The sequence below is a fragment of the Streptopelia decaocto genome (assembly GCF_964273445.1).
Source record: "Streptopelia decaocto genome assembly, chromosome: 19".
NCBI lineage: Eukaryota > Metazoa > Chordata > Aves > Columbiformes > Columbidae > Streptopelia > Streptopelia decaocto.
This window is the reverse complement of record NC_138674.1, coordinates 7,327,826-7,399,914: the sequence shown is the minus strand read 5'-3', so window position 1 is coordinate 7,399,914 and position 72,089 is coordinate 7,327,826. Positions and strand designations below refer to the sequence as shown.

Below are 72,089 nucleotides of genomic sequence, written 5' to 3'. Positions count from 1 at the left end.
TCACACTGTCCCAGGAAGTGCCCTGGGCAACGTGGGAGGGACAGGATCTGATTTCCAAAGGGGAGTCAAGGTTTGGTCCTTTGCTAATGAAACACATCCAGCTTTACTGACTATCAGAGATATCTTTACTTTGCTTTTCCTGACTTGTCATCACTGCCTCCAGTTTTCTTCTCTAACCGGATCCTAGGAACAGTTTCTCAGTTGTGTCCCTCAGTGTGACCCATTAATGCTACAAGAAACTTTGGAGTTTACATCTGAGTTTGACTTCTTGAGAAGTTTCTTCAGCTTCCCCTCAGGGTCAGAGTTTCATTGACTCAGCACCAAACGCACCAGAGGGGTCATTAAAGTGCCTTGGGCTGCTCCTGTGCTGCTGAGCTGGGCTGGGCTCCTGGGACACAGGGAGCTCATGGCAGCGGCAGCGCTGCAGAGAGACAGCTCTGCCCAGGAGCAGCTCCTCTGCACACGCAGCAGGGCTGAGGGCTCTGCCTGGGGATCTCAGGAGACGAGCAAGGCAGAGAGAGATTAAAGGTGGTCAGGACTGGGAGGATGCTGAGAGCTCACTGGAGGAGAAACCTTTGCAGCCCTTGCCATGGTAAGTCTCAGGGTGTAGGGCAGTGCAGCTGTAGCTCCTGGAGGCACCTCCTGAAACTGGCACAGGCACAGCTTGTGGGATCTGTAAGGACGGGGCTCTTGTCAGGCCATGTTGAACAGCTGTGAAGCCGGGTGAGCACCCAGGGGTGCCCAGGGCTGTCCTGCAGAGCAGGGTCCCTGCACCCCAGGGCTGTGCCGGGCAGGGACTCTGCCGCCTGCCAGGGTCAGCGCTCAGCCTGCCCAGGAGATCCCATGGCAGCAGCTGTGGGGGGAAGGAGCGACCCCCGGCAGGGCAGGCAGGGAGCTTGTGGGGTTGAAGGGGGCTGTGTGGGTCAGGGCTGCTCAGAGCTCCAGATCCCCCCACACACATGGCAGAGGGTCCTTCTGAACAACAACATTGATACAGCAACAGCTGCAAGGGAAGGAGTCTGTGCTTTCAGTTTTCCACTCTTGCTCGTCTGGGTGTGCAGTGGGAGATGGGGATTTATTTCTCTCTTTGGAGAAGACACTGAGACCCCAGTTCTCGTTAGGTCTTGCCTGAGCTGCTCCTGAGCCCCTGCACACCCAGAGCTGCCCCTGGGCAGTGCCAGGAGGTGTGAGCAGGACAGAGCTGAGCACACAGCGGGTGGGACGGGGTCTGTGACACTGACAGGGAGCAGACCAGGGACAGACACACAGCTGCAGGCAGCACAGACATGGGCAGGGAGAGTTAACTGCTACCAGATATGCCAGGGACGGGATTTAGGAACCTCTCTCACATGCTCTTGATTGCAGAACCATTTCCCAGTGCAACCCCTGGTCTCCTCTCCTCCCCAGCAGACCCTCTGCCCCAAAGCCATGGGGTCCAGGTCACGAGTCTCCACCTCAGCAGCTGGACCTCCAGGTGAAGGGTTCCTGGAACGGGGTACTGAAAAAAGGTGCTAAAAGTACTTGCTCTACAGTGTCATTATGTGAGTGGCAGCAGCACAGCCGGGTCAGGAGAAGGTTCCACAGCATGCCCGTCTGCCTTTCTGTCCTTGCTTTATTTTCTGGTAGCACTGCAGTGTCCTTCCCTGTTTCTCCACCTGTCCCTGGTGCTCGTGCTCTCTGGGGTTGGGTTGGGAGTGTGGGTCAGTTTTTGTTCTGACAGCAATTCGGTGTATCTTGCTTCACAGGTGTGTTCATGGAAACCAGATGCCCAAGCTGCATTTTAAACTGTGATGAACTGTTTTTCTCAATTGGTAGAAAGAGAGAATGAGCGGATAAATCCCATCATCAAGGAGGGGGTTTTCCATGAGTAACCGCATGTTTATTTTGCTCAGAGAAGTCACCCCTAACATGTACCTGTCTTTCCTCCTTGCACAAGTCCTCATGCCCACAGGCAGCCAATGTCCAACAGCAGCTCCATCACCCAGTTCCTCCTCCTGCCGTTCGCAGACACACGGGAGCTGCAGCTCTTGCACTTCTGGCTCTTCCTAGGCATCTACCTGGCTGCCCTCCTGGGCAACGGCCTCATCATCACCACCATAGCCTGGGACCAGCACCTGCACACCCCCATGTACTTCTTCCTGCTCAACCTCGCCCTCATCGACCTGGGCTCCATCTCCACCATTCTCCCCAAATACATGTCCAATTCCCTCTTGGACACCAAGACCATCTCATACTTGGGATGTGCTGCACAGCTCTTTTCATTTCTCTTCTTGATAGTGGCAGAGTATTCTCTCCTCACCGTCATGTCCTACGACCGCTACGTTGCCATCTGCAAACCCCTGCACTACGGGACCCTCCTGGGCAGCAGAGCTTGTGTCCACATGGCAGCAGCTGTCTGGGCCACTGCATTTCTCAATGCTCTGCTGCACACGGCCAATACATTTTCACTGCCCCTGTGCAAGGGCAATGCCCTGGGCCAGTTCTTCTGTGAAATCCCCCAGATCCTCAAGCTCTCCTGCTCACACTCCTACCTCAGAGAACTTGGGCTTATTGTGTTCAGTGCCTGTTTAGGATTTGGGTGTTTTGTGTTCATTGTGGTGTCCTATGTGCAGATCTTCAGGGCCGTGCTGAGGATCCCCTCTGAGCAGGGACGGCACAAAGCCTTTTCCACCTGCCTCCCTCACCTGGCCGTGGTCTCCCTGTTCCTCAGCACTGTCATGTTTTCCTACCTGAAGCCCCCCTCCATCTCCTCTCCATCCCTGGATCTGGTGCTGTCTGTTCTGTACTCAGTGGTGCCTCCAGCAGTGAACCCCCTCATCTACAGCATGAGGAACCAGGAGCTCAAGGATGCCCTGTGCAAACTCATATCTTATTGTTTTGTAAAGCAATAAACTGCCCATCTGCTTCTACATAGGCATTTTAATGTAGCTAATTACAGGTCCAGCCTGTCATCTGGATTTTTTGTTGTTATTAGTTGTTTTCTTATTGTGATAATGTTGTCATCCCCTTTCTAATTCACTATTGGCTTTTCTTTTATAACTGTGCTGTGTAAATGAGAGGCCGTGCTCTCCTTGTCTCTAAACACAATAAACGGCTCTTTAGTGACTTGTTTTTCACTATATCCTTCCTGCAAGACCTTTTGGAGTTGCAGGGACAGTTCCTGTCCAGGGGTGGAGGGGAACAGAGTCCATCATGGCAGCCCTGCCAGGGAGCAGCAGCGCTTGTTCTTCCAGAGCTGTTCTGGTTCCACTCCACACTCTCCTTCTCATCCCTTGTGTTGGTGCAAGGCCTGAGTGCTCTGGCAGCTTGGTCACCGTCCTGCTGTGTGTCAGTCCTGTGGGCGCAGGGAGGGACAGGCAATGGGCACTGCTGTGACAGAGCTGGCCTCAGTAACAGTACTTGCACAAGGAAAAGTGATCTTCTTTGGGAAGTGCATGATGGTTTATATCTTCTTGCAAAGTTTCTCTCAAGCTTATTCCTACAAAAGTCACCCACTTATAAAATACCATTGTGCATCTGAACAGTGTGTGTGTGCAGGGCTGGCACACAGCAGTGTCCTCTCTCAGCCAGGCTCCTGCCAGAGACCTGCAGGACCAGCAGAGCAGGGGCTGGGCTGTGCCCCTGTGCACTGGACACCCCATGGAAGGAGCCCCAGGTCAATCACCATGGACTGGCCGCTCACAACCACCATTTCCAGCACTGGCCTCTCACCCCAGCTCAGAGGTCTTTGTCTCTTCATGGAATTACACTGAATGAGTAGGTGAGAGGTTCATGTTTGCATTGTACAGATGAGATGTGAGCATGCACATCATGTACATGAGGTGACATGAACCTCAGTCAGCAAAAACACCATCCTACCTAAAATATGTAAATCCTTTGCTAACTTAACCTAAAGTATGTATATCCTCTCAGTTTTGGTCAGTCTGCTGCTCTAACAAAGATAAAAGTGACGTTTAAAACACCTAATCAGAACCTGCAAAGAACACTGTCCTTGCAGCGCAGACACTCTGGAGCCTGCACAATTAGCTGAGTCTTGTTTTAACATCTGTCTCAAGACTGTGACATAAGGTGTTCTTTAGCTGAGCTTTGCTCCTTTTCCGCTCATTGTAATACTAAAACACACATCCCCAGGATGGGAGCCCCAGGCTCAGCCCGGGACCCTCTCTCAACAAGCATGTGTAGTGGTAAAATGATTATGTAACCAATATGCCAATGTGTGAACACTTGGCTCTTTAGGACTGCCGGGAGGGTCTGAATGTAGGGATAAGATGTGTATATAGTAGATGTTCCTTCTCTATCTGTTGTGCTGGTTTCATTCCAGCATCCAGACTTGCATAACTCTGGAATAAACAAGATCTCATCTCTGGGTGTGGGATTGGCTTTGCACTTCAGGTAGCGAATTCACCATGAGCAACCAGGAAGAAGGAAAACAATAAAAAATAAAAGAGGTAGGAGAGGACATAGAAAAGGTTTCAACATTTCACATTCCTGTCAAGAATGCTTCTCCTCTCAGACCTTTAGCAGGAAATGGATTTGATCAGTTTGAGAAAACAAGCATAGTTTTATCTAGTCAGGTCGCGGCCCATAAGGGGGGGATGGATGGGTGTGGGATTATGGTGTCAGTTGAGTCTCCGAAACTCATAATTGAGTGGAAAGACTTTGGCTGTGAAGGGGACAGTGGGGTCAGTTCTGTGTCTGGAGGTGACAGCCCAGCAGCAGGGACACGGCTGGGAAAGAACCTCTGCCCAAGGGCCCACAGGTCTTACCCATGAAGAGAGACGGGTTGTCATGTCCATCCCACCTGAGAACATGACGGGACAGCAGCAGGAACATGGTCGTGTCTGTCAGAGACACTGAAAGGCCAGCAGCACTCATGGGATTTAGAAGATCATGGCGAGGTGACTTTTCTCCGGTCAGGTAAAAGACCACAAGAAGCCTAACGGGTTGGGTTCCCTGCATGAAGGGCAGTTTATGAGAAGGTCGAGCTTTTCTTGATTGTGGGAAGAAGCAGGAAAGAGAAAAAAGAAGTCTACTTGGAAGGTGAGGACTGGATATAAGGAGGAAGAAATGTCACGGAAGGGCAGTGCTGTGCGGCAAGAGGTCACCCAGAGGGAGCTGGATCAGCCCATGGTTTGTGTTCCAAAGAGCAGCCAGTGAGGGTGCAGACACAGCAGTGAAGGTGCAGATATGCTGGGGTGAGAGCAGGTGGGGAAGCGAGATGGGTGTCTGCAGCCTGCAGGGAAAGAGGGGCAGGGGTAGCACCGTGTAGAACAACCTGTGGTGGAGATGGCAAAGGGCGCTGGAAGGCTGGAAGGGACCCACAGAACCCAGGTCTCTGTCCCTTTGGCCAGGGCAGTTGTCTCTGCCACTGAGGCCCAGGAGAAGACATGTTGTCCTCATGGCACTGGGGCCTCGGTGCCTCCTTGCAGCCCCATGGGGAAGCTGGAGGTTGTTGTCCCAGTGTTGTCCTTCCCTGGGCCTTGCACACCCACATCCCACGGTCCCAGGAAGAGCCCTGAGCCGTGTGTGAGGGACAGGATCCCCCTTCCATTGCCTGCAGGTCATGGCTTCTCCTTTCTGCTTCAGACAGCAAACCAAGGGGTTTCTCAGCATCAGAGCTGAAGAAAACTCAAAGGAGACCTCATGGTGGCTACAGCTTCCTCACAACGGGAGAAGGAGGGGAAGGTACTGAGCTCTTCTCTCTGGTGACCAATGATAGAACCCAAGGGAATGGAAGGAAGATGAGACAGGGGAGGTTCAGGTTGGACATGAGGAAAAGGTTCTTCCCCCAGAGGTGCTGGACACTGAACAGGCTCCCCAGGGAGGTGTCACGGCCCCAACCTGACAGTGTTCAAGAAGAGACTGGACACCGTCCTCAGACACACGGGGTGACCTGTGGGGTGTCCTGTGCAGTTGGACTCCATGATCCTTTGGGTCCTTCCAACTCAGGACATTCTATGATTCTATGAAACACTAGGTCAAAAGCCCATGTTTTCATTGTGCAGATGAGATGTAAATATACACATTATGTGCACGTCATTTGTGTGCATGTGGTGAGATGAACCCAAGGGAGCACAAATGCTGTCAGCTATTCCTTGGGGTGCCATAAAGGTCAGTGGGACAGAGATGGTGTTCAGGGGTCTCTTCCAACCTGCGTTATTGTAGGATTCCATGAATCTTTTCCTTGGAGAGCTCTTTCATGTCAGAATAGACAGAGAAAGATGAAGAAGAAAAAAAGGCAGAAGCAGAGATATAAAATGCCCCAGAGTAAATACAGCAGATCCTCTGAGGAATGTTTCTCCACTCAAACCATTGATGGGAAATCTATCAGATACATTTGATGAAAGCAGCTTAGTTTGATCTGCTCACACACTGGACCACAAGGAGGGTGATGGTGGGTACGATGTTGTGTGGTCACTTGTGTCTCAGGAACTCATAGTCCAGTAGGAAGCCAATGGCTGTGGAGGGGACTGTGAGGTCACTTCTGCCTCTGCAGGGGATTGGCCAACAGCAGGAACATGGCTGGGAAAGGACTGTGAGGTCACACACACGAGACGAGCAATCGGGCCCAATCAGCATGGCTGGATGAAAGGCAGGTCCTGCTTGACCAGCCTGATCTCCTTCTGTGACAAGGTGACCGGCTGAGCAGATGAGGGAAAGTCTGTCGTGGGGAGTGAATCCGCCACACGGGCTGTGGGTGTTGTGTCCTTAGACTGCAGTAAAGCCTTTGACACCGTATCCCACAGCATCTCCTGGAGAAGCTGCAGCTCATGGCCTGGATGGTGTATCTGCGATGGGTAAAGAACTGGATGAATGGCCGGACACAAAGAATTGTGGTGAAAAGAGCCAAATCCAGTTGACGTCCAGCCACAAGTCATGTCCCCAGGGCTCAGTATTTGTCTCAGTTCTATTTCATCTTTATCAATGATCTGGATGAGGGAATCGAGTGCACCCTCAGTACGTATGCAGATGACACCAGGTTGGTTGGGAGTGTTGATCTGCTGGCGGGTTGGAGGGCCATGCAGATGGAGCTGGACCAGCTGGATCGTTGGGCTGAGGCCAATTGTCTGAGGTTTAACAAGGCCAAGTGCCGAGTCCTGCACTTGGGTCACAACAGCCCCAGGCAGCGCTACAAGCTCGGGGAAGAGTGCCTGTAAAATTGCCTGGTGGAAAGGGATCAGGGGGTGTTGATCGACAGCAGCTGAACATGAGCCAGCATGTGCCCAGGTGGCCAAAAAGGCCACCAGCATCCTGGCTTGTATTAGAAATGATGTGGCCAGCAGGACTAGAGAAGTGATTGTGCCGCTGTACTCAGTGCTGGTGAGGCCTCAGCTTGAATCCTCTGTTCAGTTTTGGGCCACTCATCATAAGAAGAACATTGAGGCACCAGAGAGAGTGCAGAGGAGGCAACGAAGCTGCTGCGGGGCTGGAGCACAAGTGTGATGACGAGTGGTTGAGGGAACTGGGGCTGTTGAGCCTGGAGAACAGGAGGCTGAGGGGAGACCTTCTCGCTGTCCAAACTGCCTGAAAGGGGCTTGGAGCATGGAGGGTGTTGGTCTCTTCTCCCAAGTAGCAAGTGACAAGATGAGAGGAAATGGCCTCAAATTGTGCCAGGGAAGGTTCAGATTGGATATTAGGAAAAAAATCTTCCTGGAAAGGGCTGTCAGGTGGTGGAACAGGCTGCCCAGGGCAGTGGTGGAGTTGCCATACCTGGAGGGGTTTAAATGGTGTTTAGATGAGGTTCTTAGGGACATGGTTTAGTGCTAGATTTAGGTTATGGTTGGACTCAATGATACTAAGGGTCTCTTCCAACTGCAATAATTCTATGATTCTCTGATACCAACTGGAAAGTTCTTCTATCTCTTCTTCAAAGTGCTCTTTAAATACCTGCCTCTTTACCTACAGTCCTGAATCTTCTCTAATTAAGCACACAATCTTGAATACTAGACGGAAATGATGAAAGCACCATGTCTCTATCAGTCTGGTCTGATACCTGCCAGTCCCAGGCAAACACCTCAGGTACACGGGGCCTCTCGAGTTGTGTGCTTGTAGTGAGACTATGGAGCTCAGCTCGAAAAACTGAGAACTCCCCTCAAAACTGAAAACCAAACCAAATGAAACCAAACCAAAGCAACAAGAACAACAACAAAAAAACCCACACTTTTTTTATCAGATGAAATAATTCAGTATTTCCAATAAAATGTCTGTGGAATTTCTATCCTGCCAAAATATGAATTTTCACAATGTGTATGTACTGTGTCTCAAGTCGTCTCTTCAGAAGCCTGTCTGGACATTTGCACTTTCCATCGCTCCCCAGAGGTTCTTCACCTCTCACTCTTGGCTCATTCAGAGCCTCTCAGCTCTCACTCTGCTTTGAGCTTCAGGCAGGTAAAGTCTTTCAGCAGTTGCTCTCGTACTCCCTACAGGCAACTCTTCAATTATGGCAACGGACCTCGCTGGAAACTACTTAATTTAACCACAGAACTGAGAAACATCATTAAGTTCTATCACAGAATCACAGAATCACAGAATCGACTGGGTTGGAAAAGACCTCAGAGATCATCGAGTCCAACCCTTGGTTCAACTCTAGTCCATTTATTAGATCATGGCACTAAGTGCCATGTCCAATCTGAGTTTAAAAACCTCCAGGGACGGCGAGTCCAGCACCTCCCTGGGCAGCCATTCCAATGCCTGACCACTCTCTCTGTAAAGAATTTCTTTCTAATATCCAGCCTAAATTTCCCCTGGCAGAGTTGAAGCCCATGGCCCCTTGTCCTATTGCTAACTGCCTGGGAGAAGAGCCCAATCCCCACCTGGCTAGAACTGCCCTTCAGGTAGTTCTAGAGAGTGCTGAGCTCAGCTCTAAGCCTCCTCTTCTCCAGACTAAACAACCCCAGCTCCCTCAGCCTCTCCCCATAGGTCTTATGTTCAAGTCCCTTCACTAGTCATGTTGCTCTTCTCTCGACCCGCTCCAGCACTTCAATCTCTTTCCTGACCTGAGGGGCCCAGAACTGAACACAATACTCCAGGTGTGGCCTCCCCAATGCAGAGAACAGGGGAAGGGTCACTGCCCTTGGCCTGCTGACCACGCTGGTTTGATACAGGACAGGATACCATTGGCCTTCTTGGCCACCTGGGCACACTGATGGCTCATGTTGAGCTTCCTGTCCATTAGTCCCCCCAGGTCCCTTTCTGCCTGGCTGCTCTCCAGCCACTCTGTGCCCAGCCTGGAACGCTGCAGGGGGTTGTTGTGGCCAAAGTGCAGGACCCGGCACTTGGCCTTGTTGAACTTCATCCCATTGGAATGGGCCCATTTTCCAGTCTGTCCAGATCCCTCTGCAGAGCCCTCCTGCCTTCCAGCAGGTCGACACTCCCTCCCAGCTTGGTGTCATCAGCAAATTTGCTGATGATGGTCTCAATTCCCCCATCTAAATCGTCAATAAAGATGTTAAATAGGACTGGACCCAACACTGACCCCTGGGGACAGCACTAGTGACTGGCCGCCAGCTGGATGCGGCCCCATTCACCAGCACTCTCTGGGCCTGGCCCTCCAGCCAGTTCTTAACCCAGCGTAGAGTACACTTGTCCAAGCCATGGGCTACCAGCTTTTGCAGGAGTATATTATGGGAGACAGTGTCAAAGGCTTTGCTGAAGTCCAGATAGACCACATCCACAGCTTTCCCCTCATCCACCAGGTGAGTTACCTGATCATAAAAGGAGATCGGGTTGGTCAGATAGGACCTGCCTCTCCTAAACCCATGCTGGCTGGGTCTGATCCCTTGTCCATCCTGAAGGTGCTGTGTGATTCCATTCAGGATGATCTGCTCCATAACCCTGCCAGGCACCGAGGTCAGGCTGACAGGCCTGTAGTTGCCAGGGTCAGCTTTGCAGCCCTTTTTGTGGACTGGGGTAACATTGGCCAATTTCCAATCATATGGGACCTCCCCAGTGAGCCAGGACTGTTGGAAGATGATGGAGAGCGGCTTGGCAAGTTCTTCTGCTAGCTCCCTCATCACCCTAGGATGGATCCCATCTGGTCCCAATGACTTGTGAGGGTCCAGATGGCTCAGTAAATCACCGACTATTTCCTCCTGGAATACAAGGGGCCTATTTGGCTTCCTATCTCTGTCAACCACCTCCAGACATGAGTTGTCCTGAGGGCCACCTGTCTTACTGGTAAAAACTGAGGCAAAGTAGGTATTAAGTACCTCAGCTTTCTCCTCATCTTTGTTAACTATATTTCCCTCAGAGTCCAACAGAGAATGGAGGTTTTCCTTGCCCCTCCTTTTGTTGTTAACATATTTGAAGAAGGATTTATTATCCCTGACAGAATTGGCCAAATTAACTTCAAATTGCACTTTTGTTTCCCTGATTTTTTTTCTGCATGATCTAGCTATTTCCATAAATTCTTCATAAGTAGCCAGCCCTTTTTTCCACAGTCGGTAAAGTCTCTTTTTATTTCTGATTTCATTCAGAATCTCCCTGTTTAACCAAGCCGGTTGTCTTCCCCGCCGGCTAGCCTTTCGGCACACTGGTATAGCCTGTTCCTGTGCACTCAAACCTCCTGCTTGAAGCATGTCCAACCCTCCTGGGCCCCCTTGTTTTTAAGCATTGTTTCCCAGGGTATGCTCTGAACTAGACTTCTGAATAGGCAAAAGTCTGCCCCCGGAAGTCCAGCGTAGAGGTTTTGTTAATGGTTTTCCTTGCATCTCTGAGTATTGAGAATTCTATTATTTCATGGTCACTATGCCCCAGGCGGCCTCCAACCACTACATCTCCCACCAGCCCTTCTCTGTTTGTAAACAGTAGGTCTAGCGGGGTCTTGCCCCTGGTAGGCTCATTTACCAGCTGATGAAGGAAATTGTCCTCTATACACTCTAGGAACTTCCTAGACTGCCTCTTCTGTGCAGTATTGAGCTCCCAGCAGATATCCGGCAGGTTAAAGTCACCCACAAGAACAAGGGCCGTCGATTTTGAGACATCTGCCAGCTGCTTGTAGAATAATTCATCTCCTTCATCATCCTGGTTGGGTGGTCTATAACAGACATCCACGAGGATGTCAGCCTCGTTGGACTTCCCTCTGATTCTGGTCCACAGGCACTCAACCTTGTCACTGCTGACCTCAAGTTTAACAGAGTCAAGTGACTCTCTAACATACAAAGCCACCTCTCCTACCGTGCCTATCTTTTCTGAAGAGCTTGTAGCCACACATAGCAGCACTCCAGTCATGAGAGTCATCCCACCATGTTTCTGTGATGGCAATCATGTCATAGCTTTCCTGCTGCACGATGGCTTCCAGCTCCTCTTGTTTGTTGCCCATACTGCGTGCACTAGTGTATATGCACTTCAAGTGGGCTGCTGGTTTCACTCTTAATTCGGGCTTTCCATCTTTCATCTCATCTTTGGAGAGCCCAGTTTCGATCCCTTCCCCCTTCAAACCTAGTTTAAAGCCCTCCTGATCAGCCCTGCCAACTTATGGGCTATAGTCCTCTTGCTTTCCCTAGAAGGATGAAGCCCATCTGATTTGAGGAGAGTAGGTACCATGGAGCTTGCCCCATGGTCAAAAAACCCAAAATTTTGACGGCGACACCAATCCTTAAGCCACCTGTTGATGAGATGAGCTTTTCTACTCCTCTCTCTATTTAGTTCCTCATCCATCCCAGCTAACACAGGAACTGAGGCGAATATCACTTGTGCTCCCGTCCCATGAACTGATCGACCCAGTGCTTTAAAGTCTTTTTTAATTATCTTGGTACCTCTTCTGTTGATGTCTTCGCTGCCAACTTGGACTACTAACAGGGGATAGTAGTCTGAGTGCTGAATTAGCTCTGGAAGTCTTCTATTAACGTCCCTCACCCTGGCCCCAGGAAGGCAGCAGACCTCCCTGTGGGATGGGTCTGGGCGACATATAGGGCCCTCTGTTCCCCTCAGAAGGGAGTCACCAACTACTACCACTCTTCTTTTGTTTTTTCTTCTTACAGCTGCAGTTGTGATCCTTTTTGTAGGTGAGGTCGATCCAGGGGGCTCGCCAGGTGCATCCTCTTGTCTATCCTCTGCCTGATTTTCAGGGTCCAGGGCCTCATATCTATTTGTTAAGGGCACCGAGGGAGGTGATGGAGTTCGAGAGAGGGTTCTTTTACCTCTCCGATCAGGGACCTGTTTCCATTCCCCCCCATCAATTAGATCTGTTCTATCGGCCTTACGGCAGGAGGGACAAGGCTTTGCCATCTCTGTTGCACACCCTTAGGATTCAAAAGAGTTTGACCCCACCAGTCAATTTCTTCCTCACTCTCCCTAATGCTCCTTAGTCTCTCCACCTCTTCCTTGAGCTCTGCCACTAGGCACAGTAAGTCATTGACCTGGTCACATCGTACACAGGTGCCTCCCATACCATTCTCTGGTGCTAATGCCAGGCACAGACACTCTGCACAGCCAGAAGCCTGGGTGGCTGCATCCTTCTTGGCAGGTAGTGTCTGTGTAGACACACTCTTTGTATTAATGGCAGCAACAGCTTTCCTTTTTCTAGAAACCATTGCTACCCTTAGTTAGATTGGGGACAAGAAAAGAAAACGAAGCCCCGGACAAACTCACCTACAAGAGCTAGCTGTGTCCAGTCTACTTGCCCTGCCACACCCCAGTCTGTGTCACCAGCAACAAGTGGGAGGTTTAACAGCAAGGAGTGACAGATCCTCTGAACCCTACTGCACAAGCAGCCCCAGTCGCTGCAGCAGCACAGTGTGGGTAGCGCTCACCTGCCTCACAAGCACGTTCACCTCCCAGCGCCTGGTGGGCCCTCCCGGAGGCTTTTTCAAAGCAAGAGGGAGGGGCTGTGACCCGCGTCACCGTGGTAACGGCCGCGCCACGTCAGCGGCTCCGCAAGGGCTGCCGGGTACTCCCGCGTAGCTGAATCGAAAACGCGACAAGAAACCCCTCACTTTCCCTTCTCTTACCTCTGTAGCTTCGAGGTTTTCGCTCACGGCTCCGGCCGAGCTGGCTTCAGTCAGCTGATCTCTCTTTGGAGCAGACACTGAGACCCCAGTTCTCGTTGGGACTGGTCTGAGCTGCTCCTGAGCCCCTGCACACACAGAGCTGCCCCTGGGCAGTGCCAGGAGGTGTGAGCAGGACAGAGCTGAGCACACAGCGGGTGGGACGGGGTCTGTGACACTGACAGGGAGCAGACCAGGGACAGAGACACAGCTGCAGGCAGCACAGACATGGGCAGGGAGAGGGAGCTGTGATCAGAAATGCTGGGGAGGGGATTAAGCCCCCCCTGCCATCCCCTGCAGTGCAGACACATTTCCCAGTGCAACCCCTGGTCTCCTCTCCTCCCCAGCAGACCCTCTGCCCCAAAGCCATGGGGTCCAGGTCATGAGTCTCCACCTCAGCAGCTGGACCTCCAGGTGAAGGGTTCCTGGAACATTGTACTCAAAAAAGGTGCTAAAAGTACCTGCTCTCCAGTGGCATTATGTGAGTTGCAGCAGCACAACCGGGTCAGGAGAAGGTTCCACAGCATGCCCGTCTGCCTTTCTGTCCTTGCTTTATTTTTCAGGAACACTGCAGTGTTCTTCCCTGTTTCTCCACCTGTCCCTGGTGCTCTTGCTCTCTGGGGTTGGGGTGGGAGTGTGGGTCAGTTTTTGTTCTGACACCAACACAGGGCGTCTTGACCCAGAGGTGTGTTCATGGTATCTAGATGCCCAAGCTGCATTTTAAGCTGTGATGAACTGTTACTCAAACTTAGTAGAAAGAGGGAATGAGCGGAAACATCCATCCATGAGGGAGGGGGTTTTCCATGAGAAACAGCACGTTTATTTTCCGCAGAGAAGTCACACCTAACATGTCACTGTCTTTCCTCCTTGCACAGGTCCTCATGCCCACAGGCAGCCAATGTCCAACAGCAGCTCCATCACCCAGTTCCTCCTCCTGCCGTTCACAGACACACGGGAGCTGCAGCTCTTGCACTTCTGGCTCTTCCTGGGCATCTACCTGGCTGCCCTCCTGGGCAACGGCCTCATCATCACCACCATAGCCTGGGACCAGCACCTGCACACCCCCATGTACTTCTTCCTGCTCAACCTCGCCCTCCTCGACCTGGCTGCCATCTCCACCATTGTCCCCAAATCCATGGCCAACTGTCTGTGGGATTCCAGGGTCATTTCCTACAGAGGATGTGCCACCCAGGTCTTCTTTGTATTTTTCTTGTTTAGTGCAGAGTATTCTCTCCTCACCACCATGTCCTACGACCGCTACGTTGCCATCTGCAAACCCCTGCACTACGGGACCCTCCTGGGCAGCAGAGCTTGTGTCCACATGGCAGCAGCTGCCTGGGCCACTGGGTTTCTCACTGCTCTGCTGCACACGGCCAATACATTTTCACTGCCCCCGTGCAAGGGCAATGCCCTGGGCCAGTTCTTCTGCGAAATCCCCCAGATCCTCAAGCTCTCCTGCTCACACTCCTACCTCAGGGAACTTGGGCTTCTCATGTTTAGTGCTTTTTTTTTTGAGGGAGGTTTTGTGTTCATTTTGGTGTCCTATGTGCAGATCTTGAGGGCCGTGCTGAGGATCCCCTCTGAGCAGGGACGGCACAAAGCCTTTTCCACCTGCCTCCCTCACCTGGCCGTGGTCTCCCTGTTTGTCAGCACTGCCATGTTTGCCTACCTGAAGCCCTCATCCATTTCCTCCCCATGGCTGGATCTTCTGCTGTCTGTTCTGTACTCGGTGGTGCCTCCAGCAGTGAACCCCCTCATCTACAGCATGAGGAACAGGGAACTCATGGAGTCTATAAGGAAAGTGATGACTGTTCACTTTTCAAAAGCAGTAATGAAGTGACCTCCTGCTTCTGTATGTCACTTGTAATATAATGTATTACTAGTTTAACCTGAGTTTTGTATGGTTTTTATTTTTTTTCTTTGGTTTTAGGTATTCTTTGTTGTATTAATGCTATGCACAAGCAAAATTATTTTTCATCTTATATCTATGTCCGTACCTACGTGTCTTGTGTGACCCGTTGTCTTTTTCTAAATAAGGAGCTGTACTCTCTGTGTTTATAAATGAAATAAAGGACCCTGCAGTGCATTGTTTGCCCAGAATCCTCTCTCTGGGATCTCTGGGGCTGCAGGAGCCATGGCTGTGTGCTGAGGGGGAGTGAGCAGGAGCCACCCTGAGCTGGGTCTTCCTCCCACCCTGACCAATGTGAATCTGCGGACTCACCCCATGGCCCTGGGCACCACAGCCCACTTGCTCTGCAGAGCAGCACCGCCAGCTCAGAGCTGTTTGGAGCGTGGGAAGGGGGGCAGGAACAGCTGGCCAGGTCAGCATAGCTCAGCTCTCTTGGGAAAGGGCTCTGTGGGGAGACGGGATGTTCCAGGAGAAGAGTGCGGCACTGTATGTGTACAGGAAAGACATGGAAAGAGAAACCCTTTGCTGCAGGTGGCAGCTTGGGGCAGGTGGCCCTGGCACTGTGGCCGCAGGACCTTCCTGAGGATCTCCTGGGCCAAATGCCTCATGCTGTCCTGGGGAGCCAGTCTGGACCTGGGTCTGCAAGCTGCCCGGGCTGGAGACCCTCTCAGAATGCTGGCTGGATGAACATTCTCACTGTCCTTCATTCTCACTGGTCCCCACTGCTGTGGGACCAGTTCCAGTTCCAGTGTGGCTGCTCTGCTGGGCTGGGCTGGGGAGAGGGCAGGGGGGTGGCACAATTCAGGATGGGGTGGGAGGGCTGAACTGGCAATTGCCCCAGAGAAGAAAATACCAGTGAACAGCTGAAGTGTGTGAGTGTGCAGGGCTGGCACACAGCAGTGTCCTCTCCCAGCCAGGCCTCCTGGGAGAGCCCTGAAGCACCAGCAGAGCAGGGGCTGGTGTGTGCCCATGGTCATGGGACAACCTGGGGAAACTGGCCCAGGACAGTCACCACAGACCAGCCCCTCAAAACCACCTTTTCCTGCACTGGCCCTTCACCCCAGCTGAGAGAGGTTGTTCATCCCTCAACACAAGGACACTGAATGAGTAAGTCAGAAGCCAAAGTTTCCACTGTATGGATGAGATATGAGCATGCATATCATGTATATAAGATGAACCCGACTCTGTACAAACACCATCAACTGTTCCTGCATGTTGCATGAAGGCCTGAATGCAGCACTAGGATGTGCTGCCTTGAACTGAGGTCCCCATGTCCATTCCTCATGACGTGGGACATGAGGATGGCCATGCCTAAGGATCTGGACATGCTGGATCATGGCGCTGAGGCTTATTGTTTGAGGCTTAACAAAGCCAAGTGCTGGGTCCTGCACTTGGGTCACAACAACCCCAGGCAGCGCTAGAGGCTCAGGGAGGAGTGTCTGGAAAGCTGCCTGGTGGAAAGGGATGTGCGAATGTTGATCGAGCTGCCTGAACAGGAGCCAGCGTGTTCCCAGGTGGCCAAAAAGACCACCAGCATCCTGGCTTGTATCAGGAATAGTGTGGTGAGCAGGACTAGAGAAGTGATTGTGCCACTGTGCTCGGCACTGGTGAGGCAACGCCTTGAATCCTGTGTTCAGTTTTGGGCCCCTCATCTCAAGAAGGACATTGAGGTACTAGAGAGAATGCAGAGGAGGTGACAAAGCTGCTGAGGGGCTGGAGCACAAGTATGATGAGGAGCGGTTGAGGGAGCTGGGGCTGTTCAGCCTGGAGAACAGGAGATTGAGGGGAGACCTTCTCACTGTCCACAACTGCCTCACATGAGGTTGCAATATGGCGGGTCTTGGTCTCTTCTCCCAAGTAGCAAGAGATAGGACAAGAGGAAATGGCCGCAATTTGCACCAGGGGAGGTTTAGATTGAATATTAGGAAAAAAGTATTTCCTGGAAAGGGTTGTCAGGCATTGGAACAGGCTGCCCAGGGCAGTGATGGAGTCACCACCCCTGGAGGGGTTTAAAGCTGTTTAGACGAGGTTCTCAGGGACATGGTTTAGTGTGAGAGCTGGGCTATGGTTGGACTCAATGATCCCAAGGCTCTCTTCCTATCAGAGTATTCTATGATTCTGTGATTCTGCCTCAGATGAGAGTCCACAAAGCCAACTCAGTTATGGACACCTGGCACAACCCTGACATTTCTGTGTGTGACTCTGGGAACAAACCCCACTGACCCAGTGAGATTCACCTCAGTTCACCTCACAGGCTGGTCAGCTTGTCTCTGTCCCTGGGAAGGTGACGGGACAAGTCCTCCTGCAGCCATCTGCAGGCACTTGAAGGACAAGAAATTACTTGTGACCCAAAATGGGCGGGGGAAAGACAGGCATGTTGTGTGTATGAAATTGTGCCAGGCATTGGACATGGTCTCTTGTGGTGTCCTTATAGCCCAACTGATGTTGCTTGTGCTGAAGAAGTGGATGCTTGGTGGGAAGTTCACTGAAACATCAAGCCCAAATATCATCTGCGATGCAGTGTCCTCTGTGCAGTTAGTGTGTCATCCCTCAGGGACCAGCATTTGGGACAAGACTTCTAAAGATCTTTTATGTCCCTTCTGTCCTGTGATGGAGGTGATGCAAAGCTGAGTGGAACCTTGAACAACCTCACCTGGTCACCCTGCTTTGGGAAGGAGAGTGAAGCAAGAAGATGGTCAGGGCTCTCTTCAAACCTGACTGACTCTATGATTCAATGAGTCTTTCCCCTGAACACGTTTTTGAAGACAGAATATCTGCAGAAAAGAAAAAAACAACACAATAACCAGCAGCTCAAATATGCATGGTATACATGCAGAAAAAAAAAAAAAAATGAGGCAGAAGAGGAGATAGAAATGATGTCAACATAAAAACAACAGTTACTGCAAAGAAAGTTTCTCCACTCAAACATTTAGAGGGAAATACTTTTGTTTAATTTGATACAACAAGCATACTGTTATCCGGTCAGGCCCTGGGCTACGGAGAGGGGAATGGATGGGTTCGGTATTATGAGGTCAGCTGAGTCTCAAACACTCATAATCCTGTCAGAATCATGTGACTGTGAAGGGGACAGTGAGGTCACTTCTGTGTCTGGAGGTGACAGCCCAGCAGCAGGGACATGGCTGGGAAAGAACCTCTGACCAAGGGCCCACAGGTCTTACCCAGGAAGAGAGACGGGTTGTCATGTCCGTCCCACCTGAGAACATGATGGGACAGCAGCAGAAACATGGTCATGTCTGTCATGGAAGCTGAAAGGCCAGCAGCACTCATGGGATTTAGGAGATCATGGTGAGGTGACTTCTCTCTGGTCAAGAGGAAAACCACAAGAAGTCTAACAGGTTTGGTTCCTTGCTTGACGGGCAGTTTCTGAGGTGGCAAAGCTTTCCCAAACAATGGGAAAAAACAGGAGAGGAAAAAGTGCAGATTAGGAAGTGAAGACTGGATGTGAGGAGGAAGAAATGTCACTGGAAAGGCAGTGCTGTGGTTCAAGAGGTGACCCAGAGGGAGCTGGATCAGCCCATGGTTTGTGTTCCAAAGAGCAGCCAGTGAGGGTGCAGACACAGCAGTGAAGGTGCAGAAATGCTGGGGTGAGAGCAGGTGGGGAAGAGAGATGGGTGTCTGCAGCCTGCAGGGAAAGAGGGGCAGGGGTAGCACCGTGTAGAACAGCCTGTGGTGGAGATGGCAAAGGGCGCTGTAAGGCTGGAAGGGACCCACAGAACCCAGGTCTCTGTCCCCTTGGCCAGGGCAGTTGTCTCTGCCACTGAGGCCCAGGAGAAGACATGTTGTCCTCATGGCACTGGGGCCTCGCTGCCTCCTTGCAGCCCCATGGGGAAGCTGGAAGTTGTTGTATCAGTGTTGTCCTTCCCTGGGCCTTGCACACCCACATCCCACGGTCCCAGGAAGAGCCCTGAGCCGTGTGTGAGGGACAGGATCCCCCTTCCCATTGCCTGCAGGTCATGGCTCCTCCTTTCTGCTTCAGAAAGCAAACCAAGGGGTTTCTCAGCATCAGAGCTGAAGAAAAGACTCAAAGGAGACCTCATGGTGGCTACAGCTTCCTCACAAGGGGAGAAGGAAGGGAAGGTACTGATCTCTTCTCTCTGGTTACCAATGACAGAACCCAAGGGAATGGCAGAAGATGTGCCAAGGGAGGCTGAGGTTGGACATGAGGAAAAGGTTCTTCACCCAGAGGTGCTGGACACTGAACAGGCTCCCCAGGGAGGTGTCACGGCCCCAACCTGACAGTGTTCAAGAAGAGACTGGACAACATCCTCAGACACACGGTGTGACCTGTGGGTTTGTCTTGTGCAGGTACAGGAGTTGGACTCAGTGATCCTTGTGCACCCGTCCCAACCCAAGAGATTTTATGATTAGATGAAATACTAGGTCAAAAGTCTATGTTTCCATTGTACAGATGAGTTGTAAACATACACATCATGTGCATGTCCACTGTGTGCATGTGGTGAGATGAACTCCTCAGGTCTTTACACCATTTCACACAGTTTTGACATATTGGGCGCTTTCCTGTGGCTACCCTTTCTGCACAAATGATTATAAAAAGACATAAAAAGACAACCATTTAGTGAGACATGGTCATAAAGGGGCTGTTATGGACAAGAAAGCCCACCATGAACTCTGGAGAGAGCGAGTGTCGTGGTTGAGACGGACAAACGACATGGACCAAGTTCTTTCAAGATGAAAGTAATAGGTGCCATTTATTGTTACAAGTGCATTTTTATACAATTCTACCAGTTCATGTGTCTTTTCACTATTGGTTACAAGTTACAGCACTAACATCTCATTGGTTAATTTTGCTATCATCCATGTTATTCTTCTATCCCCTTCTCTCTCACGGGTATATCTCTCCTTTCTCACGGGTACAACTCCATACCTCCAGATACTCCTTTACTCCCATCTTTCTCAAGGGTAAATCTTAATATCTCAAGGCTGATCTCTACTCCCATATTTTCTGTCAAGGACTCCACAGACCCGCTGCAGTTTCCCACAATTCCCCCTTTTTTTATTTATGCTAAAAATGCTGCCCTCATTGTCCGCTGCAGGGCCCTTTGCAGCAGAGAAATCATGCATGGCAACATTAGTAACACAACCACAACAATCATCAAAATGATCAGTCCTGTTTTCACTACTGATAACAACCATCCTAAAAACCCTCAACCACTAAGCAATTTATTTAACAAATCTCATAAAAATCTTCACACGCATGTCCTTGAGCTAATAACAAAAATCTATCGTGGCTCTACTCTGCCATGTGGCATGTCTTACAGAATCTACATCTAACAAAAGTCCACTTAAAGCCTTTTAAATTCTGTTAGTTTGCTTAACTAGCCAGCATCCTAATTTTCTAAAATATTTAAAGCTTTTAGCTGTGCCAACACCAGATACAAGAGATCCTAAAACCCTTAACCTTGATCCCCAAAAATCTACATTATCATGACATTTTGACTCATATACACGAAAAAAGTGTTTTTCTCATCTTGTTCTTCTGTGATCTATTATCATAGATACATTGGGTGTTAAGAGAGTTACTAGTCCCAAAATACACAGTCCTCCAACAGCATTAGAAGGAATTCCTGGTCAAGCTCTATCTCCACAGATCAAGAATACATCATACAGGAGATTTTGGGGTCGCTGTCCCACATTATCAATGACATTCCTTGGATTCTTCTGTGAGGCATTACACCATCGAGTTTCATTTCTATAGTCACCAATGGTAGCATTAACATTTTGCAGTCTTATCCATTCATGCTTTAGCATATTGTCCTGGCACTTTTCACAAACCAGCTGGATACAAGCATCCATGGGCATAGATCCCAGCAATTCTAGTTCCTGTGGTTCAATGTCTATTTCCGGGAGACAGTTAATCCAAAGTGCCATGTTAGTATTTTTGTTGCAATGCCTTTGCACCGACCACTATTTTGAAACAATTGTGTGATGCTGCTGTATTCATCAAGGGGGATGCCAACCAAGCACGTGTGGAACGGGTTTTCTGGAGATGCCATAGCCAGGCATATGGAGTCCTGGTCAGTCATGTTGGCTAAAGTAATCCACATGTTAGTCTTTGCCTGTGCGGGCATCCAAAACACAGCAACTGCAACAATCATTGTCAGGAAGATAACACAGGTTTCACGTTTTGTGCCAGCAACCATTGCGGCCCTTGATCTGTAAAGACACAAGCATAGCCTCTCCCCCAGGTTATCAATTGCTGTGGCCTTTTCCATTGATCAGTGATTTGACCATAACTAATGTAGGTTTTTTCTGATTTAGCATGGTTTTGGGTCACACTTGCAAAGTATTTCATCACATACAATGCTTTTGACAATTGTTTTTGTGGTGTTTTCCCTACTTCTCCCCCCTTTTTGTTTTAAAAAAGAACAAAACCAAAACAAAAAACACAGTTCAGAATCAGATACGTGCATTGGACCTTGACTACGTACTCAGAATCACAAATCAAATTTAGAGGTTACTCCTTTAAAAAGCTCTAAATAATGTAAAGCTGTGCCAAGTTCTGCTCATTGGGTTGAACCTTCAATAATTTTCACAGAATGATGCCAATTGTTATCTCCACACCAAACCACTACAGCTTTATGAGACTTCCCAGAACCATCAACAAATACTTTGCAAGTATGTAGGATCAGACCAAATACAAGTATGGCCTATGACCTGATGTTAAAGACTTGCAGGTTCTGCAGCAATTTACATTTTACATTTAGGCATGCCAAAAGCTGTGCTGTTAAGAAAACCAGCTAGTGCAATTTATAAAGACATAGATTACAAAAAAAAAATCAAAATTAAATTTCACAAATGGTACATATATGACAAAAGGATCATGGCCTATTGAAACTTAAGTTCATTCCCTGCTTTTCTTGATCAGAGTAAAAAGCAGTTTATCAGTCTGCTAGCAATCTCATCATACTGTCCCACAATAGCCACAGGTTGTTTCTAGGTGGTAGCTATAAATAGACAAATCTGCAAGTCCAATCGAATGCAGTCAGCCTGTAAGGTTGTCATAAATTTATTCCTTAAAATTTCCAACTCCATTTTGGCTGTCATATTTATTGGATATTGTTTTCCCTTACCAGATCGAAGTCCTGTTTCAGATCTATCAGGGTAGTATTTGCTTTATCGAAACATTGGCTGTTAATACTAGTGGAGATACAGCATTTGAAATTTCCTTGGAGATTTCTCACTTGCAGCAATCAGATCTGCGCCATCCCAGCAGCTTCTTGTAGGCCATGCGACTAAACAGAATTCTCAGAAAATGTTATTTGAGCTTACAATTTACTTAACAAATCTTAACCTAAGAGAGGTATAGGAGTTTCTAACAGCTATAAGAATTCATGTATTTAAACTTTGTTCCAAATTTGGCATTCCATTGGTCTCAAAAAATGGCCTTTCTTTCGTTCTCTCTCATGACCTCAAAAACTAGCATGGTGAATTTACTAAGAAGTCACTTACAACTAATTACCACAAAATAAGTCTATTAACAAATTTTTGGTTTAATTTTCCAGTTTCATTAGAACTATGGATCCACTGGTGATGCCTTTAAATTTCACCCTCAGACTCCTTCATGCAGTATTACAGCTCTCTAGCAGTAACATTGCTTGAGGGAAGGGCATGGGGGGAATAAAACTTCCCTCTCGCCCCCATCTGAGATGGCAAGACGTCCAGCCCAGCATGAAAACACATCAGTTCGAACTCCACATCAAACCAATCTGGCTCCACTCCACACTCAAATCAGTACCAGTCTGACCCAGAGAAGCACTGAACACTGTGACCCCCCAAAGCTGACCAGTGTGAAAAGACTGACTTCAGCAAGGAGGTAAAGTTATGAGCTCTTTTCCCCAGATGTGCCAAAACCTAGGAAACAAGACAGAAGCAAAAATAAACAACACCAACAACCCCTGATTCAAAGCCGAAAAACAACACAGTGCCACAGCAAAAATGGATGACAATACTTCAGGGAAAAAAAAATAGGGACAGAGCCGGGGGAGCAAAGCCCCCCTTTCTCTGCTTAGCAGTGGGAAAACAGTTTTTTTTCCTTTCTTCTTTCTCTTCTCGCCGCAGTTCAGATATAGTCAAGGCCATGCAGCTGGTATAATCACTGGTACGAAGTGGGAGGCTCTGGCAAACTCCTCAGTTACGATGAGCTGCACACAGGCCTGGGATATTTTGCTCTTTTGTTTTCCCATTTCATTCCAGCCGTAATACACTTTATATGCAGTTTCAAGTAGCTCAGCAATAGTTACATTCCTTAGCTCCATTTACCTTTTACAATTTAGAGATGTCAAAAAAACAGTATAAACCAGTATAATAAACATCAATCCATTATTCTATTTTCCTAAATCTAAATCAGTTAATATTCTAGCAACTTTTAAATACAACCTCTTCCAAATTCACAGCTATCATAGCATTTTAACAATTTAAATGCTTTTATAACAATATAAGCAATCATTCTAATGTGTAAGGATGCATCCTAAGGGGAGGCAAGGTGGAATTTTAGCAATTTTAGCAGTGGAACCGGTTCCCGTTTTGTAATTATCTCCCAAACAAGATTCTTTTGGTACCAAATATGAATATGCAAACTAAAATACTGAGCTCAGATATGAAAACCATATACCAAGTTCAAATATGCAGATGGATCACAGTTACACCAATTTAAGACAATATCTCAATTTTTGCATTGCACCTTTGGGCCGCTCACTGCTCAGACAGGTGGAGGTACCTCTGGGTCTCCCTGACAAAAAAAGTCAGTGGCGCCGGAGCCCATCGGCCCCCCCCGAGCCGGAGCGAGCTGGACTGGGCAAGGCCTTTTTTTGTTTTGTTTTGGTTTGGTTTCTTTTTAGTGTCTCATCTGGTGCGCTACAGCTGTTATTCCAAAACCAGGATTCTTTACATGATGTACATATGGAAAAGCCAAATACAGCACAGCGAGATGAGACACAGCTTGTCACAGAGTTGCGCAAGTCTGAATGCCAGAATAAAGGTAGCATGCTAGCGAAAAAAAAAATAACAGCTACTACACACAAAATTTTACCATCACATTCACGCAGTAAAGAACTAAATTACTTATGATCTTCTGTATTATCACAAAACGCACATTTTGAGTCAATGAATTCTCATGATTTAACAGACTGTGAACTTATCGTACCATATAACAAAGACCTACTAAAATTGCAACATACTTAAACCGATACCCACAAAGAAAACAGGTTAATGAGGAAGGCATCTTGCAGACTCTAACAAGTTTGCTGTGACCTGTGTGTTATCAGTTAACTCTCTCTCATCTTGTTGACGTTCAAACCGTTCCAGCTGTAAAACTGTCTGTAATAATCTAATGATCTCTTGTAGAGATTTATTTTGTCCTGGTCTTCTCACCTTAAAAACAACATTAATTGCAACAAAATTCTATTCTCCGGGCACTTTTCCCAATCATTTAACTGAAACAGCAGCCAACACTGATTTCAATATTTAACAAGATCTTCCTTCCTTATAATTCCGAGTGCTTTCCTAAGTTTTAAAACACCTCCCAATACTGATTTTTCAGGAACACAACTGAAAACAATTGTTCCTGACCCCATCTTGCAAGTAAAAGCCTTGAGAAGGGGGAGGGAGGGGTAGAAAACACAGGCTGCTTGCAGCACGACTGGGAAAAATGGGGAGAGAGTTTTACGGTGCACTTAAAAACAACTAGTAAAACAATTAACTCACATTCCTGACAAGCTGCTTGATTTTCAGAGAGGCAATACACAGAAACACATAATGTGTACTGTAAAACTTGTAGATAACATGTTGATAGCAAACATTAGCATTCTCTACTGCTAATTTCAACACCAATGCTTCCTTAGCTTCTAAGTTTTCAACCTGCTTATTGATGGCCTCTTGAAGATGGTCCATAAATTGCATGTAATTCTCACTGGGACCCTGATTAACAGTTGCAAATGATTTTGCTGCATTGTTGGTTTCAGGCACCTTTATCATAGCTTAATATGCGAGGTCTGTTGACTGCCTCAGGATTTCAGAAAGTTATCGTGCCTGTAGTTGTGGTATGTCAACTAGTGTCTCTTCCAGAAGCGCACAGGGTCCCGTGGTTTAACTGCAATCGAAACTGGGGGTAAATCCCAGCTTTTTGGTAAGTTCGGTTTACGCTCTGAAACTCTACCCTCACCCTCAGGAATTCAGTGCGGGTGGGAGGAGGGGGCAGGTTGGAGGGACCCAAATCTGTAGGAATTACGTTATTTGGCTCGGTCTGGCTCACCACGGGGGGGTCCTCCCCACCTAAATCTCCAAGCAAGGGGGGATAGGAAAAAAAATGTCCATTTTTTTCTTCCGCGACTGATAGCGGCGGGGCAGAGGGTTGAACTGTGATTAATGGCGGTGACGCAGACGGCAGAACCACGGTTGATGATGGTAGAGGAGAGGTTCGAGCCGTGATCGATGACAGCGGAGCAGTCGGCCGAACGCGGTGCTCTGACCGGTGCTCTGAGGGCCCCTCCCGAGACCATGCACAACCCAACACTGTTTTTTCATGTGAGTCTTTCACAGCTTTTATCTGATCTCGGGGCCACACATACGTATACGAGTCTTTCATAGTTTTTTTCTGATCTCGGGGCCACACATACGTACGCTCCTCCTTTATTCCTTTTAACTTTCCAAGAAAGTGCCGCGGATCCTTATCCGTGTCAGATAACATGGACTTGGGCGGTTTTGACGAATCTTTAGTAACAGGGGGGATCAGAGTAGTACTTAATCTTGCTTTTTTCTCCGAATCTGGCCCAGAAGAGCCAGGGAGACCATCCCCCTCTGCCGCCTCTGCCTGTTGCTGTTTTAACTCTTTCAGAGTGTCTAATAACAAGCGCCACGTCGTTAACAGTTCAGTTGCTTCCTTGGACCCTTGGGTAGCACTGTCAAACAGTTTATCTCCCAAGTCCATCCATTGTGACACACTAAATGCTGTCACAGGATTAACCTCTAAACCTTGTGCTTTGCCCCATAGTAACATTTTTCTTAAAGTCAGTTCCGGGAGGCTAATACCGTGCTTCTTCAGAAGCAGCTTCTATGTGGATAATATAGTACCCTCTTCTTTAGATAAGTTTCAGCCCCCCTGTTCCCGGTAGCTCACCTACTCCTTAGCGAGGTGTCTTTTCAACGATCCGGATCTTCGGCAGCTCTCCTCGGCTGCTCTCATCAGCTGTACCGGGCTCCGTCTCCACAGCTCTTCTTCGGCTGTTCACAGCTTCACGCTGTCACCTTGTTAGGCGAGATCCTCTTCAGGCAGGATCACGTCGGGGTCACCATATGTCGCGGTTGAGACGGACAAACGACATGGACCAAGTTCTTTCAAGATGAAAGTAATAGGTGCCATTTATTGTTACAAGTGCATTTTTATACAATTCTACCAGTTCATGTGTCTTTTCACTATTGGTTACAAGTTACAGCACTAACATCTCATTGGTTAATTTTGCTATCATCCATGTTATTCTTCTATCCCCTTCTCTCTCACGGGTATATCTCTCCTTTCTCACGGGTACAACTCCATACCTCCAGATACTCCTTTACTCCCATCTTTCTCAAGGGTAAATCTTAATATCTCAAGGCTGATCTCTACTCCCATATTTTCTGTCAAGGACTCCACAGACCCGCTGCAGTTTCCCACAAGCGAGGAAGTTCATAATAAGCACCAGGAAGAACCAAGAAGCTCGAGGCCTTTTCTGAAGAGCAGGAGACCCTGAGCAGCCGTGATTGGCCATTGTAGGTGTGGGAGAGGGTCAGGGCATGTCAGGGAGAAGCAATGAGATGGCTGATGGCTTCAGTGAACCCTTCCAGCCATGTCTGAGCCCACAAATGGAAAGCAGTTGATGTCTGCAGGTGGAGGAGGAACAGGAGGAAGATTTTCCTGGCAATATGGAAGGAAGAAAGGCCCCTCTTGGGCTAAGCATGTATGGCAGTGACATTTCCATCCTGTGGGCATGGCTGTGGCTGGGAGATGGGGAACGGCTGCTGCTGGGGTGGCTGTGCTCAGTCATGGCCCATGAGCTGACCCTGCTCTGCTCCTCTCTTACACTGCCCACACTTGGATGGTCCTCAGGAATCATCCATGAACCCGGTGGATCCATGAACCTCCTGGAGTGATGGGTATGGATCCAAATAGAGGATTCAAGCAAGTGTGGGACTGGGACATTGAGGTGACTGGTGACCATTGCCAGGTGTATGAAAGAAGCTGGATGAGTTATGAGGAATTCACGGGCATTTCCAACTCCACAGAAAACCTGAGCCTTGCAGTTAAAGCAACAGCACTTGACATAAACACCACGCCTAAAACACAAAACCCTCACACTGACCACATGAAAAGCCTTGAAAAACATTTGAGAAAAATCTACCAGGTCCCAGGGGTCAGGGCTCAGCTGTTCTGGTGATGAACAAGCATCAAGGGCTGACATGAGCCTGGTGGATGCAGGAACCTCCTGGAGTGATGGCTATGGATTATAGGGGATTCAAGCAAGTGTGAGACTCAGACACTGAGGTGACTGGTGACCATTGCCAGGTGTATGAAAGAAGCTGAATGAGTTGTGAGGAACTCACAGGCATTTCCAACTCCACAGAAAACCAGAACCTTGCAGCTAAAGCAACAGCACTTAACATAAAACCCACCCCAAAACAGAAAACACTCACACTGACCACAGGAAAAGCCTTGAAAAACATTTGAGAAAAATCTACCAGGTCCAAAGGGATATGAGTCAGCCATTCTGGTGATGAACAAGCATCAACGGCTGACATGACACCAGAGCCACCTCCACATGGCCCTCACCACCTGGAATCAGTGTCTCCAAGTCTTTCTTTCACCAGCCTCCAGGGACAGGGACGTGCACTGGTTGTTTCCTTCACAGCTGTGTCAGTGATGGCCCTTCATGGGGTCCAAACACCCTCAGAACCTTGGGGTTTGCTTCTGCCTTTCACTTCATTAGAGGTTTGTTCATTCTCTCAGTATCTGCAGTTCAGGATCATGACACCAGAGGGCTCATTAACATCTAAAATGCTCTTACAAGCCAAGGCTCTGTGCATCATTTTCCTAAAGGCTTAAAGTCGGGTGTGGATGATTAGGGGGATTTCAGGAATAGCCAAACAGAGACCATTTCCATAATAAATAGCAATAAAGCCAAATTTTTTCTGTTTCCTTCCCTGCTCGCCCTTCCCTCCCTTTCCAGAACAGGTGACATCAGCAGCCTTCAGTTCATATTGGTGTGGAATGTCTCCTAGGAAAGACAGAATATGTCAGAAAAGTGGCTGCCTAAATCACCATATGAGCGAGGGGAAAGGCCAGGTCACCTCAAGAGGAGTCACACTCCTCTGGACCAAGAGGTGGGTGTCCCTGGCAATCTCAGGTGTCACAGCACAGCGATACTTGTGTTCAGGAGCTGGTCAAGTGACCCATCTCCTGTTCTGTAATGGTGTCTGAGTTTGATCAGGTCACCCCTGACTTGAGCCCCATCCACTGCTGGGTGTTCTCCAGACTCCTGCCTTCAGGAACAAAGTCCCAGGAGACCTTGCTGGTGAAGATGGAGGCAAAGAAGCCATGAAGAACCTCAGTCCGGTCTGATTCTGCTCTTATGAAGTTCAGCAGCAGGTCTATGTTACCCTGGTCTTTTTCTGTAAGGAACTGTGTCAGCTCATCTTGCTGCCCTCAGCCTCCCCTGCAGGTATAAAGTCCCGGGCAGCTTTGTCATCATCCCCACATCCATGGACAAGGTTTCTAAATTCCTCCTTTGCAGCTTCCCCTGCTCCCACCTCCTGTGTGCTGCCTTTGTGCCCTGCAGCTCCATCGGTTCAGACAAACACCCTCACGAGATAAATGCTCCATTTCACTGGTTCTCAGATAGATCATTTTTGTGCTTGGAGCAGCCTGTCCTGTAAGGCTGATCAGATTTCCTGAGCTCCTTCACCCTTCTGAGCTGCTTCCCATGGCACCACCTGAATCAGCCCCGCAGTATGTCAAAGTCTTCTCCTCTGGAGCCCACCAGCCTGTGCTCTGCTGCTGGCCTTCCTCCCTCCCCTCTGGTGCCTGGGACCCCACTGTGTCCTGGTCACAACAGCCAAGGTGGACACTGATGTTCACATCCCTCACCAGCTCTTCCTTGTTTCCCAGTTCCAGATCCAGGTGAACATCACCCTTGTTGGCCCACCAGGCAGACATGTTAAGAAGTTGTCCCAAGATCTTCTAGAATGTTGGCACGTACAGCTTTGACTGGTCAATGAATGCCAGGGCAATTACATTTTCCCATAGGAACCGGCTCATTGACTGCAGAATTCCTCAGGTTGCTGATGGAAGATCTTTTCCATTTCTTCTCCATGATTAATTATTTTGTAACACCGAACATGTTGTCACCCTGTACTTGGTTTACATGTCAAAGTCTTGGAACTGAGGGTGAGTGTGGGTGTGCACTGTTGTCACCTCTCTGAGAAGACAACAGGAGTTTGACCAATGTCAGACAGAGCTGATTTCAGCTGCTCCAAGATGGACCCACTCCTTGCCAAACCTGAGCCACTCAGTGATGCTGGCAGCACCTCTGGGATATTGCATTTGAGAAAGGGTAAAAAACGCTGCACAACAGCAGGTGTGAGAGAGGAGGGAGGAGATGGGAGAGAAAAGCTCTGCAGACACCAAGGTCATATCCCACAGGACCCAAGCAGGTCCCTCAGCAGCCAAATCCTGCTCTCCTGAAATCCTGCTCTTGGCCTTGTTCTCATCTCCAGGAGCCTCAGCTCCACTTTCCCATCCCTGACTGTTCCATCCTGACCAACTCTTTCTGGTTTGTAAGTGTGAAGTCCCACAGGGCACCTCACCCCACTGACTCCTCAGTCACTCGTGTCAGGAAGACGTTGTCAATGAGCTCAAAAACCCACCTTGTCACCAGCCAGGAACCTGGGAGGTGTGGGACTATAGTCCTGCTCTTGGCCTTGCACAGCCCCACATCACACTGTCCCAGGAAGGGCCCTGGGCAACGTGGGAGGGACAGGATCTGACTCCCCAGGGTTGGGGGTCAGGGCTTAGTCCTTTGGTTAATGAAACACATCCAGGTTTACTCAGCATCAGAGAGACCTTTACATTGCTTTTCGTGACCTGTCATCACTGCCTCCAGTTTTCTGCTCTAACCAAACCCTGGGGTCAGTTCTTCAGTTGTGTCCCTCAGTGAGACCCATTAATATTACAGGAAACTTTGGAGTTTGCATCTGACTTTGACTTCTTGAGAAGTTTCTTTACCTTCTTCTCAAGGTCTGAGGTCCATGGACTCAGCCCCAAACCCACCAGAGGGGTCATTAAAGCGCCTTGTGCTGCTCCTGTGCTGCTGAGCTGGGCTGGGCTCCTGGGACACAGGGAGCTCATGGCAGCGGCAGCGCTGCAGAGAGACAGCTCTGCCCAGGAGCAGCTCCTCTGCACACGCAGCAGGGCTGAGGGCTCTGCCTGGGGATCTCAGCAGACGAGCAAGGCAGAGAGAGATTCAAGGTGGTCAGGACTGGGAGGATGACTGAGAGCTCACTGGAGGAGAAACCTTTGCAGCCCTTGCCAGGGTAAGTCTCTGGTGCAGGGCAGTGCAGCTGTAGCTCCTGGAGGCATCTCCTGAAACTGGCACAGGCACAGCTGGTGGGATCTGTAAGGACGGGGCTCTTGTCAGGCCATGTTGAACAGCTGTGAAGCCGGGTGAGCACCCAGGGGTGCCCAGGGCTGTCCTGCAGAGCAGGGTCCCTGCACCCCAGGGCTGTGCCGGGCAGGGACTCTGCCGCCTGCCAGGGTCAGCGCTCAGCCTGCCCGGGAGATCCCATGGCAGCAGCTGTGGGGGGAAGGAGCGACCCCCGGCAGGGCAGGCAGGGAGCTTGTGGGGTTGAAGGGGGCTGTGTGGGTCAGGGCTGCTCAGAGCTCCAGATCCCCCCACACACATGGCAGAGGGTCCTTCTGAACAACAACAATGATACAGCAACAGCTGCAAGGGAAGGAGTCTGTGCTTTCAGTTTTCCAGTCTTGGTTGGCTGGGTGTGCAGTGGGAGATGGGGATTTATTTCACAGAATCACAGAATTGACTGGGTTGGAAAAGACCTCAGAGATCATCGAGTCCAACCCTTGGTCCAACTCTAGTCCATTTATTAGATCATGGCACTAAGTGCCATGTCCAATCTCAGTTTAAAAACCTCCAGGGACGGCGAGTCCACCACCTCCCTGGGCAGCCATTCCAATGCCTGACCACTCTCTCTGTAAAGAATTTCTTTCTAATATCCAGCCTAAACTTCCCCTGGCAGAGTTGAAGCCCATGGCCCCTTGTCCTATTGCTAACTGCCTGGGAGAAGAGACCAATCCCCCCCTGGCTAGAACTGCCCTTCAGGTAGTTCTAGAGAGTGCTGAGCTCAGCTCTAAGCCTCCTCTTCTCTAGACTAAACAACCCCAGCTCCCTCAGCCTCTCCCCATAGGTCTTATGTTCAAGTCCCTTCCCCAGTCTTGTTGCTCTTCTCTCGACCTGCTCCAGCACTTCAATCTCTTTCCTGAACTGAGGGGCCCAGAACTGAACACAATACTCCAGGTGTGGCCTCCCCAGTGCAGAGCACAGGGGAAGGGTCACTGCCCTTGTCCTGCTGACCACGCTGGTTTGGATACAGGACAGGATACCATTGGCCTTCTTGGCCACCTGGGCACACTGTTGGCTCATGTTGAGCTTCCTGTCCATTAGTCCCCCCAGGTCCCTTTCTGTCTGACTGCTCTCCAGCCACTCTGCGCCAGCCTGGAGCACTGCAGGGGGTTGTTGTGGCCAAAGTGCAGGACCCGGCACTTGGCCTTATTGAACTTCATCCCATTGGAATGGGCCCATTTTTCCAGTCCGTCCAGATCCCTCTGCAGAGCCCTCCTGCCTTCCAGCAGGTCCACACTCCCTCCCAACTTGGTGTCATCAGCAAATTTGCTGATGATGGTCTCAATCCCCTCATCTAAATCGTCAATAAAGATGTTAAACAGGACTGGACCCAACACTGACCCCTGGGGACAGCACTAGTGACTGGCCGCCAGCTGGATGCAGCCCCATTCACCAGCACTCTCTGGGCCCGGCCCTCCAGCCAGTTCTTAACCCAGCGTAGAGTACACTTGTCCAAGCCATGGGCTACCAGCTTTTGCAGGAGTATATTATGGGAGATAGTGTCAAAGGCCTGCTGAAGTCCAGATAGACCACACCCACGGCTTTCCCCTCATCCACCAGGTGAGTTACCTGATCATAAAAGGAGATCAGGTTGGTCAGACAGGACCTGCCTCTCCTAAACCCATGCTGGCTGGGTCTGATCCCTTGTCCATCCTGAAGGTGCTGTGTGATTCCATTCAGGATGATCTGCTCCATAACCCTGTCAGGCACCAAGGTCAGGCTGACAGGCCTGGAGTTGCCAGGGTCAGCTTTGCAGCCCTTTTTGTGGACTGGGGTAACATTGGCCAATTTCCAATCATATGGGACCTCCTCAGTGAGCCAGGACTGTTGGAAGATGATGGAGAGCGGCTTGGCAAGTTCTTCTGCTAGCTCCCTCATCACCCTAGGATGGATCCCATCTGGTCCCAATGACTTGTGAGGGTCCAGATGGCTCAGTAAATCACCGACTATTTCCTCCTGGAATACAAGGGGCCTATTTGGCTTCCTATCTCTGTCAACCACCTCCAGACATGAGTTGTCCTGAGGGCCACCTGTCTTACTGGTAAAAACTGAGGCAAAGTAGGTATTAAGTACCTCAGCTTTCTCCTCATCTTTGTTAACTATATTTCCCTCAGAGTCCAACAGAGAATGGAGATTTTCCTTGCCCCTCCTTTTGTTGTTAACATATTTGAAGAAGGACTTTTTATTATCCCTGACAGAATTGGCCAAATTAACTTCAAATTGCACTTTTGTTTCCCTGATTTTTTTTCTGCATGATCTAGCTATTTCCATAAATTCTTCATAAGTAGCCAGCCCTTTTTTCCACAGTCGGTAAAGTCTCTTTTTATTTCTGATTTCATTCAGAATCTCCCTGTTTAACCAAGCCGGTTGTCTTCCCCGCCGGCTAGCCTTTCGGCACACTGGTATAGCCTGTTCCTGTGCACTCAAAACCTCCTGCTTGAAGCATGTCCAACCCTCCTGGGCCCCCTTGTTTTTAAGCATTGTTTCCCAGGGTATGCTCTGAACTAGACTTCTGAATAGGCAAAAATCTGCCCCCGGAAGTCCAGCGTAGAGGTTTTGTTAATGGTTTTCCTTGCATCTCTGAGTATTGAGAATTCTATTATTTCATGGTCACTATGCCCCAGGCGGCCTCCAACCACTACATCTCCCACCAGCCCTTCTCTGTTTGTAAACAGTAGGTCTAGCGGGGTCTTGCCCCTGGTAGGCTCATTTACCAGCTGATGAAGGAAATTGTCCTCTAGACAATTTACTAGAAATTGTCCTAGAAACTTCCTAGACTGCCTCTTCTGTGCAGTATTGAGCTCCCAGCAGATATCCGGCAGGTTAAAGTCACCCACAAGAACAAGGGCCGTCGATTTTGAGACATCTGCCAGCTGCTTGTAGAATAATTCATCTCCTTCATCATCCTGGTTGGGTGGTCTAGAACAGACACCCACGAGGATGTCAGCCTCGTTGGACTTCCCTCTGATTCTGGTCCACAGGCACTCAACCTTGTCACTGCTGACCTCAAGTTTAACAGATTCAAGTGACTCTCTAACATACAAAGCCACCCCTCCACCTCTCCTACCCTGCCTATCTTTTCTGAAGAGCTCTCTGCGCCCGACTCCTGGCAGCTGTGAAAGTAAGATTTCCCTACAAGGAAGACTGTATATCCAAGTTAGGGAAATGGAATACTATGGAGAGAGGTATTCAGTTCCTGAGAGAATTAGCTGTGCGAGAGATCATTTATTTTGGACCAAACAGCCAAGAGGGGACAGACCCAGATAGAATCAATTGTACACGACCTCTGTGGTGCAGATTTGTACAAAGTGCACCACCTGCATATGCGAAGTCATTGGCAGGAATGGTCTGGTCAGCTGGAGGTGTACAAGATATTACTGAAGTGATTGAGCAGCTCCGGAACTTTGAGGACAGCCTTGCTGGTTCTCTACGGGCTTGTGTCTCTGCTGTGGAGAAACTGTGTGAAAAATCTGATGACCGGTTTGAAAAGCTATTGCGAGAAATCAAAGAACTCAGAGAAGACACATACCATTCACGACCTGCACAAACCTATGTTTCAGCTGTTAGGAAAAGGCGTTTCCAGTCTCGAGAGAGAGGACAGAGGCAGCCCACAAAAAGAGGTTCACTGTGGTTCTTCCTACATGAGCAAGGAGAAAACATGAATAAGTGGCATGGAAGACCTACCTCAGAACTTCAAGAACGAGTACGTGAGATCAAAGGAAAAACTCCTAGGAAGGTGGCTGCTCCAGTTTACAAAAAGAGCAGAAGAGATTCTGATGCTCTTGAAGGAACCTCTAATTCACACCCAGAGACTGTGCAAAACAGAAATTAGAGGTGCCCTGCCTCCAACCAGGTGGAGGAAAGGGATAACAGAGTTTATTGGACTGTACAAATACGATGGCCTGGTACAACACACCCCCAGGAGTACAAAGCTTTAGTGGACACTGGTGCACAGTGCACAATAATTCCTTCTAATTATAAAGGAACGCAATCCATCAATATTGTTGGAGTCACTGGGGGATCCCAGGAACTGACTGTTGTAGAGGCTGAAATGAGCCTAACTGGAAAAAACTGGCAAAAGCATCCCATTGTGACTGGTCCAGATGCTCCGTGCATCCTTGGCATAGACTACCTCAAGAGAGGGTATTTTAAGGACCCCAAAGGGTATAGGTGGGCATTTGGTATAGCAGCCGTGGACACTGAGAAAATTGAACAGCTGTCTGATTTGCCTGGTCTTTCAGATGACCCTTCTGTTGTAGGACTGCTGATGGTTGACGATCAGCAGGTGCCAATTGCTACCACGACGGTGCATCGCCGGCAATATCGCACCAATCGAGACTCTTTGATTCCTATCCAGAAGTTGATCCGTCAATTGGAAAGCCAGGGTGTGATCAGTAAGACTCGCTCACCTTTTAACAGCCCAATCTGGCCAGTGCGTAAGTCTAGTGATGAGTGGAGACTAACTGTAGACTATCGTGGCCTGAATGAGGTTACGCCACCACTGAGTGCTGCTGTGCCTGACATGCTAGAACTGCAGTTTGAACTGGAGTCAAAGGCAGCTCAGTGGTATGCTACAATTGACATTGCTAATGCATTTTTCTCTATTCCTGTAGCAGCAGAGTGCAGGCTGCAGTTTGCTTTCACCTGGAGGGGCATCCAGTACACGTGGAATCGCTTGCCCCAGGGGTGGAAACACAGTCCTACCATCTGCCATGGACTGATCCAGACCACGCTGGAGCAAGGTAAAGCTCCAGAACACTTGCAATATATTGATGACATCATCGTATGGGGCGACACAGCGAAAGAAGTCTTCGAGAAATGTGAGAGAATAATTCAGATTCTTTTGGATGCTGGTTTTGCCATAAAACGAAGCAAGGTCAAGGGACCTGCACTAGAGATCTAGTTTTCAGGAATAAAATGGCAAGATGGCCGTCGTCAGATCCCAATGGATGTGATCAACAAAATTGCAGCAATGTCTCCACCTACTAATAAAAAGGAGACGCAGACTTTCTTGGGCGTTGTAGGTTTTTGGAGAATGCATATCCCTGACTACAGCCACATTGTGAGCCCTCTCTATCCAGTGACTCATAAAAAGAGCCAATTTGAGTGGGGCCCTGAACAACAACAACAAGCCTTTGAACAAATTAAGCGTGAGATAACTCATGCTGTAGCCCTTGGACCGGTTCGGACTGGACTAGATGTTAAAAATGTGCTCTACACCGCAGCCAGAGATAATGGACTTACCTGGAGCCTCTGGCAGAAAGCACCAGGAGAAACCCGAGGTCGACCCTTAGGTTTTTGGAGTCGAGGATACAAAGGATCTGAGGCCAACTATACTCCAACTGAAAAACAGATACTAGCAGCGTATGAAGGAGTTCGAGCTGCTTCAGAAGTGATCGGTACTGAAGCACAGCTCCTCCTGGCACCTCGACTGCCGGTGCTGAGCTGGATGTTCAAAGGGACGGTTCCCTCTCCACATCATGCAACCGAAGTTACGTGGAGTAAATGGATTGCATTGATCACGCAACGAGTTCGAATTGGAAATCTCAATCGCTCAGGGATCTTAGAAGTGATTACAGACTGGCCAGAAAGCAAAGACTTTGGGATGTCTCCAGATGAGGAAGTAAAACGTGTTGAAGAAGCACCACCGTATAATACTCTTTCAGAGACTGATAAGCAGTATGCACTGTTCACAGGTGGATCCTGTCATCTTGTAGGAAAACATCGAAGGTGGAAAGCTGCTGTGTGGAGTCCCACACGACAAGTTACAGAAGCCACTGAAGGACAAGGTGAATCTAGTCAGTTTGCAGAAGTGAAAGCCATCCAGCTGGCTTTGGACATTGCTGAACGAGAGAAGTGGCCAATACTTTATCTCTATACTGACTCATGGATGGTAGCAAATGCCTTGTGGGGGTGGCTACAGCAGTGGAAGAAAAGCAACTGGCAGCGCAGAGGTAAACCCATTTGGGCTGCCACACTGTGGCAAGACATTGCTGCTCAGCTAGAGAGCCTGCCTGTGAGAGTTCGTCATGTAGATGCTCATGTGCCTAAAAGTCGAGCCACCGAGGAACATCTAAACAACCAACAAGCGGATCAGGCTGCTAAGATTAAAGTAGCTGAGGTGGACTTGGACTGGCAACATAAAGGTGAACTTTTCCTAGCTCGGTGGGCCCATGATGCTTCAGGGCATCAAGGTAGAGATGCAACATATAAATGGGCTCGCGATCGAGGGGTGGATTTAACTATGGACACTATTTCACAGGTTATTCCTGAATGTGAAACTTGCGCCGAAATCAAACAAGCGAAACGGTTAAAGCCTGTATGGTATGGGGGGCGATGGTTGAAGTGTAAGTATGGAGAAGCTTGGCAGATTGATTATATTGCACTTCCACAAACACGTCAAGGAAAGCGTTATGTACTTACAATGGTGGAAGCAACCACTGGATGGTTGGAAACATATGCCGTACCTCATGCTACAGCCCGAAATACTATCTTGGGCCTTGAAAAGCAAGTCCTTTGGCGACATGGTACGCCAGAAAGAATTGAATGAGACAACGGTACTCATTTCAAAAACAATCTTATAGACAATTGGGCCAAAGAACATGGTATTGAGTGGGTATATCATATTCCATATCATGCACCAGCCTCTGGGAAAATTGAAAGGTACAATGGTTTGCTAAAGACTACACTAAAGGCACTTGGTGGTGGAACCTTTAAAAACTGGGATTCACATTTAGCAAAAGCCACGTGGTTGGTCAACAACAGGGGATCAACCAATCGATCCGGGCCTGCCCAATCAGGAATTCTACGGACTGTAGAAGGAGATAAAGTTCCTGTAGTACACATGACAAACATGTCAGGAAAGGCAGTCGGTTACTCCTGCCTCAGGCAAATCAAGCCCATTCGTGGGATTGTTTTTGCCCAGGGACCTGGCAGCACCTGGTGGGTGATGCTTAAGGATGGAGAAGTTCGGTGTGTACCTCAAGGGGATTTGATTCTAGGTGAAAATATTCAATACTGAACTGCAGGATGTGAATTGCCATACTAACAGTGTTTAATAAGTGTTTTTCAGATCAAGACACTGATGATGAAACCAGCGCTCGCTTCTTCGAGTGGCGCCTGACAGCTCCTTCCAAGCTGTTGTCTTTAACCCACAAACAGTGGTCATGAGATGCACTTGTACCATTTTTCCTGCCCTGGGAGACTGTCGTGACAAAATGAACTTAAAGAACTTTTTAAAGGATGGTCCACTGATTAATTACTCCTGTGTATATATATAGTAGTAGTGATTAATTAGATTGTGTTGATAGATTGTGTTGATAAGGTTTAAGTATTTAGTGAATGGCATAAGGGGGGGAATGTCCTGGTTTTGTTAAAAAGCAAGTTTCTCTTTTAGTGAATTTGCCTGTCAGCTAAAGTTTCATATCAGCTGCATTTTCCTGGAGAACCAGATCCATGTTTTGGTGAACATAGCAATGGAATGTGAAGTTATTGATAAGCATGGATGGACATCTCACGAGAGGGGTAACGAGACAGGTGACCAAGAAACTGACCAACGGAGTATAACATCCCATTCACGTGATACTTCATATAATAGTGGGAGATCATGAGGATCTTGTCCCTTTCCCTTTTTCATCCCTTTTGCTTATGGCCGACATCAGGAGAGGACCTTGCTAGTCGTCCCTTCGAACTGAGGCCAGTGACAGACTGAATCCAGCTCCGGTTGGCTGCAGAGTCCAGTCCAGGACTTCGGGTGCCGGTTCTGCAGCTGCAGGGATTTTCAAGATTGGTTTTGTATATTTTGTATTATTTTCTCTATTCTTATTAGCAGCATTAGTAAAACATTTCTAATTTTCCAACTCTCTTCTCTCTGTCCTTCTTTCCCTCCCGATCGCCTGTGCTGAGTGGGAAGCGGGAGAGGGAGGGGCAAAAGGGGGAAGTGAGGGAGTAGAGGAGGTTAACAATACACCTGCCAGGGTTTGATTGTCACCCCGCAATCTTAACCCTCGACACTGCGCCACAAAACCCTGCCCCCCCAGTTCCTAAAGACATGAAACCCGCACCCCCAAAGCCTCACCCTAAAGCGCTGCACCCCCAAATCCATCCCTACCACACCCTTCAGCCCTGCACCCCAAGATCCTCCTACCCTAAACCCCCAACACCCTGCACCCATAAATCCTGGAACCCCAGATCCTGCACCCAACACCCTGCACCCCAAAACTCTGCACCTCCAGATCCTGCTGCCCCAAACCCTGCACCCCAGAACCCTGCACCCCCAAACCCATTCACCCCCAAATCCTGAACCCCAACCCCTACCCCCTAAACTTTCAAACCCCAAATCCTGCCCTACCAGGCCCTCCGCCCCAAACCCCTGCAGCCCAAGATCCTTCCGCCCTAAACCCTGCACCCCCATATCCTCCTTCCCCAAACCCTGCACCCCAAAACACTGCACCCCAAATCCTGGCCCCCAAACCCTGCAACCCCAAATCCTGCACCCAAAGATCCTACTGCCCTAAAGCCGAACCCCCAAATCATGAACCCCCAGAACCTGCACCCTAAGACTCTGTAGCGCCAAACCAGGCCCACCAAAATCCTTCCCCCCAACCTCAACCCCCAAATCATGCACCACCTAATCCTCCACCCCAAAGCCTCCCCCCTCCAAACCCTGCACTTAAAAACCCTGCACCCACAAACCCTGAACCCCCAAATCAGGCACCCCCAGTTCCTGCACCCCACAATCTACACCTTGCTCCCCCAAAACCCCGTTCCCCAAAACTCTACACCTCCAAATCCTGAACCCTTTAACCCTGCACCCCAGATCCTCCCCCCAAACGAATGCACCCCCAAAACCTGCACCCCCAGATCCTGCTGTCCCATACCCAGCACCCCAAACTCTGCACCCAGAAATCCTGCACTCTCATAACCCTGCACCTCAAATAATTTCCTCGACCCTGCACCCCAAAAACCTGTAACCCCAAATGCTGCACCCCCAGATCCTGTCCCCAAACTCTGCACTTCCAGATCCTGCCCCCCCAAAACCCTTAAAGCCCAAATACTGCACCCCCAGATCCTTCCTTAACACCCTGCACCCCCAAATTCCCCACCCAAAAACCTGCACCCCCAAATCCTGCACCCCAAAACCTCTCCACTATCCTATACTGCACCCCAAATCCTGTCCTCCCACACAATGCACCCTAAATTACTGCAGCCCCAGGTCCTGACCACCTGAACCCTGCACCCCCAAATCCTGCACCACCAAGTCCTGTACCCTAAAACCCTACACCCCAAAATCCTGCACCCCAAATCCTGACCCCCCCAGATAATGCCCCCAAAAACCTGCATCCCCAATTCTTCCCCCCAATCTCTGCACCCTGAAACCGTGCTCCCCTAAATTCTGCACCCCCAAATCCTTCCTCCCAAGCCATGAAACCCCAAAACTTGTAATACCAAACTCTGCAACCCTGATTCCTACACACCCAAATCCTGCACCCCAAAACCTTGCACCCCAAATCATTTTCCTTCAAATCCCACACCCAAAACTCATACACCCCAAGATCCTGCACCCCAAAACCCTGCCCCCTAAACTTTGTACCCCCCAAACCCTGCACCCCAAAATCCTGAACCCCCAAATCCTGCACCCTTAGATCCTGACCCTCAATCCCTGCACCCACAAACACTGCACCCCAAGATCCTGCTACCCTAAACACTGAACCCCCAAATCCTGCACCCCTCAAACCCTGCACCCCAAGATCCTGCTCCCCTAAATCTTGAACACCCAAACCTTGCACCCTCCGTTCCTGCACCCCAAACCCTTCACCTCGAAATTCTGTCCCCCAAACTCTTCACCCCACAGTCCTACACCCCTAAATCCTGCACCTCAGATCCTGCTGCCCAAACCCTATGCTCTACAAACCTGCACCCCAACATCCTGCACCCTCAGATCTTGAACCAACAGATCCTTCCCCAACACCCTGCACCCCCAAACCCTCTACCCCCAAATCCTCCACCCCGAAACTCTGCACCCCTAAACCCTTCACCCTAAAACCTGCACCAGCAAATCCTTCCCCCCAGCACCCTGCACCCCCAATTCCTGCCCTACCAAACCCTGCACCCCCAACCCTGCACCTCCGTTCCTGCTCTCCACAACCCTGCACCCAAAAAATCTGCACCCCTAGATCCTGCACCCCCAAATGCTACCCCCATAAATCTCATAAATCTGTCATCCTCAAGTCCCAAAGCTTGAGCCCCCAAGCCCTGCACCCCCAAACCTATTCACCCCAAGATCCTGCTGCCCTAAACCCTGTGTCTCCAAATCCTGTACCCCAAAACTTCCCCCAAATCCTGCACCCCCAAATCCTGCCCTACCCAACCCTTCACTCTAACCCCTTCACCCCAAGATCATGCTGCCCTAAACCCTGCACCCCTAAATCCTGCACGGCCTATCCCTTCCTCTCAAATCTCCACCCCCATATCCTGAAGCCACCAACCTGTCACCCCTAAACCCCGCTCCCCAAAACCCACCAACCCCAAATCTTGTACCCCCAGATCCTTCCCCCAATACCCTGCAATCCCAAACCCTGCACCTTCAATTCTGCCTCCCCAAGCCCTGCACCCCCAAAATGCTGCACCCCAAAACCCTATACCCCAAATCCTGTCCCGCACAAGTTGCACCTTAAAAACCTGCACCCCCAAAGCCGGATCCTTTCCCCCCAAACCCAGCACCCTGAAATCCATCACCCCAAATCCCTGCACTCTCAAATCTTGCACCCCCAAAAAACGTGCACCCCCACATCGTTCACCCCATATCCTGCCCCTTTAAACCCTGCACTTCAAAACCATGCACCCCGAAATCCTTCCCCCAAACACCCTGCACGCATTAATCCTGCACCCCCAAGTTCTGAAACTTCAAACGCTGCACCCTCAGATCCTGCTGATACAGGGAATTGACAATTAACTAATTAACACTTAAAGAACTAACACTTGACACCTAAAGAAATAACCGGACCCCACATCACTAAAGACACTTAGCGAGCCCACCCTTAACCCACATCACTATTGCCCAGCCTTGCTTAGCTCTGTGTAACTTACTGTGCGAGAAACAGGAGTTCGCTGACGCCTTGCAAAGATAAAAAACCTTGGGTGCATCCCTGGTGCATCCTTGGGTGAGCTAGAGAACAGAAACTGGGGCACAGGACAGGAGATACACCAGTTTTAACCAACTCAGCAGTAGGAGACCTCACCAACTCATCACACCGGACCAAAGGTGACCGTGTACAGAGAAGAGGACCCGGGGTCACGATCACTGCGCAGCTGCAGCCAGGAGGAGCCGGAGGTGGAGACTCTGGAAATGGTCTCCTGAACTCATTGCAATAAGAACCGCCTTCTCGGGGACAGGTTATGAATATGTACAGGCGTTCCTAAAACTTTCATGAATATGTAACACTTTACTGTATTTACCCAAGCTCACAGCTACTGTAAAACACACACATCTTGGTTGAATCTATTCCCTGTGTGTCCGACGTCGTAAATACATACCTTCCTCACAACATCAAGGGTTGTAAGGTCCTTTCCGCGCCTCATTGGGGCCAGTTCTGTTTAACATCTTTATCAATTATGTGGATGAGGGGTCGAGGGCACCCTCAGTAAGTTCAGAGATGACACCCAGTTGGGTGGAGTGTTGATCTGCTGGAGGGTGGGAAGGCTCTGCAGGCTGGATCGATGGGCTGAGGCCAGTTGTCTGAGATTCAACAAGATCAAGTGCCGGCTCCTGCCCTTGGGTCACAACAACCCCATGGACGTTACAGGCTCGGGAGAAGAGCGGCTGGAAAGTGCCCGGCACAAAAGGACCTGGGGTGTTGTTATTCCCAGAAAGGGTTGTCAGGCGTTGAAACAGGCCGCTTTGGCAGTGGTGGAGTCTCTTGAGGTGTTTAAAAGATGTGTAGATTGTGTCCTTAGGGACACGGTTTAGTGCCAGTTTGGGGTTAATTATTGGACTCGATCTTGAGAGTCTCTTCCAACCAAAATGACTCTATGATTCTGAGCCACTCAGAGAAGTCAGGAGTTCGGGCCTGCCCATTGAACCAGGCTGCCCTGGGCGTGACCAGGAGCTCTGCTGAGACCCAGGAAAGCAGGAAGACCCAGGAAGGCCATGGCCAAAGAGGAGTTGGGCTCCCACCGCTCCCCCTGCAGGAAGGGGCCTGCACGGGCCTTCTGCCTCTTCCCAAGAAAGCCTCTCTCTTTCCCCGTCTTGCTCTGCTTGACTTTATGCTTCCCATTAAATCCTTCCTTCCTTCCTTCCTTCCTTCCTTCCTTCCTTCCTTCCTTCCTTCCTTCCTTCCTTCCTTCCTTCCTTCCTTCCTTCCTTCCTTCCTTCCTTCCTTCCTCCTTCCTTCCTTCCTTCCTTCCTTCCTTCCTTCCTTCCTCCCTCCCTCCCTCCCTCCTTCCTCCCTTCCTCCCTCCCTCCCCCCTCCTTCCTTCCTTCCTTCCTTCCTTCCTTCCTTCCTTCCTTCCTTCCTTCCTTCCTTCCTTCCTTCCTTCCTTCCTTCCTTCCTTCCTTCCTTCCTTCCTTCCTCCCTCCCTCCCTCCCTCCCTCCCTTCCTTCCTTCCTTCCTTCCTTCCTTCCTTCCTTCCTTCCTTCCTTCCTTCCTTCCTTCCTTCCTTCCTTCCTTCCTTCCCTCCTTCCCTCCTTCCCTCCTTCCCTCCTTCCCTCCTTCCCTCCTTCCCTCCTTCCCTCCTTCCTTCCCTCCCTCCCTCCCTTCCCAGTGGCTAATACGTGATTGCCAGAGCCTTGCAGGGGAACAGGAAAAGCAGCACGCCTGTCACGGAGTTTTGCCTTCAGATGGCAGCATTTCTCTGAGCTTTCCTCAGCCCCCAAACTGTGTTGCTTAAGCTCTCGTCTTTTCCATTTCCCATTGTTTTTCTCATTAAAGACAGTTGGCATCAGCTCTGCAGGACACTCCTGTTTCATCCTCCCCTCTTCTCCAATGCCAGCCAGCTGAGAACCCAAAACAGTTCCTGGTAAATGACAGGTTTACCCATGGTTCCTGGCCTTGAGAGAGCCTCGTCTTTTGCCCCTGACATCTCATAGCGCTGAGGCAAGGCCAGGTGGAGTGAGAGCTCTTGTGGAAGGAGCCCCATTACTACTTGGCACAGCTCAAAAGCTACAAAACAAAGTTTGATGTAAGTCTGAAAGCTCAGAGAACCTCCCTGAGTGGAAGGGTTCCCTGGAGGATGATCTGTTCCAAGGCTTTGTGGGGAAGGGAGCCTAGATGAGATTATCTAGCACCTGTCCAATGGCATCTTGAAAAGCTGAAGTCATGGGGACTCTGGCACCTCCCTGGAGAGGCTGTAAATTCCCTTGGAGGCACTGAACCGCTCCAGGGTCACTCCCCGTGTTCCTTCCTGGGAAGGTGTGTGGGGCTGTGCTGTTCAGTCATTTCCTGCTGCGAATGCTGAGACCTGTTTGCCAAAGGTCCTCAGAGCTCAGCCCAGCTACTGTGGGAGTGGGCCAGTCCCCAAAGGGCAAAAGCTGGAGGCTGTTTCCTTCCCTGCCATGTCCAGCAGGATAAGAAGGTGCAGGCATCAGGAGGCGCCAGCGCCGGAGCAGCTGGAGCTGCAGCTGGAGCCGGAGCCAGAGCAGCAGGAGCAGGCAGCGTGAGCTCAGGAGCAGCGGCCGTGTCAGCAGCCTCAGGAGCAGCTGCAGTGAGCTGGTGAGGTGGCCGAGTGGTGAAGGCGATGGATGCTAATCCATTGTGCTCTGCACGCGTGGGTTCCAATCCCATCCTCACCGGGCACTTGGCAGTGCTCAGAGTTCCTGAGTGTGAGCAGCCTCGTGTGCCCCCAGTGAGCCTTTGTTTTAAGACGACAGTTGCCTCAAAAGACCTTGCAGGTGCCTCAGAACTCACCTCCACACGGGACTCTCGGCCTCTCCTCAGCCCCTGGGAAGGGAGACAGTCAAACATCCTGCAAGGACTTTCCAAACACAGGCGGCACACGAAGGTGGTTGCAGTAGGAAGCATAAAGCTGCACTCATGCTGACCCGCTGGCAGCGTCTGCAGTAGCTGACCGGCGTGCTGGAGCAGAGAAGAGCAGTGAATGCTGCTCACCTCGCCATCCGTGAGGCTCAACCAGCCACGGAAACCAGAAGGAAAATACACCTAAACCACTTTCTGGCATAGAACACGTTTCAAATAAGGCTTTTTATTTTTTTTAATGGGGGCTTTTTATTTTTTTTAATGGGAGGCATTGGTCTTATCTGTTCTCAGAATCTCAGGATCACTGGGGTTGCAAGGGACCTGCTGATATCCTTTAGTTCAAGCCAACTGCTCCAGCAGGGTCACCTTGAGCTGGTTGTGCAGGACACAGTCTACTTGGGTTTTGAGCATCTCCAAGGCTGGAGATGCACAACCTCTCTGGGCAATCTGCTCCACTGTACGACACCCCCACGCCTCCCTGTCAGAAAGTGTTTTGAGATGCCTTTGAGATGGAATTCCATACGTTTTAATTTGTGCCCATGACATCCTGCACTGCCAGTCGGCGCTGCCGGTGACAGTCTGGCTGCCTCTTCATTCCGGGCCGTCTGTATGGGGACAACCCCGGCTCCACGGCCTCCCCTCCCGCTCCAGACACACAGACCCTCTGCAGCCGTGTGACAAAGCGGGTTCTGCAGGGCAGACCCGTGCGGAGGCCGAGCAGCCAGAGCCCCCCCTGCCCAGGGATGTGGGGCCTGGGGGCCAAGGGCAACTGTTGTCTCCAAAACAAGGTTTGCTGCCCAGTGCACAGTTTGCCCAATTGTAGCACACAGAGATGAGATGTTATTTGTTACAGAGTTGTGCAGGTCTGGGTCCAGCACACCAGAAGGAAAAGTAACAGCCACTATGTCCAAAATGTTACCGTCCTCAGGGAGTCCTGCAGACCTAATTGGTTACACATTTGCATATTGGTTACATAATCATTTCAGCATTTAGGGATCAACGTTCAGCTAAAGGACACTTCATCCACCATCTCAAGATGCGTTTTAAACAAAACTCAAGTAATTGTGCAGGCTTAAAACGTCTAAAGCTGCGAGGTCAGTGATCTCTGTAGTTTCTAATTACGTGTTTTGTTAGTCGCTCTTACCCTTGTTAGTGGAGCAGATCGACCAAAACTGAAAGGATTTAGATACATTTCGGTTAGCGATTTGCAAGAGGATTCATTCTTTTAAGTGGTAATGACTACAATTCCCCCTTTGGGACCTATTTGTGTACATCTACATATCAAATAAGTCCCACCTTTTCTAAACTGTCTTTGTGAGTGCAACAGAACGCTTCACCACACATTGCAGCATAACATACAAATATAACAACTGCAGATACGATCATTCCAATCCACCTCTTAATCCACGCTGTGAATCAGGAATCCAGGGCAAAAATCATGTCCAAACCGCTTGAAATCCGTACGAGCTGTTGTCTTTCTGTGCCTCACGCAAGACGGCAACATGTTTCCGATCTCCTCTAACTCAGTCTTGATTCTTCCAGATTGATCCAAATTCAAACGCGGTGTTTTCCCAAAAGTGTCCCAAGACATACGAACAGGAAGGGCTATTCCTAATACAGGCACCTTCATTTGAGTTTTCAGGACGTGTGTGCATTCCCAGCAGCGGGTCTTGTCACCCGTCTGCATGGTCTGCTGGGGCAGCATGAAACGGACATTTTGGGCGCATGATTCTCCTGATTTAATCATCTGTGAACTCACCATGTAACCACGTGAACCATCTAACAGGCAATGACCACCTGATTGTAGAAACAGATCTCTACAAAGAAACAGGTTAATGTAAAGTGTAATTAATACTAATAAAAATCCTTGTATGAGGTTCTATTGCAGTCCAAGTGCAGTTCATCACATTTTCTTCAGTTTTAGGGATAAAGTAGTGACCTTGTCTATCAGGTACTCCTGGGTAACTCAGACATTGCTGAGTGTCATCAGTAACAGGACTGGGTAGGGAATATCACATTCAGATCTCACTGGTGGTCTCTGGGGGGCTGTCACCGTTATTGGCTTTTACAGCTTTTGTCCCAGACATTTCCAAAGCGTTTTGCATTTCCTTGTGGATAACATCTTGTTTGAATAGTTTCTGTATTTTCTTGAGCACGTTAAGCCATTTTACCATTTATTTGGTGGATAACAATCTTTTGCCTAATTCTACTCAGGTAACATCCATTTACACTTCACATGCCAATGCTGTCAGTTGTGTTAACTAGACCTGACTCATTCTAACAGACAAACTTCCATAAATCAACTGCTTCACTTCACTGGCGTTGAACTTGGTTCCAAACAGCTCCATGCCATTGACTCTGCTCTCTTTGAAAGGTTACGGGAACGAAGGGAAGTCTGCAAACGCTCCGAAATACAGACATTGCACCCACCCTAAAAATGGACGAGGAGGAAAATCTCAGGAACTACAGACTGGTCAAAGAAACTTTACATTTTGAGTTCCTGTTGCTATTGTTTTAATGGAAAACAATGCTTACAGGAGAGAAAGAATTGCACAAGAGCAACACCTTTGACAGATGCTCACTAGAACTGTTAAACAATGCCATCTCCATTTTCTTTAGGAACCCCCCACCAACTTTATATTAAAAAAATAGGAGATGTGCTTTGCAAGGAGATAGATCCATATATAGTATTACAGTCTAGGCTACAAATGCTCAGTCAATGTCTCAAGCAGATATCCACTGAATATAAAAGGAATCTAGAGCAAAACAGTCAATGGGAACATGCAAGATCTGCTCTAAGTTACTGGCTGGACAGCTGTCTGAATCAGAGCTGAGAGCAAACTGAAACAAGAAAGAATTCTTCTTCTCTGCCAAAGACAGGTGTTTAATACAAGCCAGAGGAACCACCCACTGCAGGATCTGCCTTTAGATTCAGTTCAAAGTTCTTGCTTAAACATAAATTCCTCAAATCTGTAGCTAAGGGATTTGTAATCTCTGCAGCAGTCTCTCCTGTGACCATCACTGCTGCCACTGGAAACACAAAGGTGGATCATTTCCTATTAGGAAATGAAAAAAGTCTGACATTTTCAAAACTCTGTGTTCCATTAATACTACATCTGTGGTTTTAGCAATTTTTATCCCTGTACCACCTGAATCTCTGTGGTGCTGTTGTCAGTAGCGGGAATGTCAGCAGCCAGTCTGTGTTCTTCACATTCCATCCTACATGAAAACAGTGTGCGCCACAGAGGGGTTTTGCTACATTTTGGGTTGATTTTCTAGTGTTGCTATTGGCAGTACAGAACAAGTCACTGGAATAAAGACATGCGTCCCTCTCACTTTCTTTCCTGTAAGAAATGCTTGTTCTACTTCGTAGAAAGTTTCCACAGGAAACAGTTTACTAAATGCCCCAATTCTTCACATGAACTTGCTGTTGTGGAACTCTTCTGTTTGTTTTTCTCCATTGACACCTGCAGGGATCGCTGTGGGACCCAGCATGGAATGAAGAACCAAACTGCTGTCAGAGAGTTCATTCTCCTGGGATTTTCCTATGGGCTGCAGGTTCAGATGTCACTTTACCTGATCTTTCTGGCCACCTACATGGTAACAATCATGAGAATGCCGTTATTATCTTTGTGGTGAAAAGGAACCGTCACCTCCAAAAGCCCATGTATTATTTCCTGGGGAACTTGTCCTTCCTGGAGATTTGTTATGTCTCAGTAACACTGCCCAGGCTTTTGCTTGGGTTCCGGTCCCAGAGCATGACCATCTCATTCTCCAGCTGCATGACCCAGTTACACTTCTTCATCTCCCTTATGTGCACTGAATGTGTCATCTGTGACCGCTATTTGGCTGTGTGCTACCCCTGCACTATCCAGCCACCATGACGCACAAGTTGTGCCTTCAGCTGTTGATTCTCTCATGGGCAGGAGGCTTTTCCACCTCCTTGGTCAGGGTGTCTTTAGTTTCACAACTCACGTCATGAACCACTTCTTTTGTGACATCTCTCCCGTGCTGAGCCTTTCCTGCACTGACACGTCCCTTGCAGAGACAGTGGACTTTGTGTGGGCCTTGGTGATCCTGCTGATCCCTCTCCTGATCATTGTTTTCTCCTGCTGCTGTATCCTGTCAACTATCTTGTGTGTGCCTTCAGCGCAGGGAAGGAGAAACGCCCTTTCCACTTGTACCTCCCATTTGGCTGTTGTCACGATCTTTTTCTCGGCCACTCTCTTCATGTGTGCCAGGCCCAGGAGGATCCATCCGTCCAAACTCAACAAAACAGTGTCTGTCTTTGATGCTGTGTTCACTCCAGCACTGAACCCCCTGATCTATTGTCTGAGGAACAAGGAGGTGAAAGAGAGTCTGAGAAAGCCCATGGGCACAAGCTGCTTTGCACACCAGTAAGTTCTGAGGATAAGGATACGGAGGAACATGGACAGGAGTGACAAGTGTCCTTCTTGAAATGTAGCTGAGTAAACCTCTACAGCTTGTTCATCACCGACTCCGTCATCACTGACTCATTGCACTGAAGTCCGGCAAGGAAGAAATGGTATCGTTTCTATGTGCAAATGTCTCCTTCCCATTCATGAGCGCTGTGACGCTGAATATTCTGCTACAATATCAATAAAATAAGCCATAATAGGACTTTGGCTGGTGGATTATTTCCTTTTGAAAATCCTAAACACTAGATTTATAGTTTTCAAAACCATGCAGGAATATTGGAAGTTGAAATAAATAACTTAGGCTTTTTCTATGGATAAACAACGTTTAATCCAATTCCTTAATTGTATTCCTTAAATACGTGTTCATTAGAGCAAAAGCAAAACAGCGCTGGGTGCGCGGGGGATTCGCTCCGCCCAACACGCACCCTTTGAACAACAAGAGCTGTGCTTAAATACAGTGAGGTGTTACATATTCATAATGACCCAGGAACGCCTGTACGTATCCATAACCTTTCCCGCTTCTCATTAAAATGAGTCTCAGAACCATTTCCAGTCTCCCCTTGACCCTCCCTGTTCGCCTGCGCAGTGTCACTTGGTGGCTTTGAGGAGGGTCTTTGGGGTCTTTGGATGAGACTTCATCAACAGGTTTCATAACTTTTTACATAGAACTTAACCCCCTTTCCTTTTTCCAGGTTCAGAGCCCGAGCCTCCTTTGGTTACATGTGTAAACATTGACCATCTCGGCACGAATCCCAACTGCATTTCTCGCCCTGTGAAGGTGTTTGCGCGCTGAGCTCCGAACGCAGCGCGGGCGGGGTGAGGTTCCTCCTGAGGGGATGAGGGGAGGAGGGGGCGGGGCCAACGGCCGGCGGCGCGCGGGGCGGAGGCGGCGAGCTGCGATTGGCCGGCCGGGACGCAGCGGCCGTTCCCGCCTGAGCCTTCGGGCAGAGACAGAGCGGGAGCGCGGGGAGCGGCCGGACAGGAGCCGCCCAGAGAGCGCCCGGAGAGCGGGGATCTGTGACTGCCCGGGAACGAGCGACAGGAGGAGAGGAAACGGCCCCGGGGTACCAGGTGAGGTTCTGACTGGAGCCTGGAAACTGTTCCTCCCAGCAAGGGCTGTGGGGCACTGAACGGGCTGCCCAGGGCAGGGCTGGAGTCGCCATCCCTGGAGGGGTTTCCGCTGAGCTCCTGAGGGACGTGGGGCAGTGCCGGGGGTTGTGCTTGGACTCCAGCATCTCCGAGGTGTTTGACAACCAAAAGGGTTCTGTTGCACACTCAGTTTTCACACTGTCATAGAGCCCGCAGGTCCCAGCGGGGTTTGGATCAGCGTGTTCTGGAACATTCTCCGTGGGTCAGGTCTGTGTGGTGGAAACGGAAAGAGAGAAGGTGGAGAGAACAGTGGGGAGATGGAGGAGCAAGAGTGAAGGTGAATACAGAGAGAGCAAGTGTGTGCAGGTCAGCAGTGATCACCCAACCTGCCCACAAACACGGCACCAAAACTCCTGCACCCCAAAATACTCTTCCCAAACCTGCACGCCCAGATCCTTCCCCCCAAACCCTGCACCAAAAACCCTGCACCAAAAACCCTGCCCTGCAATCCGCACCCCAAATCCTCCACCCCCAGATCCTGTCTTCCCAAACCCTGCACCCCCAAATCCTGCAGCACCAAACCCTGCAGCACCAAACCCTGCACCCCACGTCCTGCACCCCTAAATTCAGCCCTACCAAACTCTGCACCCCTAAAGCCTACAACTGAAATCTTGCACCCTCTGAAATCCTGAACCCTGAGAACCTACACCCCCAAAACCTGCATCCCCAAACGCAGCACCCCCAGGTCCTCAACACCCAAACACTGCCCCCCCAAATTAGGCGTCCCCAATGCCAGCACCCCAAAATCCTCCACTCCCAAACTCTGCACCCCACAAACCTGGACCCCCACATGTGCACCCCCAAATCATGCCCCCCTGAAACGCTGCACTTCAAAACCCTGCACCCCAAGATCCTTCCCCCACCTCCTGAAACCCCAAACCCTGCACCCCAAAGAATTCACTCCCAAACCTTGCACCTCCAAATCCTGCATCTCAAAGGCCTGAAAACCCAAGCCCTTCAACCCCATCCCTGCAACACCAAATCCTGCACCCCAAAACCCAGCACCCCAGAATCCTGCACCCCAAATCCTGCCCTACCAAACCTTTCACTGCAAAGTCCTGCACCCCAAGATTGTGCTGCCCTAAACACTGAACCCCCAAATCCTGCAGCCCCAGATCCTTGCCTCCCAAAACTCTGCACCCCCAAATCCTGCACCCCAAATCTCTCACCCCCAAATCCTTCTCCCACCACCCTGCAACCTCACATCCTTCACCCCGAAACCCTGCACCTCAAAACTCCATACCTCCAAATCCTGAACCCTGAAACCCCGCACCCCCAAATCCTGTGCCCCAGTCCTATGCAGCCCACACTCTGCAACCTTAAATTTCTCCCCAAACCCCTGCACCCCAAACCCTGCACTCTTAGACCTGACTTCTAAACCCTGCACCCCCGAACAGTGCACCCCCAAATCCTGAAGTCCCAGATCCTTCCCTCCCATACCCTGCAGCTCCAAATCCTGAACCCCCAGATCCTGAACTCCAGGATCTTGGACCCCCAGACCCTGCACCCCAAATCAGACCCCTCAAAGCGTGCACCCCCAAATCTTTCACCCCCAAAACCTCAACCCAGAACCCTGTACCCCAAAACTCTACACCTCCAAATCCTGTGTCCTTAAACCCTGCACCCCCAGATCCTCCCCCCAAACGAATGCACCCCCAAATCCTGCGCCCCCAGATCCTGCTGCCCCATACCCGGCACCCCAAACTCTGCACCCAGAAATCCTGCACTCTCATAACCCTGCACCTCAGATAATTCCCTCAACCCTGCACCCCCAAAACCTGTAACCCCAAATTCTGCACCCCCAGATCCTGTCCCCAAACTCTGCACTTCCAGATCCTGCACCCCTAAACCCTTAAAGCCCAAATATTGTACCCTCAGATCTTTAACACCCTGCACCCTCAAATTCCCCACCCCAAAACCTGCACCCCAAATCCTGCACCACCAAGTTTTGTACCCTGAACCCCTGCACTGAAAATCCTGCCCCCTAACTATGCACTTCCAAATCCTGCACCCCCAAATCCTGCATCCCTAAACCCTGCACCCCCAAATCCTTACCCCCAAAACCAATGCACTGCCAAACCCTGGAACCCGAGATACTGCACCCCAGAACCCTGCACCTTGAAATACTGCATCCAAAACCCTGCACCCCAGAACCTTATACCCGATATCCAGCCGCCCCACAACTTGCACCCCAAAACCTTGCACCCCCAAACCTGAAAGTCCAAATACTGCACCCCAAATCCTGCATCTTGAAACCCTGCACCCCTAAATCCTTCCTCCCAAGCCATGAATCCCCAAAACATGTAATACCAAATTCTGCACCCCCAAATCCTGCAGCCCAAAATCCTGCATTCAAAAATCGTTCCCCCAAACCATTTGCCCCCAAATCTTTCAAGTCCAAACCTGTCCCCCAAAACCCTGCACCCCTGAACTCTGCTCCCCCAAACCCCGCACTGCAAAACATTGTCAACCAAATCCATCACCCCCAGATCCTGCTCCCCAAAACCCTGCACCCAAAATCCTGCCCCACAAACCCTGCACCCCCAAATTCTGACCCCCAATCAATGCACTTACAAACCCTGCACCTGCAGATCCTTCCTCCCCAAACCTGGCACCCTGAAATCGCTCACCCCAAATCCCTGCACTCTCAAATCTTGCACCCCCCAAAAATGTGCACCCCCAAATCGTTTACCCCATATCCTCCCCCTTTAAACCCTGCACTTAAAAACCCTGCACCCCCATATCCTTTCCCCAAACACCCTGCACCCATTAATCCTGTACCCCCAAATCCTGCACCCCAAGTCCTGAAACTTCAAACCTTGCACCCTCAGATCCTTCCTTACCCAACCCTGCACCCCTAAATCCCTGCACATGCAAATCCTCCAACCCCCAAATCCTCCAACCCCCAAGGCCTGCACCCCCAGATCCTGAACACCTGAACCCTGTACCCCCAACCCCTCCCCCAAAGCCCTGCACCCCCAAATCCTGCCTCTAAACCCTGAACAACAAGGTTCTGCACCCCAAACCCTGCTTCCCCATATCCTGCCCCCAAGATCCTGAACCCCAGAACCCTGCACCCCCATATTGTGATGCCTACACCCTGCACCCCCAGATCCTTCCCTCCCAAAACCCGTACCCCCCTAACCCTGCACCCCAAAACTCTGCACCTCCAGATCACGAACCTTGAAACCCTGTACCCCACATCCTCCCTCCCCAAAACCTGCACCCCAAAACCATACAATCCCAGATCTTGCACCTGCAAATCTCTGCAGTCCACAATTCTGCACCCTCAAATCCTGCAGCCCTATATCCTGCCCCACCAAACCCCAGTACCTCCAAACCCTTGACCCCCAAATCCTGCAACCCTAAACCAGGCACCCCCAAACCCTTCCCCACCAATCCCTGCACCCCTCAAACCCTGAAGCCTAAATCCCTCACCCAAAAACCCTGCACCCCTCAAATCCTGCACCCCTGAAATCCTGATCCCTAAAACCCTGCAGCCCCAGGTCCTGAACCCCCAAACCCCTGCACCCCAAAATACTGCACCCCAATCCCTGCAGACCAACCCCGGTACTCCAGAGCCCTTCAACGCAAAATCCTGCACCCCCAGTTCCTGAACAGGCAAACCCTGCCCCCCTAAACTCTGCACCGAAAAACCTGACCCACTAACCCTGCACCCCAAAGCCCAGCACCCCAAAATCGTGCCGTACCCAACCCTGAACCCCAAACCCCTTCACCCCAAGACCCTTCACCCCCAAACCCTGAACCCCCAAATCCTACACCCCCAGATCCTGACCCCCAATTCCTGCACCCACGAACACTGCACCCCTATATCCTGCACCCCAAGATCCTGCTACTCTAAGCCCTGAACCCCCAAATCCTGCACCCCCCCATTCTTCTCTCACAAGCCCTGCACCGCAAAACTCTGCACCCCCAAATCCTGTCCCTCCAAACAATGCACCCAAAACCTTGAGCCCGCAAACCCTGCACGCCCAAATCCTGCACCCTGCACCCCCAAATCCTGCACCCCAAAATCCTGCCCTACCAAGCAATTCACCCCCAACCCCTGCACCCCAGAGTCTTGCTACCCCAAATCCTGCAGTCCTGAAAACCCCAAATTCTGCCCCCAAACCCTGATCCCTGAAACACTCCACCTCCAAACCCTGTACCCCGAAATCCTTCCCCAACACCCTGCACCCCCAAACCCTGCATCCCCTTACCCTGAACCCCAAATCCCTCACCCAAAACCCCTGCACCCCTCAAACCCTGCACCCCAAGATCCTGCTCCCCTAAATCTTGAACACCCAAACCTTGCACCCTCAAATCTTTCACCCCCAAACCCTGCACCCCCAAATCCTGCAGCCTGAAACCCTACACCTCTAAACCCTGCACCCCCAAAAGCATTCATGCCCAAATCCTGCACTCTAAAACCTTAAACCCCAAATCCTGCACCCGCAGATCCTGCACCCCAAAACCTTCACCACAAACCCTGCAACCTCAGACCCTGCACCCCAAATCCTGCATTTCAAAACCCTGCACCCCCAAATCCTTCAACCCCATTTCCTGAACCTCCAAACCCTGAACCCCCAATCTTGCCATACCTAACCCTGCAGCCCCAAACCCTGCACCCTCAGATCCTGTACCTTAACACCCTGCACACCAAAATGCTTCAGCCCCTGACTCCCAAAACCCTGAACCCTGAATCCTGCACCCCCAAATCCTCCAGACCCATGTCCTGAACCCAGCACCCCAAACCCTGCCCCCCCAAAACCTACATCCCCAAATCCTGCACCCCCAGGTCCTGAACACCCAAAATCTGCACCCCCAAAAACCCTGAACTCCCAAAACCTGCACCCCCAATTCTACCTCCCCAAGAGCTGCACCCCAAACCCTGCTCCCCTAATCCTACCCCCAAAACTCTGCACCCCAAAACCCTATACCCCAAAACCCTGCACCCCACAAGTTGCACCCTAAACACCTGCACCCCCAAAACCTCTACCCCCAGATCCTTTCCCCCCAAACCCGGCACCCTGAAATCCCTCACCCCAAATCCTCCAACCCCCAAATCCTCCAACCCCAAGTCCTGCACCCCCAGGTCCTGAACCCTGCACCCCCAACCCCTCACCCCAAAGCCCTGCATCCCCAAATCCTGCCTCTAAACCCTGAACAACAAGGTTCTGCACCCCAAAGCCTGCTCCCCTATATCATGCTCCCCAAACCCTGCCCTACCAGAACCCTGCACCCCCATATTGTGATCCCTACAGCCTGCACCCCCAGATCCTTCCCTCCCAAAACCTGTACCCCCAAACCCTGCACCCCTCAACCCTGTTCCCCAGAACCCTGCTCCCCCAGCTTCTGCAGCCCCAGTTCCTTAACATGTGAAACCTGCACCCTAAAATCCTGCACCCCCAAATCCACCCCCAAAAAACAATGCACCCCCCAACTCTGCACCCCCAGATCCTGCTGCCCGAGACCCTGCAGCCCCACACTCTGCACCCCAGAACCCTGCACCCCCAAATCTTCCAGCCCTACATTTTGAACTCCGAAACCCTGCACCCCAGAACCTTGCACCCCCAAGCCCCTCCAACCCCAAATCCTGTACGCCAAACCGTACCCCCTAAACTTTCCACCCCCAAATCCTGCTCTACCAGGCCCTCTACCCCAAACCCCTGCAGCCCAAGATCCTGCTGCCCTAAACCCTGCACCCCCATATCCTCCTCCGCCAAACCCTGCACCCCAAAACACTGCACCCCAAAACCTGGCAGCCCAGAACCCTGCAACCCCAAATCCTGCCCCCCAAATCCTGGCCCCCACCCTGCACCCCCAAATCCTGGCCCCCAAACCCTGCACCCCAGACTCCTGCACCCAAAGATCCGACTGCCCTGAACCCTGAACCCCGAAATCCTGCTCCCTTAATCCTCCACCCCCTTAACACTGCACCCCCAGAACCTGCACCACCAAATCTTGCACCCCCAAAACCTCCCTGCTCCAAACCCTGCACTTAAAAACCCTGCACCCCCAAACCCTTAACCCCCAAATCAGGCACCCCCAGTTCCTGCACCCCATACCCTACACCCCAAATCCTACCGCTATAGCCTTGCAATTTTTAGTCCTGCCCCCTGCACCCCCAAACTCTGAACCCCGGAACCCCATACCCCCAAACTCTACACATTTAAATCCTGAACACTTAAACCCTGCACCCCCAGATCCTCCCCCCAAACAAATGCACCCCCACAACCTGTACCCCCAGATCTTACTGCCCCATACCCAGCACCCCAAACTCTGCACCCAGAAATCCTGCACTCTCATAACCCTGCACCTCAAATAATTCTCTCGACCCTGCACCCCCAAACCTGTAAGCCCGAACGCTGCACCCCCAGATCCTGTCCCCAAGCTCTGCACTTCCAGATCCTGCACCCCTAAACCCTTAAAGCCCAAATATTGCACCCCCAGATCCTTCCTCAACACCTTGTACTACCAAATTTCCCACTGAAATCCTGCACCCCCACATCCTGCACCCCAAACCTCTCCACTGTCATATCCTGCACCCCAAATCCTGTCCTCCCACACAATGCACCCTAAATTACTGCAGCCCCAGGTCCTGACCACCCGAACCCTGCACCCCCAAATCCTGCACCACCAAGTCCTGTACCCTAAACCCTGCACCCCCAAATCCTTATCCCCAAAACCAATGCACCACCAAACACTGGAGCCCCAGATACTGTACCCCAGAACCCTGCACCTTGAAATCCTGCACCTCCAAACCCTGCACCCCCAAATCTTGAACCCCCATATTCTGCAACCTCAAAACCCGCCTGGACACCTTCCTGTGTAACCTCATCTGGGTGTTCCTGCTCCATGGGGGGATTGCACTGGATGGGCTTTCGGGGCATTTCAACCCCGACACTGGGATTCTGTGTGAACCTTCAAACTCTGCACCTGCAAATTGTGCCCCCAAACCTGACACCCACAGTCCCTGAACACGTGAACCCTGCACCCCGAAACCCTCACCCCATAACCCTGCACCCCCAGATCCTGCACCCTCAACCCTACACCCCCAAATGCGGCACCCCCAAGTCCTGACCGCCCAAACACTGCACCCCCAAATTAGGCAGCCCCAAAGCCAGCACCCCAAAATCCTCCACTCCCAAACTCTGCACCCCACAAACCTGGACCCCCCCATGCTCACCCCCAAAATCATGCCCCCCCTGAAACACTGCACTTCAAAACCCTGCACCCCCAAATCCTTCCCCCAAGACCCTGCCCCCCAAACCCTACACCCCAAGATCCTTCCCCCACCTCCTGAAACCCCAAACCCTGCACCCAAAACCCTGCACCTACAAATCCTTCCCCCCAACACCCCGCACCCCAAAATTCTACACCTCCAAATCCTAAACCCTTAAACCCTGCATCTCCCAAATCCTTCCCCCCCAAACCAATGCACCCTAAAGTCCTGAACCCCCAAATTGTGCACCCCACGATCCTGCACCCCAATAACAATGTACTCCCAAATTCTACCCTTCCAGACCCTACATCCCAAACCCTTCACCAACATACCCTGAACCCCCCAAAGCTGCCCCCTAAACCCTGCACACCAGATCCTGCACCCGCAAACCCTGCACCCCCAAATCCTGCCACCCCACATCCTTCAGCAGGAAACTCGCACCCCAGAACCCTGGACCACCTGTCCGCCAAACACTGCACCTCCAAATTCTTCCCCTCAACACCCTTCACCCCCAGATCCTGACCCTGAAACCCTGCACCCCAAAACTTGCACCTTCAAGTCCCGCACCCTAAAATCATGCTCCCCAAAACCTGCACCCCCCTGATGGTGCCCTACCAAACTCTTCACCCCAAATCACTGCATCCCAGGATCCTGCTGCCCTAAACCCTGAACCCCCATGTCCTGCACGACCAAACCCTGCACCCCCTGATCCTGCACCCCAAACCCTGCGCTCTCAAATCATGCACCCCCAAAACATGTGCACCCTCAAACTGTGCACCCCCAAACCATTCATCCCCAAACACTGCACCCCCAAATCCTGACTCTCCAGATCCTGCACTTCCAAACACTGCACCCCAAATCCTGCAATCCCAAAACCTGCACCCCAAATCCCGCAGTCCCAAACCCTCGATTCCAAATTCTGCCCCCCGAACGCTGCACCCCCAGATCCTTCCCCAGCACTGTGCTCCCTCAAATCCTGTCCCCCACACCCCTCCACCTCCAAACCCTGCACTCCCAGAGCTTGCATCCCCAAAAAACATGCACCCCAAACCCTGCACCTTAAACCCCTGCACCCTCAAATCCTGCAACCCCAAATACTGCATCCCCAAAGCCTACAGCCCTAAATCCTGCCCCACAAACCCTGCACCCCCAAATCTGTCCCCAAAACTCTGTACCCCAACAGCACACACACTCAAATCCTCTACCCCCACATCCTGACCCCCGATCCCTCACCCCAAAACCCTGCAGCCCAGTACTCCAGACCACCGAATCTTGCACCTCCAAATCCTGCCCCCTTTAGCCCTGCACTTCACACCGTGCACCCCCGAATCCTGCACCCAAACCCTGTACCCCCAAATCCTGCACCCAAACCCTGTACCCCAAAATCCTGCAACCGAACCTTGTACCCTCAAATCCTGCACCAACATCCCTGCACCTGCAAATCCTTCCCGTCAACACCCTGCACCCCAAAATTCTGCACTCCAAAGTTCTACACCCTTAAACCTGAACCTCCAAATCCTTCCCCCCAAAAACAGTGCACCCCAAACCCTGTGCCCCCAGATCCTGCAGCCCCTAACTCTGCATCCCCAAATGCTACATGCTCAGATCCTGCGTCCCCCAACCCTGCACCCCCAAATTCTTCCACCTCCAAACCCTGCAACCCCACTTCCTGAACCTCCACACCCTGCCCCCCAAAATCCTGCACCCCGACACCCTACACCTCTAAACCCTGCAGCCCCAAACCCTGCATGCCCAAATCCTGCACCCCCAGGTTCTACACACCCAAATCCTGCAGCCCCAAATCTTGCACCCCAAAAGCATGTACCCTGCACTCTTAGACATGACTTCTAGACCCTGCACCCCTGAACGGTGCACCCCCAAATCCTGAAGCCCCAAATCCTGAACTCCAGGATCTTGCACCCCCAGACCCTGTACCCCAAATTGGGCCCCCCAAAACCCTGCACCCCCAAACCAGCACCCCCAAATCCTGCACCACCTAATCCTCCACCCCCTTAACACTGCATGCCCAAAACCTGCACCACCAAATCTTGCACCCCCAAAACCTTCCCCCTCCAAACTCTGCATTTCAAAATGCTGCACCCCCAAATCCTTCTCCCAAACATGCTGCACCCCCAGATCCTGACCCCACCTCCTGGAACCCCAAATCCTGCACCCCAAAGCCCTGCACTCTCAAGTCATGCACGCCCATAACGTGCACCCTAAACCGTGCCCCCCAAAACCTGCAACTTCAAAAGCTGTACCCCACATCCTGCCTCCTACAACCCCAAATCCTGCACCCCAATACCCTACACCCCCAGAATGCTGCACCCACAAACCGTGCACCCCCAGATCCTGCAGCTTAACACCCTGCACACCCAAACGCTTCAGCCTCTGCCTCCCAAAACCCTGTCCCCCCTAACTGTGTACCCCAGAACCCTGCACCCCAAAATCCTAAACCCCTTAACCCTGCACCCCCAAATCCTCCAGACCCATGTCCTGAACCCAGCACCCCAGATCCTGCCCCCCTGATACCTACATTCCCAAATCCTGCACCCCCAGGTCCTGAACACCCAAAATCTGCATCCCCAAATCCCTGAACTCCCAAAACCTGCACCCCCAATTCTGCCTCCACAAGACCTGCACCCCCGAACCCTGCACCGCTAAATCCTACACCCCAAACCCTGCACCCCCAAGCTCCTGTACCCCAAATCTTGCCCCCCACAAGTGGCACCCTGAAAACCTGCACCCCCAAATAATGTGCTACCCAACCCTTCAGCCCAAACCCCTTCACCCCAAGATCCTGCTGCCCTAAACCCTGCACCCCCACATCATCCCTCGCAACCCTGCCCCCCAAACCTTGTCCCCCTAAAGCCTGACCCCGAAACCCTGCTCTCCCAATCCTCCACCGCAAAACTCTGCACCCCAAAACCCTATACCCCAAAACCCTGCACCCCACAATTTGCACCCTAAAAACCTGCACCCCCAAAGCCTGTACCCCCAGATCCTTCCCCGCCAAACCCCACACCCTGAAATCCCTCACCCCAAATCCCTCCACCCCTGAATCCTCCAACCCCAAGTCCTGCACCCCCAGGTCCTGAACACCTGAACCCTGCACCTCCAACCCCTCACCCCAAAGCCCTGCACGCCCAAATCCTGCCTCTAAACCCTGAACAACAAGGTTCTGCACCCCAAAGCCTGCTCCCCCATATCCTGCTCCCCAAATCCTGCACCCCAGAACCCTGCACCGCCATATTCTGATCCCTACACCCTGCACTCCCAGATCCTTTCCTCCCCAAAACTGTACCCCCAAACCCTGCACCCTTCAACCCTGCAGCCCAAACCCTGCACCCTTCAAACCCTGAGTCAGGCACCCCCAGTTCCTGCACCCCATACCCTACACCCCAAATCCTACCGCCAAAACCTTGCAATCCTTGGTCCTGCACCCCACACCCTGCATCCCCAAACCCGGTACCCCCTAACCCTGAACCCCAAATCCCTCACCCAAAAACCCTGCACCCCTCAAACCCTGCAGCCCTAAATCTGGAACACCCAAACCTTGCACCCTCAAATCTTGCACCCCCAAACCCTGCACCCTGAAAGCATTCATGCCCAAATCCTGCACCCTAAAATCCTGCATCCCCGAACCCTGAAACCCAAATCCTGCACCCCCAAATCCCGCCCCCCAAATCCCGCACTTCAAAGCCCTGCACCCCCAAATACTTCAACCCCATTTCTTGAACCTCCAAATCCTGCAACCCCAAATCCTGCTCTACCAAAGAATGCACCCCCAAACCCTGAACCCCCAAATCCTTCACCCAAAAACCCTGGACCACCAAGTCTTGCAACCCGAAATCCCTCTCCCAACACCCTGCACCCCCAAACCATTCACCCCCATATCTTGCATCCCAAAACCCAGTCCCTGAAAATCCTGCCCCCTAAATGCTGCTCTTCAAAACCCTGCAGCCCCAAATCGTTCCCCCCAAACCCCTGCGCCCCTAAACCATGCACCCCAATATTCTTTCCCTCAAACCCTTCGCCCCCCAGCCCTACACCCCCAAATCCTGCACCCCCAAACCCTGCACCACAAAACCTGTACCCCCAATTTTGGCCCTAGCAAACTCTAGATCCCTAAACCCTACAACTGAAATCTTGCACGCCCTAATCCTGCCATCCCAAATCCTGAACCCCTAAACCCTGCCCCCAAACCCTGCATCCCCAAATCCTGCCCCCCAACTTGCACTCTGCACCCCCAAACCGTGCTCTCCCAATCCCCGAACGCCCAAGTCCTCCACCGCAACGTCCTTAACGCCCAAAATGTGCACCCCAGATCCTCACCACCCAACCCTGCACCCCCTAATCTTCCACCCTCTAATAATGCACCCCTAAACCTCACACCCTGAAACCAGCACCCTGAATCTCCAAACGCTGCACGCTGAAATCCTTCCCCCAACACGCTGCCCCCCCAAACCCTACACCCCAAGATCACAGAATCACAGAATCACAGAATCGACTGGGTTGGAAAAGACCTCAGAGATCATCGAGTCCAACCCTTGGTCCAACTCCAGTCCGTTTATTAGATCATGGCACTAAGTGCCATGTCCAATCTCAGTTTAAAAACCTCCAGGGACGGCGAGTCCAGCACCTCCCTGGGCAGCCATTCCAATGCCTGACCACTCTCTCTGTAAAGAATTTCTTTCTAATATCCAGCCTAAATTTCCCCTGGCAGAGTTGAAGCCCATGCCCCCTTGTCCTATTGCTAACTGCCTGGGAGAAGAGACCAATCCCCACCTGGCTATAACTTCCCTTCAGGTAGTTCTAGAGAGTGATGAGGCCACCTCTAAGCCTCCTCTTCTCTAGACTAAACAACCCCAGCTCCCTCAGCCTCTCCCCATAGGTCTTATGCTCAAGTCCCTTCACCAGTCTTGTTGCTCTTCTCTGGACTCGCTCCAGCACTTCAATGTCTTTCCTGAACTGAGGGGCCCAGAACTGAACACAATACTGCAGGTGTGGCCTTCCCCCACCTCCTGAAACCCCAAACCCTGCACCCCAAAGAATTCACTCCCAAACCTTGCACCTCCAAATCCTGCATCTCAAAGGCCTGAAAACCCAATCCCTTCAACCCCATCCCTGCAACACCAAATCCTGCACCCCAAAACCCAGCACCCCAGAATCCTGCACCCCAAATCCTGCCCTACCAAACCTTTCACTGCAAAGCTCTGCACCCCAAGGTTGTGCTGCCCTAAACACTGAACCCCCAAATCCTGCAGCCCCAGATCCTTGCCTCCCAAAACTCTGCATCCCCAAGTCCTGCACCCCAAATCTCTCACCCCCAAATCCTTCCCCCACCACCCTGCACCCTCAAATCCTTCACCCCCAACCTCTGCACCCCAAAACTCCACACCTCCAAATCCTGAACCCTGAAACCCTGCACCCCCAAATCCTGTGCCCCAGTCCTATGCACCCCACACTCTGCAACTTTAAATTTCCCTCCAAACCCCTGCACCCCCAAACCCTGAACTCCCAAACTCTGCACCCCAAAACCCTGCACCCCCAAATTCTTCCCCCAAACCCTGCACCCTTAATTCCTGGAACCCCACTACCTGAACGCATGGAACTTGCACCCCCATAACCCTGCACTCCAAATTCCTGCACCCCAAAACGCTGCTCCCCCAAATCCTGCACCTCTAAACCCTGCACCCCTACATTTTGCCACACCAAACATTGCACCCCCAAACCCTGCACCCCCCAAGCTCTGCACTTCAGGTTCTGTACCCCAAAATCCTGCAGCTGCAAAACCTTCATGCCCACACCCTGCATCCCCAAGCTCTGACCCCCAAAATCCTGCACCCCAGAACCCTGCAGCCCCACACCCTGCACCCCCAAACCCTGATCTCCAAACCCTGAACCCCCAGAACCTGCAACTTCAAAAGCAGCACCCCCAGATCCTGCCTCCTACAACCCCAAAACGCTGCACCCCCAAATCCTGCCCCCCAAAATCTTGCACCCCCAAATCCTTCCCTACCAAACAATGCACCCCCAATCCTTGACCCCCCCCAAATCCTGCATCCCCTGGGCCTGAACACCCGAGCACTGCACCCCCAAACCCTGTACCCTAAACTCTGCACCCCCGCAGATCCTGCATATGCGAAACCTGCACCCCAAACCCCGCACCCCCAAATCCTTCAACCCTACTTCCTGGACCTCCACATCTTGCCCCCCAAAATCCTGCACCCGCAGATCCTTCCCCCAAACCTTTTACCCCCAAATTCTGCACCCCAAAACTCAGAACTGCAGAACCCTGCAAACCCAAATCCTGCAAACCCAAATCCTGCACCCCTGAACTCTTGACGCCCCAAATCCCTGCACCCAAAAGTCTGTCTCCCAAACCTTCACAAACCCTGCACCCCAAGATCCTGCTGCCCTATACCCTGAACCCCCTTGTCCTACACAACCACACCCTGCACCCCGAAATCCTTCCTTCCCAAACTCTGCACCCCCAAATCCTGCATCCCAAGAACTACCCCCCCAAATCCTGCACCCCCAGATCCTGCACCCCAAACCCCTGCACTCTCAAATCATGCACCCCAAAACCATGTGCACCCCCAAAACATTCACTCTAAACACTCCACCCCCAAATCCTGTCTCTCCAGATCCCGCACTTCCCAAACCTGCACCCCAAGTCTGGCAGACCCAAACCCTGCACTCCAAATTCTGCCCCCAAAACACTCCACCCCCAAAGCCTACAGCCCTCAACCCTGAACCCCCATGTCCTGCACGACCAAACCCTCCACCCAAGATCCTTCCCTCCCAAACTCTGCATCCCCACGTCCTGCACCCCCAAATCCTCCAACCCGATTTCACAAACCCTCCAACCCTGCAGCCCCAAAATCCTGCATGCTCAAATCCTGCAGTCCCAAACCCTGCACTCTCAAGTCATGCACCCCCAAAACATGTGCAGCCTCAAACTGTGCACCCCCAAACCATTCACCCCCAAACACTGCACCCCCAAATCCTGACTCTCCAGATCCTGCACTTCCAAAACCTGCACCCCAAATCCTGCAATCCCAAAACCTGCACCCCAAATCCCACAGTCCCAAACCCTGCACTCCAAATTCTGCACCCGAACGCTGCACCCCCAGATCCTTCCCCAGCACTGTGCTCCCTCAAATCCTGTCCCCCAAACCCCTCCACCTCCAAACCCTGCACTCCCAGAGCTTGCATCCCCAAAAAACGTGCATCCCAAACCCTGCACCCTAAATGTTTGCACCCTCAAATCCTGCAACCCCAAACGCTGCACCCCCAAAGCCTACAGCCCTAAATCCTGCCCCACAAACCCTGCACCCCCAAATCCGTCCCCAAAACTCTGTACCCCAACAGCACACACACTCAAATCCTCCACCCACACATCCTGACCCCCAAATCCCTCACCCCAAAACCCTGCAGCCCAGTACCCCAGACCACTGAATCTTGCACCTCCAAATCCTGCCCCCTTTAGTCCTGCACTTCAAACCCTGCACCCCCGAATCCTACACCCAAACCCTGTACCCCAAAATCCTGCACCCAAACCCTGTACCCCCAAATCCTGCAACCAAACCTTGTACTCCCAAATCCTTGACTTCCACATCCCGAATCTCCAAAAGCAGCAACCCCAAAACCCTGCACCCCCAGGTCCTGAACACCCAAACACTGCACCCCCAAATAAGGCAGCCCCAATGCCAGCACCCCAAAATCCTCCACTCCCAAACTCTGCACCCCACAAACATGGACCCCCACATGTGCACCCCCAAAATCATGCCCCCCTGAAATGCTGAACTTCAGAACCCTGCCCCCCAACCCTGAATCCCCTAATCCTGCTCCCCAGATCCTTGCCCTCAAACCTTTCCCTCCAAACCTGGCATCCCTAACCCTGCACCCCAAATATCTCACCTCCAGATCCTTCCCCACTGCCCTTCAACCCCAGATCCTGACCCCCAAACCCCGAACCCCCAAATCCTTCACCCCCAAACCAATGCAACCCACTCTCTGCAACGTTAAATTTCCCCCCAAACCCCTGCACCCTCAAATCCTGATCTCCCAAACTCTGCACGCCAGAACCCTGCTCCCCCAAAGTCTGCCAACAAATCCCTGCCCCCCAAGCTCTGCAGCCCTAAATCGTGCACCTCCTCATCCAGCCGCCCAAACAATGCACCCCCAAACCATCAACCCCCAGATCCTGCACCCCCAGGTCCTGAACATCTGAACCCTGCACCCCAAAACCTGCTCCCCTAACTCTGCACCCGCAAATCTTGCTCTGGAAAAGCCTTCACCTGAAACACTGCACCCCAAAACCGTACACACCCAAAACTCTGCACCCCCAGCTCCTAAACCTGAACCGTGCACCCCGCTCTCCTGAACCCCAACACCCTGCACCCCCAAATCCTGTGCCCCACAATCCTGACTCCCCACAGCCTGTACTCCATGCCGTGCACTCCAAAACCTGCACCCCCAAATCCTTGCCCCAAAGCATTTGCCCCCGAATCTTGTTTGTCCAGACCCACCCCCCAAAACCCTGCACCCCTGAACTCTGCTCCCCAAACCCTGCACTGCAAAACCTTGTCACCCCCAGATCCTGCTCCCCAAAACCCTGCACCCAAAATCCTGCCCCACAAACCCTGCCCCCTCCCAGTTCCTAAAGACATGAAACACGCACCCCCAAAGCCTCACCCTAAAGCCCTGCACCCCAGAATCCGGCCCTACCACACCCTTCAGCCCCGCACCCCAAGATCCTCCTACCCTGCACCCATAAATCCTGCAACCCCAGATCCTGCACCCGACACCCTGCACCCCAAAACTCTGCACCTCCAGATCCTAAACCCTTCAACCCTGCACCCCCAAATTCTTCCACCTCCAAACCCTGCACCCCAACATCCGGCTGCCTTAAACCCTGAACCCCCATGTCCTGCACACCCATGCCATACACCCCAAAATCCTTCCCCCCCCCGGCCCTGCACCCTCAAACACTGCACCAACATCCCTGCACCTACAAATCCTTCCCCCCAACACCCTGCACCCCAAAATTCGACACCTCCAAATCCTAAACCCTTAAACCTGACCCTCCAAATCCTTCCCCCCAAAAACAGTGCACCCCAAACCCTGCGCCCCCAGATCCTGCAGCCCCTAACTCTGCATCCCCAAACGCTGCACGCTCAGATCCTGCGTCCCCCAACCCTGCACCCCAAATCCTTTACCCCAAAATTCCCCAAACCTGCAAACCCAAATCCTGCACCCCCAGTTCCTGAACATGCGAACCCTGCACCCCCAAACCCTCAGCCCAAAGCCCTGCACCCCCAAATCCTGCCGTACCCAACCCTTCACCTCAAACCTCTTCAACCCAAGATACTGAAACCTGCATCCCCAGTTCCTGAACATGTGAACCCTGCACCCCCAAACCCTGCCACCCCAAACCTACACCCCAAACTGTTGACCCCCAAATCCTGCAACCCTAAACCAGGCACCCCCAAACCCTTCCCCACCAAACCCTGCACCTCCAAACCCCTTCACCCCAAGACCCTTCACCCCCAAACCCTGAACCCCCAAATCATGCACCCCCAGATCCTGACCCCCAATCCCTGCACCCACAAACACTGCACCCCTATATCCTGCACCCCAAAATCCTGCTACTCTAAACCCTGAACCCCCAAATCCTGCACCCCCATATTCTTCTCTCACAAACCCTGCCCCCCAAAACTCTGCACCCCCAAATCCTCCAAACAATGCACCCGAAACCTTGAGCCCGCAAACCCTGCACGCCCAGGTCCTGAACCCTGCGCCCCCAAATCCTTTAACCCCCAAACCCAGCAACCCCAGACCCTGTACCCCCAGATCCTTCCCAGAACACCCTGTACCTCCAAACCCTGAAACACCAAATCCTTCACCCCAAATTCCTGCCCTACCAAGCCCTTCACCCAAACTCCCGCACCCCCAGATCCTGCACTCCAAAACCCTGCACCCCCAGATCCTTCCTTCTTTCCTTCCTGTTGCCTGCACCCCAAATCCTGCCCTACCAAACCCTGCACCACAAATTCTGCCCCCCAAACCCTGATCCCTGAAACACTCCACCTCCAAACCCTGTACCCCCAAATCCTTCCCCAACACCCTGCACCCCCAAACCCTGCATCCCCTAACCCTGAACCTCAGATCCCTCACCCAAAACCCCTGCACCCCCAAACGCAGCACCCCCAAATCCTGAAGCCCCAGTTCCTTCCCTTCTGTACCCTGCAGCCCTAAATCATGAACCCCCAAATCCTGCACCTTTAATCCTCCACCCCGTTGACACTGCACCCCCAAAACCTGCACCACCAAATCTTGCACCCCCAAAACCTCCCCCCTTCAAACCCTGCACTTCAAAACACTGCACCCCCAAACCCTGAACCCCCAAATCAGGCACCCCCAGTTCCTGCACCCCATACCGTACACCCTAAATCCTACCGCCAAAACTTTGCAATCCTTAGTCCTGCCCCTCACACCTTGCACCCCCAAACCCTGCACCCCAAACCCTGCACCCCAGATCCTGCATCCCCAGATCCTTCCCTCCCAAACTCTGCACCTCCAAAACCTGCACCCCAAGATCCAGATACTGTAAACAGTGTACCCTCAAATCCTGCACCCAAAGGCAGCCCCCCCAGTCCTGCCTCCCCACACGCCATACTCAAAGCCCTGCACTCCAAAACCCTGCACCCCCTAACCCTGAACCCCAAATCCCTCACCCAAAGCCCCTGCACCCCTCAAACCCTGCACCCCTAAATCTTGGACACCCAAACATTGCACCCTCAAATCTTGCACCCCCAAACCCTGCACCCTGAAAGCATTCAGGCCCAAATCCTGCACCCTAAAATCCTGCACCCCCAAACCCTGAAACCCAAATCCTGCACCCTAGATTCTGCATCCCTATTAACCCTTCACCCCAAAACCCTGCAACACAATCTCTCACACCCCCAATTTCGGCCCTACCAAACTCTGCACCCCTAAACCCTAAAGCCAAAATCTTGCACCCCCTAATCCTGCCCTTACAAATCCTGAACCCTGAAACCTTGCCCCCCCAAACCCTACACCCCAAGATCCTTCCCCCACCTCCTGAAACCCCAAACCCTGCCCCCCCAAAGAATTCACTCCCAAACCTTGCACCTCCAAATCCTGCACCTCAAAGGCCTGAAAACCCAAGCCCTTCAACCCCATCCCTGCAACACCAAATCCTGCACCCCAAAACCCAGCACCCCAGAATCCTGCACCCCAAATCCTGCCCTACCAAACCTTTCACTGCAAAGCTCTGCACCCCAAGGTTGTGCTGCCCTAAACACTGAACCCCCAAGTCCTGCAGCCCCAGATCCTTGCCTCCCAAAACTCTGCACCCCCAAATCCTGCACCCCAAATCTCTCACCCCCAAATCCTTCCCTCACCACCCTGCACCCTCAAATCCTTCACCCTCAACCCCTGCACCCCAAAACTCCACACCTCCAAATCCTGAACCCTGAAACCCCGCACCCCCAAATCCTGTGCCCCAGTCCTATGCACCCCACACTCTGCAACTTTAAATTTCCCTCCAAACCCCTGCACCCCCAAACCCTGAACTCCCAAACTCTGCACCCCAAAACCCTGCACCCCCAAATTCTTCCCCCAAACCCTGCACCCTTAATTCCTGGAACCCCACTACCTGAACGCATGGAACTTGCACCCCCATAACGCTGCACCCCAAATCCCTGAACCCCAAAACCCTGCTCCCCCAAATCCTGCACCTCTAAACCTTGCACCCCTACATTTTGCCACACCAAACATTGCACCCCCAAACCCTGCACTCCCAAGCTCTGCACTTCAGGTTCTGTACCCCAAAATCCTGCAGCTGCAAAACCTTCATGCCCATACCCTGCATCCCCAAGCTCTGACCCCCAAAATCCTCCACCCCAGAACCCTGCAGCCCCACACTCTGCACCCCCAAATCCTGCACACACCAACCCTGCACCCCAATCCTGAACCCGAGTTCTTAAAAATGTGGAACCTGCACCCGCAAACCCTCTCTCCCACCACTTCAAAGCCCTGCACCCCCAAATCCTGCCCTAACAATCCCTGCCCGCCAAGATCCTCCTACTCTAAATGCGTAACACCCTGCAATGATGAATCCTGCACCCCCAAATCCTGATCTCCAAACCCTGCACCCCCAGAACCTGCAACTTCAAAAGCAGCGCCCCCAGATCCTGCTTCCTACAACCCCAAAACGCTGCACCCCCAAATCCTGCCCCCCAAAATCTTGCACCCCCAAATCCTTCCCTACCAAACAATGCACCCCCAATCCTTGACCCCCCAAATCCTGCATCCCCTGGGCCTGAACACCTGAGCACTGCACCCCCAAACCCTGTACCCTAAACCCTGCACCCCCACAGATCATGAACATGCGAAACCTGCACCCCAAACCCTTCCCCCCAAACCCCGCACCCCCAAATCCTTCAACCCTACTTCCTGGACCTCCACATCCTGCCCCCCAAAATCCTGCACCCGCAGATCCTTCCCCCAAACCTTTTACCCCCAAATTCTGCACCCCAAAACTCAGAACTGCAGAACCCTGCAAACCCAAATCCTGCAAACCCAAATCCTGCACCCCTGAACTCTTGACGCCCCAAATCCCTGCACCCAAAAGTCTGTCTCCCCAACCTTCACAAAACCCCTGCACCCCAAGATCCTGCTGCCCTAAACCCTGAACCCCCAAACCCTGCATCCTCATATCTGTCAGTCCCACACCCTGAACCCCGAAATCCTGCAGCCCCACATCCTTCAGTCCCAAATCTGGCACTCCCAAATCCTGCACCCCCATAACGCTGCAACCCAAATCTCTGCACCCCCAAATCATTTTCCTTCAAATCCTGCACCCTAAAACTGCAGACCCCAACATCTTGCACCCCCAAACCCTGCACCCCGAAATCCTGCACCCAGAAACCCTACACCTCTAAACCCTGCACCCCCAAGTGCTGCCACATCAAACAATGCAGCAGCAAACCCTGCTCCCCGAAACCCTGAACCCCCAAGTCCTTCACCCACAGGACCTGAATGCATGAAACCTGCACCCCCAAACTCTGCACCCAAACCCCTGCACCCCCAAACCCCGCATGCCCAAATCCTGCACCCCCAGCTTCTAAACACCCAAATCCTGCAGCCCCAAAACTTGCACCCCAAAAGCATGCACCGTCGAATCCTGCACCCCAAATTCTTCCCCCCCGCCCACCCCTCCAAACCCTGCACCCCCAAAGCCTGCACCCCCAAACCCTCACCCCAAATCTTGCACCCCCAAATCCTGCCCTACCAATCCCTTTGCCCCAAGATCCTGCTATCCTAAACCCCGAACCCCCAATTCTGGCACCCAAAATCCTGCAGCCTCAAATCCTGTACCCCCATAACCCTGCCCCCCCCAGTCCTGCCCCCTAAATCCTGCACCCCAAAACTCGGCACCCCCAAACCCTGCAACTTGAAAAGCTGTACCCGCAGATTATGCCTCCTACAACCCCAAATCCTGCACGTCAGAGCGCTGCACCCACAAACCCTACAGCCCCAAACCCTGTCCCCCCTAACCCTGCCCCCCCAAATCCTGCACCTTAAACCCCTGCATGCACAAGGCCTGCACCCCCAAATCTTGTCCCCCCAAACCCTGCAATTCAAAACCCAGCATCCCCAAACCCTGCACGTTGAAAACCTACAACCCCAAAAGCTGCACCCCAAGATTCTGGCCCCAACCTGGCACCCCCAAATCCTGCACCCCAGATCCTGAATCCCCAACCCTTCACCCCCAAATTCTGCTTCCCTAAATCTTGCACTCCCAGCTTCTGCACCCCCAAAGCCTGCACCCCAAAGCCTGCACCCCAAATCCTGCACACTAGGATCGTCATTCCCAACCCCTGGTCCCCCAGTTCCTGAACACGCAAACCCCACACCCCAAATCCTGCCCTACCAAACCCTTCACCCCAAAACCCTGCACCCCCAAACCCTGCAGCCCCAAATCCTGCCACCCTACATCCTTCAGTAGAAAACTCGCACCCCAGAACCCTGGACCACCTGCCCCCCCAAACACTGCATCTCCAAATTTTTCCTCTCAACACCCTGCACCCCCAGATCCTGACCCTGAAACCCTGCACCCCAAAACCTGCACCCCCAGGTGGTGCCCTACCAAATTCTTCACCCCAAATCCCTGCTGCCCTAAACCCTGAACCCCCATGTCCTGCACAACCAAACCCTACACCCCAAGATCCTGCCCTCCGAAACTCTGCATCCCCAGGTCCTGCACCCCCAAATCCTCCAGCCTGATGTCCCGAACCCTCCAACCCTGCAGACCCCAAATCCTGCACCTCAAATCCTGCAATCCCAAACCCTGAACCCCCAGATCCTGCACCGCAAATCCTGCACTCTCAAATCATGCACCCCCAAAATATGTGCACCTTGAAACTGTGCACCCCCAAACCATTCACCCCCAAACACTGCACCCCCAAATCCTGACTCTCCAGATCCTGCACTTCCAAAACCTGCACCCCAAATCCTGCAATCCCAAACCCTGCACACAGAAAACCTGCACCCCCAAACCTCTGTACCCCAAATCCTGCCCCTAAGTTGCACCTTGAAAACCTGCACCCCCAAATCCTGTCCTACCCAACCCTTCACCCCAAACCCCTTCACCCCAAGATCCTGC

The 72,089-nt window shown here is 51.4% G+C and overlaps 3 protein-coding genes across 3 annotated transcripts; all 3 read left to right on the top strand.

The window, feature by feature from the left end:
• Nucleotides 1-1,958: 1,958 nt before the first annotated feature.
• LOC309448147 (olfactory receptor 14J1-like) lies at nt 1,959-2,891 on the top strand (the record flags this gene model as incomplete). Its single annotated transcript, XM_082069421.1, has 1 exon — nt 1,959-2,891. One exon carries the CDS (start codon nt 1,959-1,961, stop codon nt 2,889-2,891), a length of 933 nt encoding a protein of 310 aa, XP_081925547.1.
• A 10,993-nt stretch (nt 2,892-13,884) lies between these two features.
• LOC309447956 (olfactory receptor 14J1-like) lies at nt 13,885-14,826 on the top strand (the record flags this gene model as incomplete). Its single annotated transcript, XM_082069100.1, has 1 exon — nt 13,885-14,826. One exon carries the CDS (start codon nt 13,885-13,887, stop codon nt 14,824-14,826), a length of 942 nt encoding a protein of 313 aa, XP_081925226.1.
• A 10,539-nt stretch (nt 14,827-25,365) lies between these two features.
• LOC309447984 (olfactory receptor 6B1-like) lies at nt 25,366-48,976 on the top strand (the record flags this gene model as incomplete). Its single annotated transcript, XM_082069130.1, is given in 5 exon segments — nt 25,366-25,458; nt 26,046-26,121; nt 48,134-48,430; nt 48,433-48,546; nt 48,549-48,976. Coding segments are annotated over 5 exon segments (1,008 nt in total).
• Between the last annotated feature and the right edge of the window lie 23,113 nt (nt 48,977-72,089).